This window comes from Lemur catta, chromosome 1 (assembly GCF_020740605.2).
Source record: "Lemur catta isolate mLemCat1 chromosome 1, mLemCat1.pri, whole genome shotgun sequence".
Taxonomy (NCBI): Eukaryota; Metazoa; Chordata; class Mammalia; order Primates; family Lemuridae; genus Lemur; species Lemur catta.
In genome coordinates, this window is record NC_059128.1 from 107,344,713 (window position 1) to 107,401,187 (window position 56,475).

At 61.6% G+C, this 56,475-nt stretch overlaps 5 protein-coding genes across 25 annotated transcripts; 2 read left to right on the top strand and 3 right to left on the bottom strand.

Annotated features, from left to right (window-relative positions):
- The first annotated feature begins 217 nt into the window (after positions 1 to 217).
- On the top strand, positions 218 to 22,594 carry APC2 (APC regulator of WNT signaling pathway 2). Of its 2 annotated transcripts, XM_045542570.1 has the most exons (15): positions 218 to 252; positions 6,172 to 6,330; positions 6,425 to 6,515; positions 6,611 to 6,791; positions 7,629 to 7,737; positions 7,843 to 7,959; positions 8,185 to 8,262; positions 8,473 to 8,571; positions 9,069 to 9,459; positions 9,947 to 10,042; positions 12,615 to 12,754; positions 12,981 to 13,058; positions 13,278 to 13,394; positions 13,540 to 13,754; positions 14,702 to 22,594. In XM_045542570.1, the coding sequence occupies exons 2-15, from the start codon at positions 6,190 to 6,192 to the stop codon at positions 19,752 to 19,754; spliced, it is 6,906 nt and encodes a 2,301-aa protein (XP_045398526.1). In that variant the 5' UTR covers positions 218 to 252; positions 6,172 to 6,189; the 3' UTR covers positions 19,755 to 22,594. The 2 variants fall into 2 exon arrangements, with proteins under 2 accessions (XP_045398526.1, XP_045398518.1); XM_045542562.1 differs by lacking the exon at positions 218 to 252 and having other exon boundaries at positions 6,023 to 6,330; positions 7,846 to 7,959.
- Positions 22,562 to 26,396, bottom strand: C1H19orf25 (chromosome 1 C19orf25 homolog). The gene is made up of 3 exons (XM_045543594.1): positions 26,326 to 26,396; positions 25,961 to 26,092; positions 22,562 to 24,394 (listed from the first exon to the last, which is right to left on the bottom strand). The coding sequence occupies exons 2-3, from the start codon at positions 26,088 to 26,090 to the stop codon at positions 24,168 to 24,170; spliced, it is 357 nt and encodes a 118-aa protein (XP_045399550.1). The 5' UTR covers positions 26,091 to 26,092; positions 26,326 to 26,396; the 3' UTR covers positions 22,562 to 24,167.
- A 3,066-nt stretch (positions 26,397 to 29,462) lies between these two features.
- PCSK4 (proprotein convertase subtilisin/kexin type 4) lies at positions 29,463 to 36,842 on the bottom strand. 17 transcript variants are annotated; one of them, XM_045542800.1, is made up of 15 exons: positions 36,550 to 36,842; positions 36,174 to 36,278; positions 34,563 to 34,655; positions 34,358 to 34,486; positions 34,179 to 34,255; positions 33,996 to 34,084; positions 33,550 to 33,722; positions 33,241 to 33,453; positions 32,165 to 32,265; positions 31,984 to 32,087; positions 31,796 to 31,913; positions 31,434 to 31,613; positions 31,078 to 31,202; positions 30,374 to 30,422; positions 29,463 to 30,258 (listed from the first exon to the last, which is right to left on the bottom strand). In XM_045542800.1, exons 1-15 carry the CDS (start codon positions 36,838 to 36,840, stop codon positions 29,667 to 29,669), a joined length of 2,439 nt encoding a protein of 812 aa, XP_045398756.1. In that variant the 5' UTR covers positions 36,841 to 36,842; the 3' UTR covers positions 29,463 to 29,666. The 17 variants fall into 17 exon arrangements, with proteins under 17 accessions (XP_045398756.1, XP_045398719.1, XP_045398712.1 ...); XM_045542816.1 differs by having other exon boundaries at positions 29,758 to 30,258; positions 30,374 to 30,496; XM_045542763.1 differs by having other exon boundaries at positions 31,434 to 31,648; positions 31,796 to 32,087.
- Positions 36,843 to 37,648: 806 nt separating this feature from the next.
- On the top strand, positions 37,649 to 41,852 carry REEP6 (receptor accessory protein 6). Its single transcript, XM_045543532.1, has 5 exons — positions 37,649 to 37,845; positions 40,369 to 40,462; positions 40,554 to 40,692; positions 40,917 to 41,085; positions 41,721 to 41,852. The coding sequence occupies exons 1-5, from the start codon at positions 37,731 to 37,733 to the stop codon at positions 41,756 to 41,758; spliced, it is 555 nt and encodes a 184-aa protein (XP_045399488.1). The 5' UTR covers positions 37,649 to 37,730; the 3' UTR covers positions 41,759 to 41,852.
- A 7,773-nt stretch (positions 41,853 to 49,625) lies between these two features.
- ADAMTSL5 (ADAMTS like 5) lies at positions 49,626 to 55,537 on the bottom strand. 4 transcript variants are annotated; one of them, XM_045543172.1, is made up of 14 exons: positions 55,404 to 55,537; positions 54,478 to 54,550; positions 54,235 to 54,337; positions 53,785 to 53,857; positions 53,593 to 53,684; positions 53,277 to 53,337; positions 53,078 to 53,186; positions 51,757 to 51,884; positions 51,450 to 51,561; positions 51,013 to 51,099; positions 50,725 to 50,888; positions 50,369 to 50,540; positions 50,222 to 50,293; positions 49,626 to 49,965 (listed from the first exon to the last, which is right to left on the bottom strand). In XM_045543172.1, the coding sequence occupies exons 3-14, from the start codon at positions 54,288 to 54,290 to the stop codon at positions 49,664 to 49,666; spliced, it is 1,428 nt and encodes a 475-aa protein (XP_045399128.1). In that variant the 5' UTR covers positions 54,291 to 54,337; positions 54,478 to 54,550; positions 55,404 to 55,537; the 3' UTR covers positions 49,626 to 49,663. The 4 variants fall into 4 exon arrangements, with proteins under 4 accessions (XP_045399128.1, XP_045399134.1, XP_045399117.1 ...); XM_045543178.1 differs by having other exon boundaries at positions 50,424 to 50,552; XM_045543161.1 differs by having other exon boundaries at positions 50,369 to 50,552.
- Positions 55,538 to 56,475: the final 938 nt, after the last annotated feature.

Sequence of the window (56,475 nt, forward strand, 5' to 3'; positions counted from 1 at the left end):
TCTCGAAGCCCTCCCCGCGGCTCCCGGGCCCCATGGGACCCCTCCTCCGCCCCCTTTCGGGGGAGCCCCGCCCCGGCCCCGCGGTGTGACCCTCCCCGCCCCGCTCCGCGCAGGCGCAGGCGTCCCCAGTCGCGGCCCCCACCCCCACCGCGGCGGCCGAGGGGCGGGGCGCGGGCCAGTCCGGGCGGCCGCGGCTTCATGGGGCTCCTCGGGCTGCTCAGCCTTCTGCACTCGGCCTTCTTCGGGGACCAGGTAGGGCTCGGGGGTCCTGCAGCAGGATGGGGTCCGGCCTTGACGCAGCCCCGGCGGGTTCCAACCGCGGGAACGCGGTCCCGGCGGCGGGGGGCGCACGGGCAAGCGCACTGAGACTTGACGAGTCGGGGGTCTAGCGCAGTTGCCGTGGAGACAGTTGCCAGGGAAACAGCCTCGGGATGTTCGCCGGGCTGGGAGCCCCTTCCCGGAGCCGCAGCGACCCCTCCCATCCCCGGTCTGCGCAAGTGCAGGCCTCGCCCAGCCCAGCCCTCTGCCTCCTAGGGAGACCCCCGGACCCCTCCTCTTTGCGCGGACTGGCAGACTGGTGCCGGGGCCAGCCGGGGCCGTAGGGGCTGCGGCGGGGACGCACTGTGCGGAGGCTCTGCCCTGCGCATGGTGGAGGCGCTGAGCCACGCCCTGCGCCTCTTCGGGCCTCAGTTTCCCTTTCTGGGCACGGAGCGTAGGGCCTACTTTCACGTTCACCTACGCTGCTATTCATAATATCCACCCCCACCCGACCCCAGCGCTTCGTCGGGCTCTAATCGTTCTGAATCCTGGGGCTATACCATCTCCCGTTGAAGGGGAAACTGAGGCTGGAGGGTGCAGCAGAGAGTCCAAGGTCACGCCTCCAGCAGGGCCAGAGCCTGATTGCGGAGCAGAGGCGCCCACAGAGGACACACGCGGGGACCGGGGGAGCTGTCCGTGGTGCTGACGTGGCTGCACGTCTCCCCGCTCGCCGCCTGGGGAAACTGAGGCCCGGAGCCGTAGTCGGGCTGCAGGGCGCGGCCTGCACTGGCCCGCCCCACCCCTCCCCCACCTCCAGCGGCAAGGCCTCCTGACCTGCCAGGGCTTGTGAGTGGGGTCCCCCAGCCCGTGGCCGGGGCTCTGTCTTCCCACTCTGACCTGGTGCCTTGGTGCTTCGCTCTGCCCCCACCCAGCTGGAGGGGGCTCCCTGTTTGCGGCCTCAGCTCCTGGCACAGAGGAGACTCGGGGGGAATGGCAGCGCATCAGGGGGCAGGGACAGCCCTTAGGTCGGACTCAGAAGGCCCAAAGATACTCTGGGGTGAGCCCTGTGCCAGGCTGCGTGCTTGGGCAGAGGGGTCACAGGGTGGGGGTGGGGAGACGAGAGCCCCTTAATGGACTTAGTTCTCACCCAGTAGCAGCAGGGGACATGGAGGATCCCAGGGAGGGAGGCTGGGAGCTTGCCCAGGGCTGAGACCCTGCACTGTGCAATGGGGGAGTGGGGAGGTCTCAGCCCCCCGGCTGAGGTGGGCTGACACCCCGGGGGTTCTGTAGGGGTTCCTGAGGCTTTTGTGGTTCTGAAATGTCCAGTGATGGCCAAGGCTGGCTGTGCCCAAGGAGTTATAGGGTCAAGGATTTGGTGCAGGGACTGTCAGGGACTTGACGTTCCAGAGGCTTGGGGCAGAGGGCATCTTGTCTCAGAATCTCAGCCCCTCTGCCCCTACTCCAGCCTGCCAGGCCCTGGACACACCCAGAGGATCAGGGAAGGAGGCCCAGAGTCGTTCCTGGGGCCTGGCTGGGGCTCCCGGCTGGACTCAAGCAACAACAAGCTCTCTGTCCTGAGCCTCAGTTTCCCCATATATACAAGGACAGGGCTGACCACTGGCTTCCCCAAAGCCCTGCCTGAGAGGGGCCTGGGGAGCTGGAACATCTGAGACTGGACAGGGGAAGTGGGACTTAGTTTCCTTGGAAGGGAAGGGCAGGGATTATCCAAATTCTCCCCAGTGAACAAAACTGGAAGCTGAGGCCAGAGAGATGTGCCCAAGGTGACACAGGGATGGGGAGCAGAGCTGAAGCCAAGGCCCCCGTCTCTGTACGGCCCCCACAAATTCCAGCCTTGCCTAGCCCTGCCCTGGTCTCCTCATGAGCCCACAGGGGACTTTCCTTGTGCTCAACCCTTCCTGGCTTGCCCAGGTGAAGCCCACCACCTGCTCTGCCACATGGCTCCAGACACCCACTGTCCCTGAGCAAGCACTGATCTTCCCTCAGCCTGGGCCTCTTTTCCCTCCTTGGTCACCTGGCCAACTCCTGCCCAGCCTCCTGGAAAAGCCCCTCTGCCCGTTGCATGCACCCCCCCAAACCCAACAAGCTGAGACAGTTGCATCCAGCTCTAGAGGCTCCCAGATGACCAGGCCTGGGGCTCTTGGCCCAGGCATTGCTGGCCCAGGACAGGGCACTCAGGGCCTCTGGTTCCAGACCCGATGGAAGCCAACATTGTTCCTCCTGTGCCCTTGGCTGTGGGGCCTCCCAGATCCCAGAACTTCCCAACCTGTCCCGTCATTTCCCGAACCAGCGCTTGCAAAAGCTCCAGCCTCCTCCCCATTTTACAGAGGAGGAAACTGCGGGTTGTACGATGTATGATTCTCCTTGGCTCCTTGTCCTGCGAGCCTGGAGGACTGCACTCAAGCTGCAGGTGCGGGCCCTAAAGTGACCTCCGGGGACCCACTGAGGATCTGGGATGGACCGCAGGGCCCCCCTGCTCTGAATTCCCTTCTGTGAGGGTAAATTCAGTGTGGGACGAGGGACAGTGACACAGGGAGACCCAGGCTGAGGAGGAGACAGAAAGACAGAGGAATGGAGAGATGTGGGGAGGGCCCAGAGTTACAGGAGGACCTGAGGCTCTGCCGGGAGACAGGAGAAATGGGGGAAGGTGCAGGGTCGCAGGTGTTACCCTGCGTGCCTGCCCTTCCCCCACACCCTATCAGCCAGGACCCTGGGGAGCTCCAGCCTGGACCCCTGTCCCGCCCTGACCGCGCAGGTCGGATCTGCGGAGAGCGGGCTGGCCTGGCCCGGGCCCCCTTCCTGGGATACACCCCCAACCCCCGCCAAGATTCTGATGTAACATCCACGACTTGGTGTTTCACCCTTGGATGCTGCGAACCCTGCTGCAGGGGCTAGAGGCGCTTTCCTGCTGCGACAGTGTGAGGGGCACAGGACCCTGGTCCTCGGGACGCCCCCTGCCCCTCGTGGGGTTCATCCTCGGCGCACGCAGCTCCCCAGCCAGCGCGGGGGGCCCGACCCCCGGCGGCCGCCGCTGGTCCCCGCCCTGGGCCGCCATTGGCTGTTGCCATGGCACCAGCTCGTCTTCCCGCGCCGCCATTGGCCGCTGCGCCCGCATCCCGCATCTCGCATCCTCCCCCGCGCGCGGTGGTCTCGCCCAGCGCCTGGAGCGGCGGCGCCGCCTGGCCAGGCCCGGACCTGGCTTTGTCCGCCCCGGAGGCCCCTGCCCGCGCCGCGGAGACCCCGGAATCCCGGAGTCCGCGCTCCGCGCCCGCCCTGTGCCGCGATTTCAGGCGAGGCCCGCCGAGTTGCGGGTTGGGAGGAGGCCCCAGCTAGCCCAGCTGCAAGTAAGCGGCGCGCTCCCGGGTAGAGGGCAGGGGGCGCAGCCTCCGCCTTGCGTCGGGGTCTCCATTGCCTTCTCCCTGCCTCTCCTGTCAGCACAGCGTCTGAGACCTGTTTCTCTAGGGTGGGAGCTGGAGGGAAAACTGAGTCCCAGGGAGGGGGGCGTCTGTGTCGCTGCAGCGGGTCCCGCGCACACCCACTCACGGGCTTCAACACCCGGAGATGCTGGGAGGCGAGGGGTGGGTGAGGCTGCGGCTGTGCGCCTTGGCGGGCGTCAGTTTCTGTCTCTGTAAGCAGGGATTTGGGTTGACGGTATGACAAGGGCCCCTTTGGGGCTGATGTTCCACACCCGTGTCTCCCTCCCCTAACATGTGGCCACTCACCACCCAATAAGGCCAACCCCCGGCTACTGGTCCTTTCCCTGCGGTGATCTCTCAGAGAGGCAACCTGGGGTGAGGGGCAGGCAGGAGGGCTTCTTGGAGGAAGCTGCATTGTGCAGGATGGCAGGAGTCCAGCAAGGTGCTCTAGGCAGGGGAATTGCGTGTGCAAAGGCCTGAGAGGAGAGAGAAGCCAGTTTCCAAGTGAGTCAGGATGTATGTGGAGGAGTCCGATCCTACCCTGAAGTCACTGGGGAGCCATGGGGGTATGTGAGTATGAGAGGGATGGGGTCGACTTGTGACTTTCCAAGCTCCCTCTGGCTGTGCAGGAGGAGCGGATTTGGCCTGGAAGAGGCTGGCGAGACTGCCCTGAAGGAGGGGTGTCAGGAGGTGGGGGAGGATGGCCCAGCTGGGCAGAGCGTGGAGGGGCTGGTGGAGTGTGGCATCGGGGACCCATCTGTGGGGAGCCCAGTGGGTGGTCGTGCTGCTGAGCACACTCTGAGCAACCCGCAACACAGGAGTGACCACCAAATGGGGGAGAGTGAACGGGACTGAGGCTTGGCCTGGGTGATGTAGGGGCAGCTGGAGGAGGAGGGAGCGTGTGCATGTTAGTTTGCATTTCATCTGGTCCTTCGCCTGGCTGGGCACGGTATGGTGACCTCAGCCAGAACACAGGGCTTCAGCCAGACCCCAGGATGCCCCCAGGCTGTCAGCCTCCCCACCTGACACGCCATCCCAAACTCTGTCCTATGCCCTGTGACCATCCCACCTGACTCTCACACCAGCCTGCAAGCCCGGCAGACTGGTCAAGCTCTCCCCAGGCATCAGATGGTGACCCAAGGCCAGGAGGGGGCGGGTCTCCTTGTGTCCCCAGCACTGCCTGGACTTCTGAGTGCCTCTGGGGTCAAAGTCTGGGCTCTAGTCATGCCTTGTCCACCTCCTTACTGGGTCTGTTCCCCCAGGCCTCAGTTTCTCTCTTGGGAACAGCCTAACCACGGTCCCTGAGACTCAGGACTGTGACAGGGAAGAAGCCAGGTGACACTGCCAGGCACACAGTAGATCCTCCAAGCAGGTTGCTGTGGCCTGACCCTCCCCCATTTGTGCATTTCGTGACATCGGGGTGGGCGGGGAGCTTCCTCGGGTAGGAGACGGGAGAGGAGAATGAATGAGCAAGTGAGTGAATGTTTGTGGCCAGGTGGGGGGGGCAGGGCAGGGCTGATTTGGGGAGGGGGCTCCCAGGGAGGAAGTGGTGGAGGGGATGGGCTGCCATTAGTGAGCCTCAGACAAAGGCAGAGGGAGGGGGAGGCTAGCAGGAAGGGAACAAAGAGGGAAGGGTGGCTGCGGGGGTGGGGGGGCCCTGGGAGGGCTGAGCTCAGAGAGGAGGCACTGGCCAGCGGACAGAGGGAGGAGGCTGGGCCAGGGGAGAGGAGACAGCAGGCACAAAGAGGCAGCCGGCAGCCACAGCGGCAGCAGAGCCAAGGGGATGGGGTGGGGGACTCCGGTGCCGAAGGCTGACTGGAGGGTGCTGGGCCATGAAGGTAGCTGCCCTGGACCCAGCCGCTCATGGCGGGAGTATGGGGCTGCAGAGGTCGGATCTGGGATGTCTGGGGTGGTCCTGGTGGGCTGGGGTCCATCTGTCCTGCTCTCTGGCTGCCAGGGGCTTCCCCAGATGTCACTGTTGGCCTTCACGGTGTCCTTGTTGTCCACCTGGGGGTTCGTCCACCCAGCCTCTCTGGCTGTCAGCCTGGGGGGGGACTCTTGTCTGTCTGTCTGTTGCCCTTTCTGGCTGTGTGTCTGTGAGCCTGGAGGCATTGGGCAGACTGTCTCAGTGGTCCATCTGTCTGTCCAGCTAGCAGTCAGCACGTGTGTCCTGAGAATGAGGGACAGACCTGTCTACCAGTCAGTTGGGCATTTGGCCCTCTGTGTGTCTGAATGCCTGTATGACGGCTTGGCCACTCTGTCCCCTGTTGTGGCTACCCACATCTCTCATTCCATCTGCCAGGCCGTCTTCCCTGAGCCAGCATTGCCCCGCCTGTAGTGGTCCATGCCAGCCACTCCCACCTGGGACCCACCCCCAGGGCCAGGTGGCAGGGCTGGGGCCTGGGTCCCCAGCTGCCTGGAAGGTGTCACCTGCCCGTCCCCAGACCTTCAGCTGAACTCCCTCACCCCGTGGCCCCAGGCACTGCAGGAACTGAAGATGACGAGTTCTGTGGCATCCTACGAGCAGCTGGTGAGGCAGGTGGAGGCCTTGAAGGCCGAGAACAGTCACCTGAGGCAAGAACTTCGAGACAACTCAAGCCACCTGTCCAAGCTGGAGACAGAGACATCTGGCATGAAGGTGGGGGCCTGGGTGGAAGACGTGGCCCAGGGTCACAGGGTGGGTGGGTCTCCGGCAGGCTGCAGCAGTGGTCTCTTTCCCACCCCCCCTGCAGGAGGTCCTGAAGCACTTGCAGGGCAAGCTGGAGCAGGAGGCCCGAGTGCTGGTGTCCTCCGGACAGACGGAGGTGTTGGAGCAGCTGAAAGGTGAGGGGCTGGCCAGGGACCCACCCCCAGTGGGAGGGACACAAGGGGGTGGGTATGGGCAGTGACCTCTGCCCTTGCCTTCTGTGCCCACCCAGCCCTGCAGATGGACATCACCAGCCTATACAACCTCAAGTTCCAGCCGCCCGCCCTGGACCCGGAGCCCCCCACCCGGACCCCTGAGGGAAGCCCGGTGCATGGCTCTGGGCCCTCCAAGGACAGTTTTGGGGAGCTGAGCCGGGCCACCATCCGGCTGCTGGAGGAACTGGACCAGGAACGGTGAGAGCGTGTGGGACCCGGACCAGGGGCAGCTCCCCCAGCCCCGCCCCCAGCACCCTCCACCCTCTGATTCGCCCACTGAGCCGGACCTACCCACCCCTGAGCCCCTTCTGCCTGTGCCGTGGGGCTCCTCTGCCTCAGCTGACCCCAGCGGGAGGACAAAGGGGGGCGTTCCTGGCAGAGGAAAAGGCTCCACGGGGCTGTCCCCAGGGGTCCCCGCCACACAGGCGTCGCTAGGGACAGGGCTGTGCCCAGAACCAGGCCTGGAGCCAGAGGGCCTCAAGGCAGCCTTTGTAGTGAGAGGGACACGGCCCAAGAAATCTGGGCCCAGGGCCTGAGGGGGGAGGCAGGATCTGGGAGCCCAGCTCTGATCGGCCTGGGTTGTGTGGGGTCAGATGAGGCAATTCCAGAGCCACCTGGGAGTTAAGTCCCTTAAACGCCCCCAGCCTCAGACTTCTGCTCTGCAAAATGGGAGTAGGCGTGTTTCCCCAGAGAGTTAAGAGAGAACTTCCTTGCACCTGGAGCACCCTGTGCCTGAATCCCGCCTTGTGTAAGCTGGCAGGAGATTAGCGAGTGTGAGACAGGTGTCAGAGTCAGGACAGCCCCCATCACAGTCTTTCTCCCAGGACCAGAATTTACAAACGAATGGCCTGCTCTCCTTTAAATTCATTTCCTGTGCTCCACTCAATTAATTTCGGCGCCCCTCTTACTCTGGTGCCAGGAGAGCCACGGGGGGACATTGCCATGCTGCCTGTTAAAGTGGGCATACAGTGAGTACCAAGTGATTGCAAAAATCAAAGCAAACACCACGTCCACAGCGGCCCGTCCCCTCCGCAGGTGCTTCCTGTTGAGCGAGATTGAGAAGGAGGAGAAAGAGAAGCTCTGGTATTACTCGCAGCTCCAGGGCTTGTCCAAACGCCTGGACGAGCTGCCGCACGTGGAGACGGTGAGCGGCGGGGGCCGGGGGCCAGCCGTGCCGCCCTGGGGCGCGGGGGTGGCGGGGAAGCCCCGGCCCGGGCACCCCTCACCATGGCCCGTTCGCCCTTCCCAGCAGTTCTCGATGCAGATGGACCTGATCCGGCAGCAGCTGGAGTTCGAGGCCCAGCACATCCGCTCCCTGATGGAGGAGCGCTTCGGCACCTCGGACGAGATGGTGCAGCGGGCGCAGGTGCGGGGCGGCAGGCGGTGGGCGAGCAGCGCGGAGCTTGGGTTATTGGTGGGTTTTAGGCGGTGGGTGGAGCCATGGTAGGGGTGGGAGGAGTCAGAGCCTGGGGGTGGGGTCATACCAGGGAGAAGGCGGAGTCAGGGCCCAGGGGCGGGGCCATACCAGGGAGGAGGCGGAGTCAGAGCCCAGGTTGCGCTCAGCTGTGGCTCGCGTGTTTCCCCCACGCAGATCCGCGCTTCGCGCCTGGAGCAAATAGACAAGGAGTTGCTGGAGGCGCAGGACCGGGTGCAGCAGACGGAGCCTCAGGTACCGGGAGGGTTGGAGCAGGGCCCCAGGGGTGGTGACTACTCAGGCAGCGCGGAGACCCCTAGGGCCCTGCCCAGGGCGGCGGGGATGGGGTGGGGGGCAGCCTGCAGCCGTCACCCACAGTGTCACGGAGGAGAGGCGGCGTTAGCAGCATGGGCGCTTTTTGGGGGTCCCCGGACTGACCTTCCAAGCCTGAGGCTCTCCCTGTAGGCTCTCTTGGCGGTGAAGTCGGTGCCGGTGGACGAGGAACCTGAGACAGAGGTCCCCACACACCCCGAGGACGGCACCCCTCAGCCGGGCAACAGCAAGGTGAGGGCGGGGTGGGGGCGGCTGGCTGGGTGGGGTGGGAGGCCCTGTACCCCTGCCAGTCCTGGAGCCGCTTTCGCGCTTTCATCCAGCCCACCAGTGAAGGAGGGCCGCCCGGAGTCAGGCCGGTGGTGAGGCTAGGGCCCGGCGAGGTGGATGGGTATACCCATGCCCTGTGTTTGGGGTACTCTAGACGTCTCTGTGTAACCCCCGAAATGTGTACTGCTGCCCCTGGGAATGCCGGTGAGGCCGGTGGGTGGGGTTCGGCCCTCGAGGGCTGGGCGTCTCTGCAGTTGAGTGTATCCCCCTGGCGACTCCGCCCATCCCTCAGGTGTGCGTGTGGCCTCCCTCCAGGTGAGGGGAGCAAGCGATCCTCTTGGGCTGGGGTCACAGGGCCCCAACCGGGTTTAGGGTGTCACCATGTATGTGTATGGGGGGGCCTGGCTGAAGCGGGTAAGGGGGCAGGGGTCCCCACCCTGACCCTGCCCTCCCACCCTCAGGTGGAGGTGGTCTTCTGGCTACTGTCCATGCTGGCGACACGCGACCAGGAGGACACGGCACGCACTCTGCTCGCCATGTCCAGCTCGCCGGAGAGCTGTGTGGCCATGCGCCGCTCCGGCTGCCTGCCGCTGCTGCTCCAGATCCTGCACGGCGCTGAGGCTGGGGCGGGGGGTCGCAGTGGGACCCCGGGGGCGCCAGGCGCCAAGGATGCGCGCATGCGCGCCAACGCGGCACTGCACAACATCGTTTTCTCCCAGCCGGACCAGGGCCTGGCCCGCAAAGAAATGCGCGTCCTGCACGTGCTGGAGCAGATCCGCGCGTACTGCGAGACCTGCTGGGACTGGCTGCAGGCCCCGGAGGGCGGGCCCGAGGGCGGGGGCGCCGGCGGCGGTGAGTGCCCCGTGGGTGCAAAGCCTGGGCTTCTCGGGTGGCTGGCAGGATCTATAGTGTGCACTACGGCCCCCGGTCGGTGCTACCAGCCTTGTGTGAGCGAGCTCTGGCCGTGGCCTTACGGGGGTTGGGGGCTTATGCCGGGTTGGCAAAGGATGGATAGAGCCACTGATGGTTGTACCCCGCACAGGGCAAATGTTCAAGTCCCTGAACGCATGGGTTGCGGGTAACTCAAAAAAGTTGGGTGCAAATTTGAGATTCCTCTTGAGGATAAGGCACAGCTGAAAGATGGCAGGCACCAGGCCACCTCATTATCGGTTGTTAGGGTGGGCAAAAGAAGTCCCAGCAGGCAGCAGGTTGCAGAGCTCAGCTCGTGGGACCCTTCAGGCCTGTAGGGGGAGAAGGCAAGTGGGTAGGGACCTTTGGGGGTCACCCGGGGACATGTCCTGGGGAAGGGGGGGGTCTGACTCAGTCCCCTTGCACACAGCCCCCATCCCCATTGAGCCGCAAATCTGCCAGGCCACCTGTGCGGTGATGAAGCTGTCCTTTGACGAGGAATACCGCCGTGCCATGAACGAGCTAGGTGAGTGTCCTGGTTTGCCACCTCTGGGGAGCATCCCCCCAGCTCCTACACAGCTGGTGACACCTCAACTGCTGTGGGGCTGAGCCTAGGCCACCTGTTTATCCAGTCAGGGCCAGGGGCAGTGAGGCCCAGAGAGCGACAGAGACTCCCTGGGGTCACACAGCACCTGTTGTGAGTAGACAGTGATCCTGGGCCCTCTGTCTCCATGAGCTGCATGCAGCTCCCCAATTTGGCCCGAGGTCTCGGGACCCATTCATTGGGGACAGGCTTTCAGCCATGGTGTCCTGGGGCTCAGAACAGACGAGTGGGTGGGGGAGAGGGTGGGAAGCCACCAGCACAGTAAATGGTTCCACTTACCCACAGAGTCAGCTCTGCTGGGTGGTTTGGGGCAGTGTGAGTGTGTGTGTGTGTACCCACCCAAGGGTGAGGAGGGGGTTGGCCTTGTGAAGTTTTAGGTTTGGGAACATTATGACATCTTCCTTTGGTCAGTATAAAAGCAATTGAAACGCGGAAAGGGAAACACCAAATGCCAAAAACCGCGTGCTCAGTTGTACCTACTTTGTACAAAGTGAGATCCTACTTCACACCCCGAGGTTGGTGGGAACACTCAGGTGTTTTCTGCAGTCGTGTCAGTCTGGTTTTGCAGCAGTGGGCACTGCAACCCCTGCTGAGGTTCAGAGCAAGTTGGGGCAACCTCTCTGGAGGGGTGTTTGGCGACAGTGGACACACCCTGTGCATCAGCCCTCCCCCATCTGGGAATGTATTGTCTGGCCACAAGATGCAAAAAAAAACCAAGAAAGGCAGTGACCAACCCAAACCAGGAAACTGGAGACAATATCAATGTCTAAGAGTAGGGGACTGGCTCAGTGCAGTGGCATATTACACCGCCGCATAAATTCTCCAGGAGCCAAAGTGCACAGTGGTCCGTGCAGTGCAGCCCCATTTCCATGACACACCCGTGCACACGCTCGCTGATGCTGTTCCAGCATGTGGGGCTACAACGAGCTCCGTGGCTACAGGTCCTGCCAGACAGTGCAGGAAAGGAGGATTTCAGCTTTCATGGTATCACCTGCTGACCTTAAACGTTTATACTACATACATGCGTCACTTTTATAGTATAAAACAGCAGTTCTCAAAATGGGGTCCAGGGATACCTAAGGGTCCTGAGACACTTCTAGAAAATATACAAGGTCACAATTTTTTTCCCTCTGTCTTTTTCATTCTAATCACTAGGCCATCAGGGACAATTATTTTATCACTTTATTTATTTATTTAGAGGCAGGGCCTTGCTCTGTCACCCAGGCTGGAGAGCAGTGGTGTCATCACAGCTCACTGCAGCCTCCAACTCCTGGGCTCAAGTGATCCTCCTGCCTCAGCCTCTTGAGTGTCTGGACTACAGGCATGAGCCACTATGCCCGGCCATATCACAGTTAATTCGATGGTAACAGAGTCACGATTTTCCTTCTTCACTCTTCTTGTCTTGCAAGAGTTCAGAGTTCCAGGTAGCTGCTCCCACTCTGATAGCTGCTGGACTGTGTATTCTGGGGTTTAAAATGTTTCTCTGTTTTAATTCCCAGTGCCTTACATATTGAGAGCTAGAACTTTCTCCTCTTGCTAAACTGAAGCTCTGTCCGCATGAAATACCAGCTCCCCACGCCCTCCCCAGCCCCTGGCACCCACCATCCTACTTCCTGTCTCTGTGGATCTGATGACTCTAGGGACCTCTTGTGAGTGGAGTCACATAGGATTTGTCCTTCTGTGTCTGGCCTCTCTCACTGAGCACGACGTCCTCAAGGTCCATCCATGCTGTAGCCTGTGCCAGAGCCTTGTCCCTTTTCATAGCTGTGTGATAGTCCAGAGTGTGGATGGACCACGTTGTGTGTGTGTCCACTCACTCCTTGTTTGACACTTGGGGTGTTTCCACCTTTTGTGAATCGTACTGCTGTGCACACGGGTGTACATGTTTCACTTTGGAGGTTTTTCGACACGTGTCGCCAACCTGCTTCCCAAAAGGGGGTTCTCCATGGACCTGCCCAGCCCAGAGGATGATCCAGTTTTCCTGTCATCTGTGCCGAGGGCCGGGAAGAGTGGGCTCTGTGTTTTCATGACACGTTCTCCCTCCCACTCACAGGGACCATTCCCCCCACCACCACATTCATTCACTCTTGTAAAGTGAAAACCTGGTTTTCCTGCTGCGTGAAGAACCGTGGGTGTGACAGCCACCTCTCAGCATGACCCCATGATGGGGACACAGTTCTCCATCTAATGGTCCTGGGGGTGGGGCTTCCCTGGGGAACTGTGTCCAACAGGGCAGGGAAGGGTATTCCAGGCATCGGGAACAGTGTGTGCAAAGGCTGGGCAGCCTGGAGGCAGGTGTGAAGGCCACAGGGCACTGGAGGTCTCAGACCTGGGCTTGGAGGGGACTTGGAGGCAGGCTGGGATCAGATGGAGGGGACATCTAGGCAGGGGAATGACCCTGGCCAGGCTGGAGAGAGGACGGTGGGGTTCTGGGGGTGCTGGGCAGTGGGCAGGGCTGGCCCCACCGGCCCTCAGCCTGGCTGGGTCCCCACAGGTGGGCTGCAGGCTGTGGCAGAGCTACTGCAGGTTGACTACGAGATGCACAAGATGACCCGGGACCCGCTGAACCTAGCCCTGCGCCGCTACGCAGGCATGACCCTCACCAACCTTACTTTTGGGGACGTCGCCAACAAGGTGCCCAGGGGCAGTGGGTGGGTGCGGTCAGTGCCCCCCTATCTGGGGCTCCAGGGATGGTCTGAGCCTCCCTGTACCTCATCCCAGCCTGGAAAGGGCCCTGTTTCCAGCTGGGTAGACTGAGGCCTAGAGGGCGGTGGGGGAGGGGATGGAGGGTAGGGAGTGGTCTCCCTCGTGCCCCCTGCCCCACCCACTGTGACCATGACTATCTGGTGTCACCCCAAAGGCCACGCTGTGCGCACGCCGGGGCTGCATGGAGGCCATTGTGGCCCAACTGGCCTCGGAGAGTGAGGAGCTCCACCAGGTACCTGGGGTGGGGCGGGCACCGGGACAGCCCTTTTGGGGGGGCCGTGGGCGACTGCCCTGTGCTGTCTCAATGGTCAGAGGCCCCTCCTCAGGGGCATGAAGGGCCAGCGGTGATCTCCACATCCTCCTGTGGGAGCATCCCCTCCGGCCACCTGCTGGGGGGTAGGGGCCACCCCGGGGCCTGGGTCCCACTATGCCCGCCCCCGCCCTGCCCCAGGTGGTGTCCAGCATCCTGCGCAACCTGTCCTGGCGGGCCGACATCAACAGCAAGAAGGTTCTGCGGGAGGTCGGCAGCATGACAGCCCTGGTGCAGTGTGTCCTACGGGCTACCAAGGTGGGCAGGGCGTGGGGGGAGGGGAGCCGCCGTGGAGACATTGGTGGCAGGTGGTGAGTTCTCTGACTCTGGGAAATAGAGCCCACGGCTCTGCCCCGCCTGGCCGCTTGGGCGGCTAATGCCTCCCCTCCCATCCCGCACCCAGGAGTCCACCCTGAAGAGTGTGCTCAGTGCCCTGTGGAACCTGTCGGCCCACAGCACGGAGAACAAGGCGGCCATCTGCCAGGTGGACGGCGCCCTGGGCTTCTTGGTGAGCACACTGACCTACAAGTGCCAGAGCAACTCTCTGGCCATCATCGAGAGCGGCGGTGGCATCCTGCGCAACGTGTCCAGCCTTATCGCCACCCGCGAGGACTACAGGTCAGCCCTGCCCCACCCCGCCCCACCGGCGGGCGCTAGGGGGAGGTGGGCACCCCAGGGACTCCAGGAATGGGACCGGCGGATCCCGCTCCACTGAAGATTGTCCTCCTATGAATGGATGTTCCCAGTTTGTTCCCCGGGACTCATTTTCCAGTATAAGTATATCCTAAACTTCATGTGAGATATACTCATGCTACAATGTTCATTACATTACAAACTATTGTTAAATAATATAATATGCATTCTTCATTAAAATATTTGTTACTTATTAAATAGTAACAAAGAATACTTATGTATGAAAACAAAAAAATTTGTTTTTAGTGTAAGTATATGCCAAATACTACATGGGATATACTAAAATCTTACCTTGCTGAAACAAAAAATTTATTATTAAATAATAAAACTTATTGTTTATTAGAATAAAAGTACAGCCGGGCGCGGTGGCTCACAGCTGTAGTCTCAGCTACTCAGGAGGCCGAGACCAGAGGATCGCTTGAGCCCAGGAGTCGGAGGCTGCAGTGAGCTGTGATGACACCACTGCACTCCAGCCTGGGCGACAGAGTGAGACCCTGTCTCAAAAACAAGAGTATATACATGTTGTTTACTATATAATATTAATAGATAATATTCATGAAACTATAGAATTTATTTTTAGTACAGCTCAAATATTGCATGGGCTATATTCATGTTAAATTTTTACTTAATAAAATGAATAAAATATAAAATAATACTAATAAATAACACATTTTTAAAAATATAATTAATTTTAGTATATCTCATGTAATATTTGGGATATACTTATACAGAAAAATATTTATTTTTATGAAATTCAAACATAACCAGATGTTCTACGTTTTTATTTGCTAAACCTACAACCCTCTACTTGGTACCACAGGGGAGGGCAGGTTGGGGGTGGCCTGGCCCTGACCCGTCTCCCTGTGCCACAGGCAGGTGCTCCGGGACCACAACTGCCTGCAGACGCTGCTGCAGCACCTGACGTCCCACAGCCTGACCATCGTGAGCAACGCCTGCGGCACGCTCTGGAACCTGTCCGCCCGCAGCGCGCGCGACCAGGAGCTGCTATGGGACCTGGGGGCCGTGGGCATGCTGCGCAACCTGGTGCACTCCAAGCACAAAATGATCGCTATGGGCAGCGCCGCCGCCCTGCGCAACCTGCTGGCCCACAGGCCTGCCAAGTACCAGGCGGCGGCCACCGCCGTGTCGCCAGGCAGCTGCGCACCCAGCCTGTACGTGCGGAAGCAGCGGGCGCTCGAGGCGGAGCTGGACACCCGGCACTTGGCACAGGCGCTGGACCACTTGGAGAAGCAGGGCCTGCCTGTGGCCGAGCCCAAGGCCACCTCCAAGAAGGCGCTGCCGCCCCTGCGGCACCTCGATGGGCTGGCCCAGGACTACGCCTCAGACTCTGGCTGCTTTGACGATGACGACGCGCCATCTCTGGCCACGGCTGCTGCCACTGCAGAGCCGGGCAGCCCTGCGGCACTGTCCCTCTTCTTGGGCAGCCCCTTCCTGCAGGGACAGGCACTGGCCCGCAACCCGCCTACCCACCGCAGTGGCCTAGAGGCTGAGAAGGAGGCCAGTGGGGAGGCGGCTGTGGCAGCCCAGGCCAAGGCTAAGCTGGCGCTAGCGGTGGCACGCATCGACCGTCTGGTGGAGGATATCTCTGCCCTGCACACCTCATCTGACGACAGCTTCAGCCTCAGCTCTGGGGACCCTGGGCAGGAGGCGCCGAGGGAGGGCCGCGCCCAGTCCTGCTCACCCTGCCGGGGCCCCGAGGGTGGGCGGCGGGAGGCTGGTGGCCGGGCGCACCCGCTGCTGAGGCTCAAGGCGGCCCATGCCAGCCTCTCCAATGACAGCCTCAACAGCGGCAGCACGAGTGACGGATACTGCCCCCGTGAGCACATGCGGCCCTGCCCACTGGCCGCGCTGGCCGAGCACCGCGAGGACCCTCGGTGTGGCCAGGCTCGGCCCAGCCGGCTGGACCTTGACCTGGTGGGTGGCCAGTCTGAGGCCCTGGTGCAGGAGGCTGTGCCCACCGATGCCCGCGTGCACACCATCAAGCTCTCGCCCACCTACCAGCACGTGCCACTGCTCGAGGGTGCGACCAGGTCCAGTGCAGGGCCCCTCGCTGGGCACGGGCCCACCCCTGGGGCCCGGAAGCAGGCCTGGCTATCAGCGGACACCCCGAGCAGGGTGCCCGAGAAGCTGGTGGCTGCCCCGCTGCCTGTGGCCAGCAAGGTGCTGCAGAAGCTGGTGGCGCAGGAGGGGCCGCTCTCGCTCTCCCGCTGCAGCTCCCTGTCTTCCCTGTCCTCGGCTGGGCGCCCGGGCCCCAGCGAGGGTGGCGACCTGGATGACAGCGACTCTTCCCTGGAGGGACTGGAGGAGGCCGGCCCTGGCGAGGTGGAGCTGGACAGGGCGTGGCGGGGATCTGGGGCCGCCTCCCTGCCCGTGGCCATCCCGGCACCCCGGCGGGGCCGAGGCCGGGGCCTGGGTGTGGAGGACGGCACACCATCCAGCTCCTCGGAGAACTATGTGCAGGAGACACCGTTGGTGCTCAGCCGCTGCAGCTCGGTGAGCTCACTGGGCAGCTTCGAGAGCCCTTCCATCGCCAGCTCCATCCCCAGCGACCCCTGCAGCGGCCTGGGCAGCGGCACCGTCAGCCCCAGCGAGCTGCCTGACAGCCCTGGGCAGACCATGCCACCCAGCCGTAGCAAGACCCCGCCTCTGGCGCCCGCGCCATCCGGCCAGCCCGAGACCAGCCAGTTCAGCCTGCAGTGGGAGAGCTACGTGAAGCGCTTTCTGGACATTGCTGACTGCCGGGAGCGCTGCCGGCTGCCGTCTGAGCTGGATGCCGGGAGCGTCCGCTTCACTGTGGAGAAGCCCGACGAGAACTTTTCATGTGCCTCCAGCCTCAGCGCGCTGGCGCTGCACGAGCACTATGTGCAGCAGGATGTGGAGCTGCGGCTGCTGTCCCCCGCCTGCCCTGAGCGTGGTGGGGGCACAGGGGGCACCGGCCTCCACTTTGCTGGGCACCGCCGCAAGGATGACGGGCCGGTGCCCACAGGCTCTCGCGCCCGCTCGGCCGCCGACCAGGAGCTGGAGCTGCTGCGCGAGTGCCTGGGGGCCGCCGTGCCCGCCCGCCTCCGCAAGGTGGCTTCAGCGCTGGTATCTGGCCGCCGGGCACTGCCTGTGCCAGTCTACATGCTGGTGCCCGCCCCAGCCCGGGAGGATGACTCCTGCACAGACTCGGCCGAGGGCACACCGGTCAACTTCTCCAGCGCCGCCTCGCTCAGCGATGAGACGCTGCAGGGGCCCCCCCGGGACCAGCCCAGGGGGCTGGCAGACAGGCAGAGACCCACAGGCCGCCCAGCCCCAGCCAGGCAGGCTGCCGGGCACCGGCACAAGACCGGGAGCACAGGCCAGAGTGTGGAGCAGGCCCGGGGGGCCGGCAGGAACCGGGCAGGGCTGGAGCTACCCCTAGGGCGGCCCTCGAGCGCCCACTCGGACAGGGACAGCTCGTGCCCAGGCCGGGCCCGCGGGGATGAGGCGCTGCAGTCGCTGTGCCTCACGACGCCCACCGAGGAGGCTGTGTACTGCTTCTATGGCAACGACTCTGAGGAGGAGCCAGCCACCACCACACCGACCCTCCGGCAGGCATCCGCTATCCCCCAGGCCCTGACCAGGGAGCGTCCGGTGGGCAGGAAGGAGGCCCCAGCCCAGGCCAAGCCTGCACCTCCTGCCCCGGCACCAGCTTGGGCCCAGCCCAGCCTCATCGCTGACGAGACCCCACCCTGCTACTCCCTGAGCTCCTCTGCCAGCTCCCTCAGCGAGCCTGAGCCCCCCGAGCAGCCAGCCAGACGTCCATGGGGCCAGGAGCCAGCGGTCACTAAGGACCCAGGCCTGGGAGGTGGGCATGACAGCTCCCCCAGCCCGCGGGCAGAGGAGGAGCTGCTGCGGCGGTGCATCGGCTCGGCCATGCCCAGGCGCCGGCCCCCACTGTCCGGGCTGCGGCGTCGCAAGCCACGAGCTGCCCGGGCAGATGAGCGGCCGGCAGAGGTGCCCCGGGAACACGGAGAGGAGGCTGCAGGCTCGGACCAGGCGTCCGACCTGGACAGCGTCGAGTGGCGTGCCATCCAGGAGGGTGCCAACTCCATCGTCACATGGCTGCACCAGGCGGCAGCTGCCACCCGAGAGGCCTCCTCAGAGTCCGACTCCATGCTGTCCTTCCCGTCCGGGCTGTCGATGGGCTCTACCCTGCAGCCCCCCAAGCACAGGAAGGGCCGACAGGTGGGGGCAGCAGGCGAGGTGGGCAGTGCCCGGAGGCCAGAGAAACGAGTTACAGCCTCAGCCAAGAGCGGGGGCAGCCCCCACTCCCCTGGAGGCCCCGAGAAGCCCCGCAGCTCTCCGAAGACTGCGTCCGGGGTGCCAACTGTGCTCCGAGGACGGACGGTGATCTATGTGCCCAGCCCAGCCACCCGAGCCCAGCCCAAAGGCACCCCTGGCCCCCGTGCCACACCGCGAAAGATGGGGCTCCCTGGTCCCACACAGCCAGCGGCCCCAGCCAAAGCCCCCAGCCCAGGGCAGCAGCGGTCTCGTAGCCTACACCGGCCTGGCAAGACCTCAGAGCTGACCACGCTATGCCAGCCCCCAAGGAGCGCCACGCCACCTGCCCGCCTGGCCAAGACCCCCTCCTCGAGCTCCTCCCAGACCTCGCCCGCCTCCCAGCCCCTGCCCAGGAAGTGCCCGCAGGCCCCCCAGGCTGCCAGGCCCCTGCCCGCCCCCGGGGCCTCCCCCGTGCCCAAGACTCCGGCGCGCACCCTACTGGCCAAGCAGCACAAGACGCAGAAGTCGCCCGTTCGCATCCCGTTCATGCAGAGGCCAGCCAGGCGGGGGCCGCCGGCCCTGGCCCGTGCAGCTCCAGAGCCAGGCCCCAGAGGGCGGGTGGGAACCGAGGGGGCCCCGGGTGCGCGCGGAGGTCGCCTGGGCCTGGTGCGCGTGGCCTCTGCCCGCTCCAGCGGAAGCGAGTCCTCCGACCGCTCAGGGTTCCGGCGACAGTTGACCTTCATCAAGGAGTCTCCGGGGCTGCTGCGGCGCCGGCGCTCAGAGCTGTCCTCGGCCGAGTCCACGGCCTCCGCCCCCCAGGGCGCATCGCCTCGCCGAGGCCGGCCCGCGCTGCCCGCCGTCTTCCTCTGCTCCTCGCGCTGCGACGAGCTGCGGGCGGCGCCCCGGCAGGCTTTGGCCCCGCAGCGGCCCCCAGCCGCCCGGCCAGTGCCGAGCGAGCGCGCACCCCGGCGCACCAGCTCCGAGAGCCCGTCCCGCCTGCCGGTGCGCACGCCTGCCGCGCGGCCCGAGCCCGTGAAGCGCTACGCGTCCCTGCCCCACATCAGCGTGGCGCGCCGCCCTGATGCCGCCCCCGCGACCCCTGGCCCAGCCGACGCCACGCGCCGCAGCAGCGACGGGGAGGCCCGGCCCCTGCCCAGGGTGGCCGCACTGGGCACCACGTGGCGCCGCATCCGGGACGAGGACGTGCCCCACATTCTTCGCAGCACGCTGCCTGCCACGGCGCTGCCCCTCAGGGCCGCCACGCCCGAGGAGGGCCCGCCCGGCCCCCCGCCGCGCAAGACCAGCGACGCGGTGGTGCAGACCGAGGAGGTGGCCGCCTCCAAGACCAACTCCAGCACATCCCCGAGCCTGGAGAGCAGGGACACCCCGGGGGCCCCGGCAGGCAGCCAAGCCGCTCTCCTGGGCAGCGACGTGGACGGGCCGGTCCTCACGAAGGCACCCAGCGCTGCCCCCTTCGTCCACGAGGGCCTGGGCGTCGCCGTGGGAGGCTTCCCCTCCAGCCGGCATGGCTCCCCCAGCCGCTCCGCCCGCGTGCCCCCCTTCAACTACGTGCCCAGTCCCATGGTGGCGGCTGCAGCCACCACCGTGTCCGCCGCAGAGAAAGCCCCAGCCACCACCTCCACCAGCTTCCTGGAATAGTGGCCTCACTGGCCTTCTGGAACATTCTCTCCTGGCCCTGCGGCCCAGTCTGGCTGCCAGGGGGCCTGCACTATAGATGCTCCCAGTGGGTCGCCCCAGGGCCTCTGCCCACCTGAGTCTCACCTGCAGAGCCCCCACCCAACACCCAGCGGCCTCACTCCCCATGGGGAGGCCTCGCTGCTGTGCTGTGGGTGCTGCTGGGCACAAGCCCTGCCGAGCGCACGCTGGGCGCCCTGGCCCAGCCAGAGACCACCTGGGGGCTCTGTGGTCACTGGCCTCAGCCCTCAAGCAAGACTCCTCCCCTCTGGAGAGCCTAAGCTCCTTCTGCACCCGCAGTGCCAGAGGCACTGGGGGCGGGGACAGCAGCCGCCCGAGGCGGGCACAGGCTGGGGAGGGTGGCACCATCCAGACTAGAGCAGCGAGAAGGATGTAATTATAGCAGCAGCGGGTAATTTGTTAATGATGGCTTTGCGGGGCTTGTTTTCATTCTGAGCCCCAGCTGGGGGAGTGTGGGGTGAGGGTGTGGCTGAGCCCAACAGAAACACACCCCAACCCAGATGGAGATGTTCAGGGAGACTGGAGCCAACACCCCAGGGAGGTGCAGACAAGGGTGGGAGGTGGCAGGGGAGGGGGCCACCAGGTCACCCTGCCCCCTACGCCCCCTGCAGGAAGACCGGGAGACAGGTGGTGTGCAGAAGATGGGAGAGCACCTGGTGCATATCCCGGGGGGCCCAGCTGATGCGGGGCTACACTGTGCTCCGGCTACTGGCAGTGTCTTCCAACCCCCCCTGGAGGAGATGCTGGCTGCCAGCTGGGTTGACCCCAGAGGTCCCTGGAGTCAGGATCAGCCGGGCCCAGCCGTGGTGGGGATGGGAAGGAGGCCTGGCCTCTGTCCCGCCGGGGACTGCACTTTACGGACGTGGTTGGTCGTGAGTGCCAATGGCTGTGCTGCTGCGGGTTTTGTTCCGTTTTCAATTTCTTTGTCACTTATGACTCATAAACTGCTGGGACCTCGGAAGTCCAGGGACAGCACTGCTGGGGGCAGGGGAACCGGAGGATTGAGCCTCAGCCTCCACCAAGCCGGGGAAGCCTGAACTCAACACAGGGCTTTGGAATGAGGTGGGAGCCCAGGGTCCGCTGGCTGGAGGTGTAGAAGCCCGGGCTGCCAAAGGCTCTGTGAACAAGGTGCTGGGAAGCGTTTGGCACCCAATGAGGCAGAAGCAGACAGGGAGCAGGGGCGGGACTGCCGGGCGGGCACACCCTCTCCTCTCTCCCTGGCCAGCGTGTCCTCGGCTCCATGGGGGCCTCTGCTCTGGGACTCCAGTGCATGTGGTAGGTTCCAGCTCTGAGCACGTCTTCCTGCAGAAAGAGCCGGCGACCTCTTTCCTGCAGAGTCCTGGCTCTGGGAACAGCTGCGCTTTGCACACGCATCTGCTGCCACAGCCGCCACAGCGTTGCTCCTGAGGGGCAGAGGGGCAGACGCTGGTCCATGTGCCCGTCCCAGTCCTTCTCTGGGAGAAGGGAAGCAGGGCTCGAGAGGCAGTGCAAGGAGCTCAGAAGGAATCCTGCTCCCTCCTGTCCCCCCAGTCCCCTGGCACGGCCAGGGCCAGCCTCTGACAGAAAGAGCTGTCCTCAACTCCAGAACTCTTTTGAGCAATGCTGACCTCAGGCCCCACCCCAGAAATAATATGCTGCTGCTTCTACAGATGTGACCATGTTGCATTACTACTCTCCGAAACGCCATGTCTTGCAGGACTGATGCCTGGGGCTCTGGCTGGACCTCGGTGTCCTTAAATCACCAACGAATGCAGGAGCTGCTAGGACCTCGCTGGCAGGCAGGGCTGCTGCCCTGCTGGTGACTGAGCAGGGAGGGGAGGACGACGGGGACTGAACAGGGCGAACTCCCCCTGCGTCCCCCTCAGGATGCAGCAAGGCATCTCTGGCAACTCCCTGGCCCCTTGGGGCAGGACTGGTGGTCTCTCCTGAGCCTTCAGACTGGGCATAGCGGGCTGGCTGCACCCGAGATGGCCTGGCAATGGGGAAACAGCAGGCAGACCCTGGGCCACCCAGGTGCAGACGAGGTGCAGCCCGGCCTCCCATACTGTGAGACCCTGGGCAGTGATCTCACTGCCCTGTGCCTCGGTTTCCCCACGTAGGCCGTGGGGAGAACTCCCAGAGCTACCTCTCAGGTCAGTGGGGTGGCTGCTGTGAGGGGGAACATGCCTGGCACTGCTCCCAGAACCCGGGCCTGGTAGGACTGCCCGTGCCACCCCCCCTCAGCCCAGCCCTGGGCCAGCAGCAGGGACCTCTGGGCTCCTGCCAGCCACTACCCTGCCACATCCTATGTCTGGGGTCACTTCTGCCTTCTCTGCCCTCTGTAGTAGACCAGAGTGTCTCATCTGCAGACTCTGCTCAGCCACTCTGCGCCTGGGCAACGCGGGGTCCCCACTGGCCTGTGAAGCATCTTGCGGCAAGCCTCGGGGGCAGTGAGGATCTGATGTCCCGAGGCACCCCAGACCACCGCCTGCCCCCGACACCGCCACATCTGGGTGCTGAACTCAGGGTGCTGCACCCATGAGCGTGGCCTGCCCTAGCAGCCAACGGCATTACCTCACCCGCCTCTTCTATCACCCGGCCACAGCACTGGACTCGCGACTGACCTTTCTCTGGTTCATCCTGCTGCCACTCTGTCCTCGTGCCAGGTCCCTGCACAGTGTTAAATGGATGTGTACATAGATGAAACCCCCCATCCGTCCCCATCAATGTAAAGCCATCTGTCTGGCGGAAGAACGACACGTGGTCAGCTGTCCGACTCCTGTGCACCTTTAATAAACGGAGCTGTTCAATTGCCCCGCGCTGCCTGTGGCTCCTATTCCTCAACAGGCTGAGGACCAGGCAAGGGAGGGGGAGGACTTTGCATCCCAGTCACCAGCCTGTCCCCCTGCCAGGAACAAAGGGGTGATGCTTTGCTGGACAGACGCCTCCAGCCAGGCCCCACAGGCAGGACCCGAGCATGGGGTTTATTTGGGGGCAGGGGAGGGGCTGGGTGAGGCTGGCAGGGTCTCTGCCTGGCCCCCGGGGAAGCTCCCAAGGGTGGACGGCACCCCAGAGCCAGGCGGCCACACCTGGGTGTCCACACCCAGGCTCAGTACTGGCTGCAGGCAAGTGGACACCTGCAGGCCCCTCAGAGCTGGGGATGGATGGGCCAAAGGCCAGAGGCCTCAGACGGGGCCGACACAGCGCCTGCTACCGGAACCACAGCCAACAGCTGTGCAGGGGCTGGGCTGGGGGAGCCCGGGTGGCCTCACAGCAGGGCCACTTACAGGGAGCTCAGCCCTGGCCCATCTCTGCAAGAAGCAAAGTGGGGGAGAGGTTGGCAGGGCCTCACCCAGCACCCTGGGGTTTCTGTCCCCAGACAGGTAAGCAAAGCTTCAGGACAGGTGACCAATGAGAAGCCCCCAGAGGTTCAGGCTGGGCTCCCCGGAGCCCATTTCTGGTTCAGATGGTCTCTCAGGCTTCTGCAGGTACCCCTTGTACGGGGGAAAAAGAAACATCTTTCACGTTCCAGAAACAAAGCAGGTCTGAGAGAAGGCGTGAGGTGGCCTCAGCTAGGGTCCTGCCTGCTAGCCACATGCATCCCTCCTAGGGCCCCAGGAGTGGCCGGAGAGGTGCCATTCAAAAGGCCCGTCAGACAAGGTGGATTTTAACTACAGGGCCCGGGGGACACTTGGGGGCTGGGCCTCCGGACCACCTCCCCCAGGCCCCACACTGCTCTAGTTCCTGCTTGATGTGACTTTTATCATGAAAGGCCCTTTTTAAGGTCCTCTGCCATCCCAATCCCCACCTGCCCCAGGGCCAGAACCTGCCCCTGCCCCTGCCCCAGTGGGTGGCAGCGTGAGACCCGGACGACCCCAGCCAGCTCCGGGCAGTGACTGATGAGCTGTCCTGTCAGCCAACGGTGGACGCTGAGCCTGGCAGGGGCCTTGGGCATCTTCTCTTGGGAGCAGCAGGAACAGTGACTCCAGCAGCCCAGGGTTGTTTTGAAGATGGGCATGGGAGCAGAGGCTGGTGACAGCCCTCAGGTGGCCCTGACACCGAGCAGGCACCCGTTTGACTGAACCACAGTTAACAAGTTGGTGCCGCACCCCAACTGTGGGCCTGGCACAGGATTCAGAGGGGGACAGACAGTTGAGTGCCGGCCCCCAGAAGCCCCATCTCATGTCAGGGCCGTGGCCACCATGGGTGGAGGAGGGGACAGAATTGCAGCAGGGCACACAGACGGATGGAGCCAGCTGGGCGATCAGCATGACAGAGGCCAGCATGGGCCAGCTCACTCTCCGGTGCTGGGGACCCACATGAAGTGCTGGCCTGGACCTGATGGGCGATTGGGTCCCCGGGTGGGCAGCCCCGAGGTCAGCCCAAGGAGGCAGCCGCGGCCTCCAGCAGGGCCGCCTGCTTCACCTGGTCCACCTCCCATGCCAGGTCCTTGCTGGCTTGCCGCAGGCACTCACACTTCTGCCTAAGCCCGTTGCCCGCCTGCTGCAGCCGCTGATTGGTGGCCACGTAGGCCCGGCTCTGTTGGTAGAGCTGCTCCCACTGGACCTTGGTGTCCTCCACCCTCCTGGAGGGACCTGGGGGTTCTGGGGACAGGATACAGCAGCATCACTGGTCAAGGAAGCCCACAGTGCAGACTCCTGGCCACACCCTGCCACACTAGGGCACCCCACAGGGCGTTTTCCCTGAGCAACCTTCGGGGCAGGGTCTTTTAAAAGTTACGAAAGCTCCCTGGCCACCCAGCCGGGAGACACAGGCCCCTCAGCAAAGGGTGTGGCCAGGGGACAGGTCACAGACAAAGCCCAGCCCTTGCCATCGGATGTGGCTCTCACCCCTGCTCTTTCTCTGGGAGCCTCTCCTGTGCCTATGTGACCTCAGGGACCCAACACTTGGGAGATGTGATGACCCATTTCCCAGCAACTCTCACATCTAGCAGAGACCATGTACAGACCCCCTGCTCTGATGAGAGCCCAGGCCTGTGGCAGCAGGGCCAAAGAGCACAGACTTAGGGTCACTCAGAGACATGTCCAGGTACCCTCTTCCCTGGTTCCATTGTCTATGCATGGAGACGCCCTGCCCTGCACGGCAGCCAGGTGGGTTCCCACTAATGCAGCTACACATCCAGCACTGGTTCAGAGAACACTGGTGTCTGATTAAAAACCACTAATTTACTGCCTGTGTTAGTAATAAGGTGGGAAAGGCCACGCGGTGCACACAGACAAGGCGGGCCGGCAGAGAATGCCCTCACTCTGGAGCGTGCCCCTGCACTGCCATGCTTCAGTTTCCCCAACCTAAAATGCCGGTGCACCTAGGCCTGCACCCATGATTCTTAAACTGGAGTTCGAGTACCCTTTGGTGACCCAGGTGCCTGCCAACAACAATCCAGCACATGCACCTAGAGCAGCAACATCCCATGGAACTTTCCAGATGGCGGAAATGTCTTCCACCTGTGCTATTTACTAGAGTAGCTGCCAGCAACGCATGGTTCCTGAAATGTCCTTAGACAGATGTTACTTAATTTAAAAGTTGTTCCCAGCCAGGCGCAGTGGCTCACACCTGTCATCCCTGCACTCTGGGAGGCTGAGGCGGGAGGATCGCTTGAGCTCAGGAGTTCAACACCAGCCTGAGCAAGACCCAAGACTCCATGTCTACTAAAAATAGAAAAATTAGCGGGGCGTGGTGGTGGCACCTGTAGTCCCAGCTACTCGGGAGGCTGAGCCAAGAGGATCGCTTGAGCCCAGGAGTTGGAGGCTGCAGTGAGCTGCGATGACGCCACTGCACTGCCAGCCTGGGAGACAGGACAAAACCCTGTCTCTAAAATTAAAAAAAATTTTTTTAAAATTCATTTATTAGCTCCCCGGCCCTACAAAAACAGGCTGGGGGCAAGGTTTGGCCTTGGGCACTGGTTGGCCCACCCCTGTTTTACAGGACTCCTCGAAGATCGGCCCCACTTTACAGATGAGGAGAGGGGACCTCAGAAAGGATAAGGATCCCACCCACATACTGGCCCCTGAGCCTGGGCTCCTGATTCCATGGTTTCACCCAACCTGTGATCACCAGGGCCCGGGGTGGAAGTTAGGGGTGTGCTTCTCCCCTTCCCCCTTGCTGCTGGGGTATCGCGTCCGCCCCTCCCCGGCCTGGGCCCCGCCTACCTTCCCTGGCCAGGGCGGTGAAGACGGGGTCCCCGGCCGGCGCCCCCCGCACGTCTTCCAGAATTTGCTCCACCGTGGGGGGCGCGGGGCGGGTGGGCAGCACCACGCGCTTCTTGGCCTTAGAGCCCATGCCTGCAGGCGGGAGAGGGGAGCCTTGACGGAGGTGTCCACCCCTTGGCCTTAGCCTGCGCCGTTCCTCCCGCCCAGATAACTCGTACGCACCCGTCGCGGCCCGGCTCCCGGGGAAGCCCGCCCTGCCCCTGGCCCTCCCTGTGCCCAACCACACGACGCCCGGGGCTTCAGGACCCGGCTCGTCCCCTGCCTCAGTTTCCCCATGAAAACCCCTACCGTCGACCCCTCCTCACCTGGACGCGCGCCCGGAGACAGCAGCGCCTCTGAGGCACCCACTTCCGCTTCCGGTCAGAGCGTAGCCCCGCGTCCGAACACGTGACACGCACTTCCGGTCCCCTCAGCTCCGGCCCGCCACTCAATGCCCGCCCCGCCCCCTCTTAAAGGGACCGCGCCAGGGAGGGTCCCGGTCCGATCCGAGGGAAGGACCTGCTGGACCAGCACGATCTCAGCCTCCCCGGGGAACCCGGGTCTGGAAGCGCACGGGGGGGCGAGTGAGTTCGAGTCCGGGCTCCCCAGGCTGGGTAGCACAGACTCCGAAGCTCGGGTTCCTGCAAAAGGGGACACCCAACACTTTTGGGGACAAAGTCCCCATGTACCAGAGGGGCCCTGGCACGCAGTGAGCGCTCAGCACGTGCTGGCTGCTCTAATCTCCGAGGGGGTCACGGAGGCAGGAAGCATGTCAGCGTCTCGCCTTCCAACTCTGGGTCAGGGTCGCCCCTCCACTTTCTAAAACCTCCCTGCCCCGCTGGGGGGAGTACTGGGCGGGCATCTGGGCCCCTCCTCCCACGGCTGGGGAAGGTGGAGGGCAGTTGTGTTTTTTAAGAGCTTTATTGAGATGCAATATACATACCCTACAGTTCCCCTGCATAAAGTGTAGAATTCAATGGTTTTGGAGTTTTTCATATATTTAGAGTTGGGCAACCATCAGCATAGTCTATTTCAGAACATTCTCATCACCCCAAAAGAAACCCTGCTCCTGTTAGCAGCCACTCCCCACCTCTCCCCACACCCAGCTTCCCTTCTCCATGGAATTGCCTGTTCTGGACATTTCATATAAACGAAGTCACACATTGTGTGTCCTTCTGTGTCTGACGTCTCTCACTGAGCTCGATGTCCTCAAGGTCCATCCACACTGTGGCCTGTGTCAGAGCCTCATCCCTTTTCATAGCTGAGTGATATTCCAGCACTCAGGAATATCAAGTTGGTTTTGTCCAGGGGTGGGAAACATTTTCATGTGGGAAGGCCAAATTAATTTAGCTGTAATCAAATAAGGCCCCATTCAAGAAACTTCAATTAGATATACTTAAAAATGTACATTTTGTAAAAATCTAACTACTATGTACTTAATACTTTCAAAAAATGAAACCTATTTGTTAATTTTAAAATTAACCTTTTAATGGCTTGGTTGTGTCTGATTTTTGTTGGAAAGTATTTGAATGTTTGGTTGCAGCATGGAGGTCCGCAGTTTCAGTTGATCCTGTAGATGGGTATTAGTCATTTGTGACCTTAAGGGAGTATTGATTTGGGTCGGGTAGGAGAAGATAGATTCACAGCAGTAAGTGGTTGAAAAGCAAGTATTTAGGGGCATGTTGCTGAAGGCCTCGGTATTCTACTGCATTTTTCCATGTTTCGTTTGCATCTTTCTTAGCATCAATGACTTTAAAATGTCATCTACTGAGAGCTCAATCAATTCCATCTGTAGTTCTTTAGGTGCCTTGGTGATATCCACTAGGTAAGGCTGAAATGCTCATTTGAGTGTGATGTCATGATTCTCAAAGTCAGTGAACCTTTCACTGTGTTCTCCAATTATTTATTTATTTATTTTGAGACAGAGTCTCACTGTGTTACCCGGACTAGAGTGAGTGTCGTGGCGTCATCCTAGCTCACAGCAACCTCAAACTCCTGGGCTTAAGCAATCCTCCTGCCTCAGCCTCCCGAGTAGCTGGGACTACAGGCATGCGCCACCATGCCCGGCTAATTTTTTCTATATATATTTTTAGTTGGCCAGATAATTTCTTTCTATTTTTAGTAGAGACGGGGTCTCGCTCAGGCTGGTCTCGAACTCCTGACCTTGAGCGATCCACCCGCCTCGGCCTCCCAGAGGACTAGGATTCCAGGTGTGAGCCACAGCGCCCGGCCTTCCAATTATTAATAATAATAGGTCTAGGCTGGGTGCGATGGCTCACGCCTGTAATCCTAGCACTCTGGGAGGCTGAGGTGGGAGGATCACTTGAGCTCAGGAGTTCGAGACCAGCCTGAGCAAGAGCAAGACCCCGTCTCTACTATAAATGGAAAGAAATTAGCCAAACAACTAAAAATAGAAAAAATTAGCTGGGCATGGTGGCATGTGCCTATAGTCCCAGCTACTCGGGAGGCTGAGGCAGGAGGATCGCTTGAGCCCAGGAGTTTGAGGTTGCTGTGAACTAGGTTGATGCCATGGCACTCTAGCCCTGGCAAGAGAGTGAGACTCTGTCTCAAAAAATAAATAAATAAATAAAATAATAGGTCTATAGCAGCGGCGTATTCTTTAAATGATTCACATATATCATCCTGCTCATCAATGACCTTTGCTAACCGGGGAAAATGTTCATCCAAAATTTCCTTTTGAAGAAGTGTTTTGAAAAAAGATAGCTTTTTTCGAAATGCTTGGATTTTTTGCTACATATCATATATAGACTTAGTCTGACCTTGCGAAGAAATATTCAAGTTGTTTTGATTTGACATGATATCACACAGAAATGAACATCAGGACTCAGGTGTGTCCACTTCTCTAGTGTGTGTGAAGACACAGGTGGCACTTTCATAACTGGCACCCACCCTGGCACCCTCTTGCTCACACTTTGCACACCTGGGGACCCACCTGCAGTTCCAGAGAAGTGGAAAACCCGCTCTATGGGTGGGGAAGTGGAGAGTCCATAATTACACTCTCACGAGGCCTCCATCTCCCCGTGGCCCTCGGAGACCCAAGAAGTATAATTACTGGCACCTCGATAGACCTGCCCGGAACCGGCCACCTGATCTGTGATATGCTGATCACACTTCTGTTAGTTCTTGGTATTAAAAAGTTACTTATTCTGCTGAGAAGTATGCTAAAAATAAAATTTAATTTTTAACATCAAAATAAATAAAATAAAAATAATAAAAAGTTTGGGCTAGGATGGGCCATGTCCCATGGTTGGATGCTAGGTGTTGGTAACACGTGGGCATCGCTTGGGGACCCCATCCCTTCCCCACTGTCCTTGGGCCCGATTCTCCCATTGGGGCCCAGTGGGTCTTCCAGGGGCCCATGTCTGGGGGTCCCTACTGGAGTCCACCTGAGCCCCGGGGCTCTTGGGGCTGCCCTGCTCCCAAGGAGGCCTCAGACTTGGCACCTTGTATTCAACCTTTATTTGCAAACTCTGAGGCTGGACGCTGTGCCCGAGACTGGACAGCATCATGTTTTCCTCCCTCCAGTTTCCCTGGGGTTCGGAGGCAGGGAAGGGATGGTGGTCCTGGTCTGGCCTCTGCCCCATCCCTCCTCTCCCCCAAACCCAAAATGTGTAGGAGACTCCTCTCTGTGCCTTCCACCTGGAGGTTACACCTGACCCCACCAGCAGTGGCCAGCTGGGGCCCTCTGGGGCCGATCTCGCCCCTCCAGGCCAGTCCAGCAGGGGCCGGACGCAGTGCCCACCGGTGCGAGGTGAGGGCGGGTCCACGCTCCAAGTCCTAAGACTCCGGGTTCCAGCCGGCAGCTGGTGACAGGGGCGACCCCGGCGTCTGGGACCCCAGCTACGGCAGCCGGCCCGTGGACGCGCCCCCGACGGCCACGGCCAGCAGGACGGGCACCACGGCAGGGGCCGGGTGGGGGGGGCGGCTGGAGCAGGCGCTGGCGTTGGCGCTGGCGCTGGCGCTGGCATTGGGCTGGGGGAGGCCGCGGAGGTCGGCGGGCTCGGAGCAGGAGCCCCAACGCCCGTCGAGCGTGGAGGACGGCGGGCAGGCTGTGCAGTCGCGCGCGGAGCCGCCGCGGCAAGTGTAGCAGGACGCGTGGCAGCTGGCGCACACCCTCAGCGCGGGCGCAGCTGGGCGCCCGGGCCCCGCGGTCACGGCCCTCCGCGTATGGTTGAAGAACCTCGGGGGGCAATAGGCGACGCAGCGCCGGCCCAGAAGGTAGGCGGAGCTGTGGCACTCTGTGGGACGCGGGCGCGTGAGCCTGTCGCCCACCGCCCTAAGCCCGCCCGCCCGGCAGCACACGCACACTGCCCGCCACCTCCCAGCAGGAGGGCCGCGCCGCTGGCCACTCACCCTGGCACAGCCCCTCTGTGTCCCGCCGCACACACGCGCTGCTGGTCACCTGGGGGCCCGGGGGCCGCAATGTCATGTCCTCCGCCGTCCCATAGAGCAGCAGCGTGTAGTGGTACAGCGTCCCTGGGCAGGGGTCGCAGGAGGGGCACAGGAGGAGCAGGAGGCTGTTGGCGCCTGGTCCTGCCAGTGTCTGGGGCACCCACCCCCCACGCCCCTGTAGATCCCACCAGGCACCAGGTTCAGATGGCACCCTGGCCGCTAAGCACCTACTGTGCGCCAGTTGCTAGACTAACCTGCTAAGTGACTATACCTACTTCTTCCAGGTAACAGCACACCTACTGTGCACCAGTGGCTGGACACCTGCTCCTCCCAGGTATCAGCACACCTATTGTGTGACAGTGGCCAGACACCTACTTTTCCTGGGTAACAGCACACCTACTGTGTGCATCAGTGGCCAGACACCTACTTCCCCCCCCGGGTATCAGCACACCTATTGTGCACCAGTGGCCAGATACCTACTTCTCCCGGGTAACAGCACACCTACTGGGTGCCTGTACCTGGAGACCTACTGCCAGCTAACGGCATACCTATTGCACACATGTTCTCTCGGAGGAGCCCCTGGGAACCCCTTTGGCAGGGGGTAACAGGAGGGGCTGGAAAGCTGAGTCCCTGCCCTACCCAAGCCCGCCTGGCCTGGCCCTCACCCGTGTTGAAATAGTAGCCCTTGTTCTCTAGGCCCAGGATCCACAGGCCCTGTGGGTTCTCATCCCAGAAGTGGGTGGACATGAAGATCCAGTTGTTATAGCCTTGGCCGCTGATGTCCAGGGGCCTGGGACAGACAGGTGGGCAGGGGAGAGAGGCGGCTTCGCCAGCATGGTCGTGAAGACCCGCAGAGCCACAGTGCGTGTCTGACCCCGTGGCAGGGGCGTGGTGGGTCCGACCTGCACAAGCTGCCCCATGAATCCAGAATGCACGTGGCCCCCTCCCTGTGAGGAGGCCCCAGGAAGACAGCGCTCACTGACCCCTGCCAGGTGTGAGGCTGCTGCACCCTGGTGCACACCTGATGGCCACGAGGGTGGAGCGGGTGCCCATGGGGCTGGTGAGGGAGATCTCCAGGTCCCCACGGCGGCTGTAGGACAGCGACAGCTGCACCTGCACGTGCTCCAGCGAGCGGATGTAGTTGTGGCTGCCAGCGCAGGCTGACACGTTGTTCCCCACGTGCATGAGCGGCAGGATGGGGCTGGGGGAGCGAGGGGGTGAGCGCCTCCTGCCGGCCTGTAGCCAACAGGCGGGCGGGGCTCGGAGGTCATGGGGTCCAGTCCCTTGGTTCGCCCATGGGTAACTGAGGCCTCCAGGCCTGCCCCCCCCCGGCCCCCCTGTGGGGAATGACAGCTGTGAGGGCAGGGCGGGGAGGGCCCTCACGTGGGGTTGTGCAGGACGTTGACAGTGCATTTCTTCTGGGGCCGCGTGGGCACCCAGGTGCGAGCCATGTCCACCAGCAGCCCGGCGTCCAGCAGCCCGTAGCCGTAGTGGTGGCTCACTGTGCAGAAGGATGGCTGTCACTGGCCCTGTGGGCCTGGCGCCCCCACCCCTGCCCGGCCCTGTCGCACCTTGGCGCCCCACGCCATTGGTCCTCCAGTCCTCGGCCTGCAGCTGCGCAGGCCTGGATGCGCGGACCACGAGGTGCTGCATGTCCCTCCATGTCAGGAACGGGCTGAGGGGGGAGGGCCTGTGAGCCCAGGCCCGTGCCTGGTGGGTGGTGTGGCAGGTAGGGACCCCACCATCACCTACTTGGCCTCCAGAGCCAGGGCGATGATGCCTGCAGCCAGCGGGGCTGAGGCCGAGGTGCCTGTGTGCTTGTTCGTGCACTGGTGGTGCAGGTCCGTGGTGACCTGAGGGCAGAGAGCGGCAGGCCTCGGGGGGCCCAGTGTGCAGTGAAAATGCAGCCCTTGTTCAAAAAGTACCAAGGACTGAGTTCAATAAGTACCAAGGACTATGCTCAAAAGTACTAATGACTAAGCTCAAAGAGTACCAAGGACGAGGTTGAAACGTCAGGTCTAAACTCAATAACTACAAGAACTGAGATCAAAAAGCACTAAAGACCGAGTTCAGAAAGTCCCTGCTGGGTCACATGCCCGGAAGCCAGCCCTGCCTGGGACACGTGGGGGTTGGCAAAGTGGCAATAGGATGGCCTGGTCCTAGGCCCCACGTCTGTGTGCCAGGGGCCACCTGGGCAGCCCTGGGAGGAAATGGGTTTGCTGGTGTTCAGAGAGCATCTGCTATGTGTCTGGCCCTGGGGCCTGAGGGAGGCCCCAGCCCCTCCTGTCCCAGCCTCCAGGAACCTTGGGTGGTGTGTGCCATCGAGGGCATGTGTATCAGGCAGGAGCTGGTCCAGCGTGGGGAAGAGGTCTGGGTAGACTTCCTGGAGGCAGCAGCCCTAGGGTGGAGGTGTGAAGGAAGAACCATGGGGGAAGAAGGTGGGGAAGCATTTGGGGCAGAGGGAAGGGCCTCCACGGTGGCCTCAAGGCAGAAGGGGCCTGATGGAATGAGGCCGAAAGTTCCAGCAAGGGGGTGAGATGGGGCCCAGCGGTGGCCTGGGTACAGGGCTTGGTATCATCAAAGAGCCACAGGGAGCCAGAAGGGGCCTCTGACCGGGCTGATGCAGTTGGATCTGGGTTTTAAAAGCGGCTTTCAGGGAAGGAGTGAGAGATTGGAAAATGACCTGTCGGGTGCAGTGTACACCGTGCTGATGACGGTGCCCTGAAGCCCTGAGCCCTGACGTGGCACCACATAGTTCATCTGCACAGCAACAAACCGCTGGGGGACAGGAGGGAGGCTGGGGAGACCCCGTTGGGGGCGTCACTCACGATCTGGGGGTCAGTGGCGACACCGCTGCTGTAGGTGGTGGTGAGAGTGGAGGCGCAGGCCTCGCTGTACCAGGGCACGCGGCCCTGCTGTGTGGTGCTACCCACGGACAGCGTGTGGATGCTGTTGGTGTAGCCGTCACAGTTGCAGTTGTCGTAGTGGAGGCCGCCATTGCCCGACGCCCAGATGAAAAGCGTGCCCAGCCCGCCGCGGCCCTGTGGGGTGGCAGGGGACATGTGGGAAGGGTGGCCTCAGCCCAGCTCTCGGAGCAGGGGCAGGCTGAGCCAGGGCCTGGGCTCCTGCTCACCCACTTTGGTCACACCACGCCGGAAGGCCTCGCGGGTGAGGATGCCAGGGCCATCCACTGTGCGGCCATCGTCCTCAGGGCCCCAGCTGGCGCTGTAGATGTGGATGTGCTGTGGCTGCAGGCTCAGTGACTGCGCCTCGATGACGTCGGTGATGGTGCCGTCCAGCATGCGCACACCTGCACAGGCGCCCGGGCCTCTGCCGACCAGCCAGCCCTATGCCCTGTGCCCTCGCAGGCCCACTGCAGCATCCCGCCATCCCACCGTCCCCCCCCCAATCCCCCGCGCTCTCTCTGCCTGTGGGTGTGGGGCCTTCCCTGTGGGCTCAGCTTCCCTCGCTCAGCAGGGAGGAGGAGGTGGGCGCAGGCGTCTTCCTCCCCAGAGAGCTTGCCCAGCTCTCCCCAGTGTCACCCCTTCTGCCCCCAAGTGGAGCCTCTGGGGACCCCGGGTACCTCCGATCCGGGCGTTGAAGGCGACGCCTGCACCGCAGAAGCCATTGTTCGCGATTGCTGCCACCTCCCCAGCACAGCGGGTCCCATGCCTGGTGCCAAGGCCGAGAGGGGCACTGTCACAGCCCCTGCCCCTCCGAGGGGTACTGGGGGCCATGCCCAGGCACCGTGGGACCCCGGGCTCACCGGTTCTCATCACTGGGCGTGTAGCGGGGCTGGGGGTCTGGGTCGTAGTCATTAAAGTCGTAGCTGGCCAGGGGGTCCTGAGGGTGGGTAAGGACATGAGGGGGTACAAGGCATCCCCAGGGTAGGGGCCAACCTGAGGACATGGGGCAGCCCCTAACCCGGGCTGCCTGAGGTCTCACGTAGTTGGCCCAGAGGTCTGGGTGGTCCTTCTCAATGCCATCGTCCAGCACAGAGACCACGACGCCCTGGCCGGTCAGCCCCTGGCTCCAGACCTGCAGGATGTTCAGGTCCGGCTTCACCTCCTTGTTCTGCACGAGGCAGGGGTCCTGGGGTCAGGGGGGCTGTGGCCTGCCCTGCCCCGCCTGCCCTGGCCCAGCCGCTCACCATGTACCACTGCTTGGAGAACCAGGGGTCCGTGGGCACCGCCAAGGAGCGCTTCACCCGCCGCCGCAGTGTCTGCTGCTCGAACCACTGTACCTGTGGGGGTGCACAGCTGGACTGTCCGCCGCTTGTCTCTGGGGCCCCTCAGGGTGTGGGAAGGGAGTCAGAAGGGCTGTGGGTGTCCTTTTGGGTCCGTGCCATGGGACCCAGCATTTGCTGGGGCTGCTCTCCAGGGTCCTCACCTGCCTGGGGCTCTTTCTTCAGTCAGAGACGCTGAGGCTCTTGGACCACCCACCCTCGGGCCCACAGACACGTGGCCACTGCCCAGCATGACTGGGGGTCCTTGGGTCACACCCCTATCCCATCCTTCCTGCCTGCTCCTATCCTTCTGTCCACTTCTTTTTTTTTCTCTTCTTCTTTTTTTTTCTTTTTTCATCTCTTCTTTTTTTGTTTTTTTTTTTTTCTTTTTTTTTTTCTTTATTTTTACTCCCCTTTTGGCTGTACTGTCCACTTCTCTCCGGCATAACTTCCTAAACTGGCCACTTCCCTCTAGCTCCGCCTCCCCAGATCAGGACACCACTGGGTGGCCACTCCCACCTCCTCCCTGGTCCTCCAGCTGCCCCTGACTCTCTACAATCTGCTCACAGCAGCACAGCAACGTCACTGTCTGCTGAAACCCTCCCGTGGCTCTCCATCACCCTGTCCACTGCCCCCAAGGCCCTGCCTGTCCAGCCCCATGGCCTCCCTACTGCTCAGCCACAGTGACCGCTTCCGTATCCCAAGGGCCCTTGAAGCCATTTCCACCCCATGACCTTTACACGTGCTGTTCTGCCTGCCTGGGCTGCTCTTCCTCAGGCTCTGGCTCTTCCTCCTTCTTACCCCCCATACCAGCTTACGTTCCCCACCTGCATCTCAGTGTCTAGGGCCCTCTCCTCCCTCAGTGCTCAGTTTCAGACGTGGCAGCTGGCCCTAACTTCTCCCTCTCTGTTCCACTTGGCTGACCTCTCTGCAAGCCCCAGCCTCACTCTTGCAAACCACATCACGGACCGGCCACTTCTCTCGGTCCCCAGTGGGGCTTGGTCTCAACTTGATCGCAACTCCCCAGCTTGGCGTCCAAAGCCTTTACTTGACAGAGCCCCTGGCCCAGGCACCTCTCTGAGCATCTGGAAACTGGGTTCTGGTCCCACAACGTCCACAGGCTCACTGGATGACTCCAGACCTCCCAGTCTTTGGAACTGATTCCTGTGTCGTAAAACGGGCAGATTCCCTTCCCTCCTCCCTACAAGCTGGGCGGTGGGAATGAGATGTCATCTGTCCCTCCCTCCTGGAGTACCTGGGGCCCTTCATCTGTCAGGGTGTGCTAGAGGGAGGACAAAGAGCAGCAGGAGGTGCCCGCTGTGTAAGTGCCCTGCTGTCCTCATGCCTTCCCCACCTGGGTTCCCACTGGACAGACTGGGGACCCCAGTGGATCTGAGATGCAGAGAGAGCAGAGAGCAGGTGACCTGCCAAAGGCCACATGGCCATTCATGACAATTACAAGAATAACCGAAAGTGGCTAGTGGGCCCCAGAAGGGGACCAATGCCCTGGGGAGATAGCCTCAAGGCCAGGCTCACCTTGGGGTCTTTCTTGAGCCGCAGGCGGTGGCCCCAGTGCGGGGTCAGGGATTGCTGGACCACGCCCCGGTGCCGCAGGTGGAAGTACTGCCCGTCAGGGAAGATCTGGGAAGTAGGGGAGGCAGCCGCACCGCTGGGACGTGGCTCCCCCGGGGACGGGGACCATCCCCCTTGTTTGCACCCTCCGCCCACCTGGCGCCCAATTGGGGGCTTCACGTGCCCTCCGGGAGTCCCAGAAGCTGAGACTGGCCGAGACAGGGATGGGCTAGGGGTCGTGATATTTGGGGGGCCTTGGGGACTCCCTCGCATCTGTCCGGGTCTGGGAGCGCCCAGCCCTCCCCCATCTCCACGCCCCGTCCATCCGGGTCCCACCCACCTGCCCCAGGTTGAGGAAGCCGAATTTGCGTGCCAGGCGCTCGGCCTCCTGGTAGCCCTGGGACACCCGCACGGCCCAGCTGCTGACGTAGATGGGGGCCCGGGCCGAGGCCCTTCGTGTAGCCAGGGGGCCGCCGAAGGCCAGGGCCACCGCCACGGCCAGGCGCAGCCACAGCGCAGTCAGGGCGGGCCGCATAGCGGCGGGGGCGGGGGCGGGGCGGGGCCTCCTGAGGCCCCTCCCCCGGCCAAACCGCCGAGTCGGCACAAGCGCCCGCCCTGCCCCCGGCGCCATAGCAACGCTACAGCCTTCATCTCCCAGGGGGCCTTGCGGATACCCCCTCCTAGGAGGGATGCGAAGATCCGTCCGAAGTGGGGGGAGGGACACACGGCAATCCCGGTCTCCGCACACCCACGCCCTCTGGAGCCTCAGTCTCCCCATTTGTACGAGGACGGAAATCTCAGCCAGAGGAGTTCATTCACTGTTGCTATGACAGACCACGCCTAAAGGTTTGGCCCCGCCCACTTCCTCACACACCCCCTCCAGCGAAAATCAGCCTCGCCTTCTATACGGTCCAACCAGAATTGTTCTTCCGAGTAAGTCCCGCCTCCTCCAATAGACCCCGGCCTGTCCCCGCCCCTCTGATCACGCACGTGCTTCTTCATGATAGGCTCCTCCTCCTGCTCTGGTCTCGCCAATGAATCCCTTCTTATTCCTCCAATCAGCTCTGCCCTTTCTCCAGTCCCTCCCACAAACTCAGCTCTCCCACCCCACTCCTCTCCTCCCTCCCCCCCCCCCCCGCTCTACCCCATTCAACAGCTCAGCCAATAATCCCCGACCCTGACGCGGCCCCTCCAATAAGCTACGTCCCGCTCCCGCTCGACCAATCGGCACCCTCGGCCGCCGGGCCCCGCCCCCTGTCGGCCGCTACGCTGCAGCGGCGGCCGCTGCCCGCCAGAGGGCAATGCGGCGGGGGAGACGGGGCAGGCCCCACCTCCTTTGTCCGCCCTGCCCTCCCATTGGCCCGGGCGGGGCCCGGGAGGCGGAGACAGTCCCGGAGGAGGACACCTGCCCCGGGGCCGAGCCGGGCGGCTTGGGCTGGGGGAAGGCGGCGCGGGCGCGGCGGGGCCGGTACGCGGGGCGGCGGGCGAGCTCAGGCTGTCAGCCCCGGGCCAGCCGGGGCCATGGACGGCCTGCGCCAGCGCCTCGAGCGTCTTCTGGAACAGAGGAACCCAGTCACCGATGCGCTCCGGGCGCTAGAAGCCAGGACGGGGGTCGAGAAGCGCTACCTGGTGGCAGGTGAGCCCCGGGTGCGCCCACTTCGCCGCCTGGCGCGCACAGGCTGCGGGCGCCAGCTCTCGGACCGGCCCCGCCCGCCCCCAGGGAGACAGAGATCGGGAGGAGGAGTGTCACGGACGGGGTCGGGGGGTCCGCCTCTGCCCCTCCCTTGGGCCCGGGCCACCCCCTCTCCAGCCTCGGCCCAGGGCGCCCTCCAGGCCGAAGTCCGGTTCTTCCAGTTGCCCGGCCGCCTGGGGGATGGGGTGTCCTGCGCGTGTCCCCGCCCCCTCCCTCCGACCCCGACTGGCAGCTGAAGCAGAGACCTTCCCGCTTCTCCAAGGGGAGGCCCGAGGCCCGGAGGGGTAGCCCCCACACCCCCGGGGGACCGTCCAGACCCTCCCTTGTTTCCCTGCAGGGACCGTACGGCCCCTTGGCCTGCGCTCTCCCCTTTCCCCTGCTCTGGCCCGGTCCCGAGTAAATATGTGTTGAGTGGGAGGTGGGTGGTTTGCCCCCGGAGCGGGGTACAAGCACCCCTGATCGCAACTCCTTTGCGGTTCTTCCTGTTCCTTTCCTCGTTGGGCAGCCCCTGCCTCTTTCTGAAAATCTATCCAGCGAACATATAGTAGGCGCTCCTTAAATCCTTCCCTTACTCTTCATGTGGTGCCCACTGGCTCTGCCTTCTCTTCCAGGAAGCCCTCCTGGGATGAGCCACAAGGACACTTTGGACCCTGGGGGTCCAGGAGCAGTCAGTCTGGTGGGCAGCAGTGCCATGAGTTTTGAGAGTGGGCAGATTCCGGGAGTCCAGTTTTCCCCCCATTTTCCCACCCGCTAGGGGATTCCCACGCCAGGCAGCCCAAGGACAATCTGAAATCTGTGCCCACACCCCGGAGGCCCCCAGGGGCTGTGGCTGCCCCTGGGAGCAGGCCCCCGACATCTGCCCTCATTCTCCACGTCTCTGGGCGTCTCATGTGGTAGCTGGGGAGGCTGTGTCACCAGGGAGGAAATGGAGGCACGGGCAGGCAGGGGCTGCATGCCAGGCTGCCTCTGTGCCTGTCTGAAGCACTCCCCCATGCCACCCCCACCCCCAGTCCCGTATGTGGCTGACCTCTGGGGCTGGCTGCCCACCAGTTCTGAAATCCAAGTTCATCCTTTCATTGCTGAGGCTGCAGGAAAAGGGATTTAGGGCAGGGATGGCCTGCGAGAGCCCCTCCTCCCCTACTGGAAAGGGAAGAGGGGATGTTCCCTCACTCCCCTGTCCCTGATGTGGGGACTCTTGGACCCCACCTGCTGCCATGGCCAGATCCCACATCCCCAGGGAACAGACAGCAGCGTCCAGGAGGTAAGCCAGCCGCCTAGGGCCAGCTGGGGGGCCCTCCCCCTCCTGACCTCCGGAGCTTGAGGGTAAAGCCTAATGCAGGTGGCAGAAGAGTGGAGGTGACTTGGGTCTCTGCCCTTTGGTCCAGAAGTGGCTTCTCTCTCTCTCTCTCTTTGCAGATAACAGCCTGGGGAGGAGGGTGGGGGCCACCCCAGCTCTCTGGAGCCCTGAGGCTCCTTGTGTGGCCTTTGCCAGCCCTCTCCCCACCTCCCCTTGTTGCATGAGCTAAAGTAGAGGGAGCACAATGCCAGCACACAGCTGGCGCATAATAAATACAACAGTGATGGTTATTCTTTTCAGAGTTGGGTGCAGGGTCGTGGAGCAGCTCCTGGTCACGCCCCATGCACACGTTTCCCCCTGAACCCTCCTTGCTGGGAGTATGAAATGGTGGCCAGTAGGCACTCAATAAATGCGTGGGAAGGAGGAGACATTCCCTCTGTTGAGTAGTATTTAGCAACTCTAGGTGGCAGGGGTCATCGCCAACCCCATTTCCCAGTGGGGAAACTGAGGCTCCGTGCAGAGAGAGCCGTGCTCAGGGTGGCAGAGTAAAGGGCTCTCCTAGGCCTGGGGGCAGAGGGAGGAGTTTGCCTCTTCCCGATAAGACAGGGATCCTCAAAGGGGGCAATGCTGCCCCCCAGAGATTTTGGCTATGTCTGGGGACATTTGTGGTTGTGATGACTGGAGGTGCTCCTTAAATGAGTGGGTGGCGGCCAGGGATGCTGCTTAGCACCCTGCAGTGCCCAGAGCACGCCCACCTCAAAAAAAAAAAAAAAAAACAAGAATTGCAGAGGCCCAGACATCAGCAGTGTCGAGGTAGAGAAACCCTACAGGTTAAAGCAACATGGCCTTTCTCAGCACGGCTTCCCTTTTAGGGAATACCTATCACAGTATTCAAACACTGGCCTCTTATTCCCAGCCCCTCCCATCAGGCCTGGAATGAGATAGTAATTAATATAATTGAAGATGATCACTTATTCATTCAACAAATATTCACTGGGCAGCTACTCTGTGCCCACAGCACTGCCAAGCGGTGGCTCAGGGCGGGACTCCCTGCCTCTCTGTGGGGAGCTCTGAGTTCTGTGGGGGCTCAAGGTCGTGTTGCTGTCATGGCACAGGGGATAGGGGGGTGGGGTGCCCAGGCCCCAGCCCACCCCTACCTCTCTCCACAGGAGCCGGCACTTTGCTAAGCCTCTATCTTCTGTTTGGCTACGGAGCTTCTCTGCTGTGCAATGTCATCGGATTTGCATACCCCGCATATGCTTCGTGAGTGGGGGGCTGGCTGCCCACGTGGGGGTGGGGCTGGAGTGGGGGTGGAGTCCCAGGGCAGCCCCCCGAACCTGCCACCTCCCCATAGAATCAAAGCCATCGAAAGCCCCAGCAAAGACGACGACACTGTGTGGCTAACCTACTGGGTGGTGTACGCCCTGTTCGGGCTGGTCGAGTTCTTCAGCGATCTACTCCTGTTCTGGTTCCCTTTCTACTACGTGGGAAAGGTGGGCGCCTGTGTGGCATGGCACATGGGACTTGGGTCGTTGCTGGGAGGGGAGGGTCACCCAGGCTGGGAGTGTTCAGAGGAGACTCAGCCCCTTCCCTGGGGGCCGTTGGAGGACCCAATTCCTGCCCAGGGTGGGTGTTCCGTGGGGAGGCGTGGCCTTTGTCCCCACCAGGGACGTCGCACCAGGTGAGGGCCCAGTGTGACCCTGGCCCTGTTCCCCAGTGCGCCTTCCTGTTGTTCTGCATGATGCCCGGGCCGTGGAACGGGGCTCTCACGCTATACCACCGCGTCGTGCGACCACTGTTTCTAAAACATCACACAGCCGTGGACAGCGTCCTGAGCAACCTAAGCGGGCGAGTCTTGGATACAGCAGCCGGAATAACCAGGGGCGGTGCGTGTTCACCGGGTGCCGGGCTGTCTGTCTGTCTCCTGGATCTTGGCCTGTGTGTCTGTGTGTCCCACTCTGCCTCCCCTCCTGCCCTTGACAGCCCTCTGTCTGGCATCTCTGCCACCTCTCTCACTGTCCGCCTCTCTCCTCTACGCTGTCCGGAAACAGTCCTGCAGGCTCTGGCCCGCAGCCGGGCTCACATCGCCCCAGCGGCTGTGGCCGGGCCCTCGGCTGCCCTTGAAGCCGACCAGGGGGAAGGTAGGGGCTGTGAGAGTGTGTGTGCACAAGTGTGCACTCACGTATATATGTGTGCGTGTGTGCGTGAGTGTGCACGTGCTCTCCTGTGTGCATGTGTGCGAGTGTGTGTTGGGGATGCTATATGTGCATCTGTTCATGGGTGCGCATGTGCATGGGTGTGTACAAGTGTGTGCGCATGTGTGCACCTGTCCGCCTGTGGGTGAGTGTGAGAGTGTGTGCCTGTGTGTGCTGGACTCTGTCTTAGAGGATGGCCACCTGGCCCCTTGAGCTGACCCCAAGCTCCCCGGGCAGGCTTAGTCTCTGTCCCCAGCAGCCCAGCAGAGCTCCAGGGCTGCAGCAGGCCCCCACCTGCCTGACCCTTGCCTGCTCTCTCTCTGCAGTCAACGCAAGCCCGACCCCACTTCAGAAGGACAAGTGAAGATGCACCCCGGCCCTTCCCAGGGCCTGCCAGCTGGAGCGAAGAGGGGCTCATCAAGACCCCAATTGTCCACAGAGGCCTCCATGGAACCCCAGGCAGAGCCTCCCACCGGCCCCCCAGATGCCGGCAAGACCACAGGAGCCCCCTTAAATGCCACCTTGGGCAACTGCCAGTCCCATTCCTCGGCCACCCCCAGCTCTGGGTCCCACGGCCAGCTAGGCTCTGGCTCTGGCAGTGGCTCCCAGCTGCCCAGGAAGGCTCGAGGCAAGCATCCGGCGCGAGGCACCTCCGGCCGGCCCCAGGAGCAAAACCTGTCCGTCACTTCCCCGGGCCCCTCCCACTCCTCTCACCAGTCCTTAGGAACCGCGCAGGGCCCCAACACCACCTCCAGCCAGGTACCATCCCCTGTCCAGCCTCCCAGCGGCACCAACAGCCCCACACAGCCCCCAACCAAGGCCCCTGACGAGGCAGAGGACGCTGCCCCGGAGACCCACAGACAGCAACTGAAGCAGGGCTCCAAGAAACCCACCAGCAGTTCCTCTGTGCCCAAGCTGGTCCCCTGCCACTCAGATACCTCTCTGGAGTATGTCTCGGAGTCCACCACCGAGATCACCTGCAGCTGGCCCCGCCACAGGCTCAGGCTCCGGTGCCTGCCGCACTGCTGGCACCCGAAACACCTGGTTTGCTAGGAGGCCCAGTAAAGTTCATCTGGACCAAGCTCTCGCGTTGTGTGTGCTCAGGAGCCAGGCGAGGGGCTGCGTGGGCACTGTCCCACGTAATCAGGCATGGATCGGGACTGGCCCCATTTTACAGATGAGGAGCAGCAAATTCGCCCACGTGAGGTCTGGCCAAGTGGCCCAGCTGGATGCAAAGCTGGGAAATGCTGTCTGTAACTATGTGGCTCCCTCCTGAATGAGTTGTCAGTGATCCTCCTGCCTCAGCCTTCCGAGTAGCAGGGACTACAGGCATGAGCCACCATACCTGGCTAATTTTTCTTATTTTTTGTAGAGATGGGGTCTTGCTATGTTGCTCAGGCTGGTTTCAAACTCCTGGCCTCAAGTCATCCTCCTACTTCGGCCTCCCAAAGTGCTGGGATTACAGCCACCACACCTGGCCTTTTGTTTTTCTTTTCTTCTTTTCTTTTCTGCCTTTTTTTCCCTTTCTTCTTTTCTTTTCTTTACTTTTCTCTTTCTTTCTTTCTTTCCTTCTTTTCTTCTTTCTTTTTCTTTCTTTCTTTCTTTCTTTTCTTCCTTTCTTTCCTTTCTTTCTTCTTTCCTTCCTTCCTTTCTTTCCTTTCTTTCTTCTTTCCTTCCTTCCTTTCTTTCCTTTCTTTCTTCTTTCCTTCCTTCCTTCCTTCCTTCCTTCCTTTCTTTCTCTTTCTTTCTTTTCTCCTTCCCTCCCTCCCTCCCTCCCTCCCTCCCTTCCTTCCTTCCTCTTTCTTTCTTTCTTTCTTTCTTTCTTTCTTTCTTTCTTTCTTTCTTTCTTTCTTTTTCTTTCTTTCTTTCTTTCTTCTTTTCTTCTTCCTTTCCTTTCTTTCTTTCTTTTCTTTCAAGGCCAGCAGAACTCTGATAACAAAATTAGGCCAAGACAAAACAACAAGGGAAGCCTGTTTCATGGATATAGATGCAAACGAATCTAAGCAAAAAACAGCAAATCAAATCTAATAGTGTATAAAAAACATAGAACACCCCATATTCAAGTTGGGAATGGGGTTCCCTGGGGACAGAGCCTGAGGAATTGGGTTGGAGGCTAGGGGCACGGGGAACGCTGCACAGAGACGTGGTCACAGTGAGGCCCGGAGTGTGGGCTATACCCTGGTACCCCCAGACCTGTCTCGCTGGCTTCACCCCACCCTCAGGGAGGGGGCTGTAGCCGCTCATCTCCCCAGGAGGCATCTCCTAAGACAAGTCCCTGGAGCAGGGAGGCACTGGGAGGCGTCACAGTCACAGCAGGGGCGTGATGTGACCGTGCCACCTGCCCTTTCTGCCAGAGCTCTGCTTCTCCAAGGCTCTCACTGGTCACAGTTACTGGTGCAAACACAAGGACAGGCTTAGTAGGATAAAACACAAACCTGGATGTGACATTGGCTCACGGGGCTTGAACTCAGTGGTTTTCAACCAGGAGCGATTTTGTCCCGGGGATGTTGTTGGCCCTTGTCTGGAGACACTTTTCTGCCCAAACCCAGCAGCCGAGAACCAGCTCTCCTGGATGCAGCGGCCCTGCCTGCCAAGTTTTCCAGAACAAAATGCAGCTCTGAGGGCCACCAGCACTACAGCCCCATGTTGCATACAAATGAGGGAGGAGCAGTGGGGCCAATTCATTCATTCAATCCCTCAGCTCTTATTGAGCACCTCCTGTATGCCAGGCCCTACTCCAGAAGCCAGGGGTACACCAATGGCCCAGAGAGAGAAAACCCTGCTCCTGAGGATTTGGGGCAGTGATGACAGGATAAATGTGTAACATGCGGTCATCAGAGGGGGATGAACCACATGGGGAAATGCGGCAGCAGAAGGGAGCCGGGGGTTGGCGGTCAGGGCTTGCAAGCTGAAGGAAGGTCACAGGAGGCCTGCAATTGAAGTGACATGTGAGCAAAGACCTGCAGGAGGTGAGGGAGAAAGCCACATGGGTGTCTGGGAGAAGGTGTTCCTAGGAAGGGCACAGCCCATGCAAAAGCCCTGGGGCAGGACCGTGCCTGGCGGTGTGTTGGAGGCACAGTGAGGAGGCCGGTGTGGCCGGAGCAGAGGGAGGAGGAGCAAAGAGGGAGGAGGGGAGGATGGGGAGTGGACAGGGGCATGGGAGTTTGGATTTTATTTCCAGGGCACTAGGGAGCCTTGGGAGGGTTTATAGTCAGCAAATGAGATAATGTGATGTAACTCTTTAAAAGAGCCGGGGGTAGGGGTGGGGGTGGGAATTATCTTCCAGGCAGGGGCACAGCCCGTGCAAAGGCCCTGGGGCAGGACTGTGCCTGGCGTGTTGGATGCACAGGAGGAGGCCTGTGTGGCTGGAGTGCAGTGAGGAGTGGGGAGTCTTGGGCGCTAGACTAGGCAGGTTATCAGAGGGCGTGGAGAGGACTTTGGCTTTTCTCAGGATGCAGGATTTATCAGGAGGGAGGGATGGAGGGTAATCATTAATTAGTCCCCCAGCGCACACCCTGTGGTCCTCAGGATCTGCTGCTGACTGGCCCGGCTGCGTTGCAGGATGCTGAGGCACAGGAGGGTGCCTGGCTCACTCCACACGCGGCATGGCCTGTGGCCCTCACGGTCAGAGGGGGCAGCGAAAGAGTGGCCTTCAGCCCCTCAGACTTGTTTTGTTTGAAATTTCAGCATACAGAGACCTGTCACCAGCTACTCAGGGCTGATGACACACCAGGACCAGCCCCCTCCCCAGCACTGTCCACCCCCAAGGTGACCTCCACCCTGCCACCTGCCATTGCCAGTCAGTTTTCAGCTTCGTCCTTGAACTTCTCATAAGTTCTGTCCTCCTTTGGGTCTGACCCACGCACTCAGTGTCACATCTCTGAGATCCGTCACGGTGTGATGTGGACTGCGGAGCCTTTGTCCTTCTTTGCGTGTGCATAGAACTCCGTTCTGTGGATATATTAATACCCCAACTTCTTTAACTCATTCCACTGTCGATGGACATTTGAGCTGTTTCCGGTTTTTGGCTGATGTGAGTAAAGCTGCTAGGAACATTCCAGAATCGGCCTTTGGTGGGCAGAGGGTGTGTTTCCCTTGGGCCTATGCCCATCGGAGGTTGCAGGGGCAAGGGAGTGTTTGAGGTTCTCAGTGACCTCAGGCTGCAGTGACAAATGACCACAAACTGGTTGTGGTGGTGGTGGGGTCTTAACACAATAAGAATTTATCCCCCTGCAGTTCTGGAGTCCGGAAGTGTGAAGTCAAGGTGTGGGCAGGGCCCTGCTTCCTCGGGGGACTCCAGGGTGGGCTCCTTCCTGCCTCTCCCAGCTCCTGGGGGTTCCAGGGTTCCTTAGCTTATGGCTGTATCGCTCCAGTCTCTGCTCTGCATCTTTTTTTTTTTTTTTTTTGAGAGTCTCGGTCTGTTGCCTGGGCTAGAGTGCCGTGGCATCAGCCTAGCTCACAGCAACCTCAAACTCCTGGGCTCAAGCGATCCTCCTGCCTCAGCCTCCCAAGTAGTTGGGACTACAGGCATGCGCCACCTTGCCCGGCTAATTTTTTCTATGTATGTTTTTAGTTGTCCAGCTAATTTCTTTCTGGTTTTTTTTTTTAGTAGAGACAGGGTCTCGCTTTTGCTCAGGCTGGTGCTCTGCATGTCTTATACAGACATTTGTCATTGGATTTGGGGTCCATCCTTATTCCAGGTTGATCTCATCTCAGGATCCCTAACATTATTACAGTCTCTGGCCAAAGAAGGTCACAGTCACGGGTTAAGGGGTTAGGACTTGGAGGTACCTATTCAGCCCACTGCAGTGAGCATGTGCTCAGCCATCGCAGATACGGTCAAACGCTTCCCAAAGTGATTGTATCAACCTTCCCTGCCTCCCGCAGCAGGCGAGTTCTGCTTCTCCAACCTCCAGTTCTTCAGGCCATGAGACAGAGTCCACGGCCATCGTAGCTGTTTGGGCACCTGTCCTTGCTCTGGCCAAGCCCCTCGGGCAGGTCAGGAGCTGCAGCCTCAGGAGCGGGCCTCGTGCAGGCAATACAGCCATGTGTCGTCTGGAGAGAACTAAAAACATAATGATAAAAGCATCCAAACCCCACCAGCTTCCCATGGTCACCAGGAACTGAAATTCTGCAATGTGGTTGATAAAACACCCCTCCAAGAAAATCTTCCGTGAGTCTAACAAGACAATTGCGTGGTGACTTTTGCTTTGCTAACAGGGCTGTAGGTCGCAGACTTGAACATTCTAGTTATCCTTTCATAAACACTGCTTCCCACTGAAGTCAGTTCAGTGAATTCAGGGTTCTGGGCTTGAGGGGACGACGCTGCTTCCTTCAGGAGGGCGTTCCTAATTTGTGGTCACTGCGGGCAACATATGCCCCTCGAACCCAAATGGGAACAGCCTGTTCCTAGGTGGATACAGTAAATTGCAAATGAACTCGAGATCTGGGGTCAACTTGATGCTTCGTTTCTGAATTCTAAGTAACCCCCTGGGTTTTTGTAAACCCTCCAAACAGAGAGTGATAGTTTCTCTGGGTACCCGGACGTGCGCCTTTGTGAACTGTTTGCTCAACTTCAACCCCTTCAGAGTGGAAACGTGTGTTCTCTCTTTAAATTGTTCAATGTTTGCTTTTTTTTTTTTTTTTTTTGAGACAGAGTCTCACTCTGTTGCCTGGGCTAGAGTGCCGTGGCGTCAGCCTAGCTCACAGCAACCTCAAACTCCTGGGCTCAAGCGATCCTCCTGCCTCAGCCTCCCAAGTAGCTGGAACTACAGGCATGCACCACCATGCCCGGCTAATTTTTTCTATATACATATTTTTAGCTGTCCATAAAATTTCCTTTCTATTTTTAGTAGAGACGGGGTCCTGCTCTTGCTCTTGCTCAGGCTGGTCTCGAACTCCTGAGCTCAAACGATCCACCCGCCTTGGCCTCCCAGAGTGCTAGGATTACAGGCTGGGAGCCACCGCGCCCGGCCCAATGTTTGCTTTTAAAGCTAAAGAGCAGATGGGGGAGCAATGTTTATTGCCGATGTTACGTGATGATCTTTGGAAACGATGTTGCCATTCCCTGCAGTGTTAAGAAACGATGCGGGAAAGTAGCGGCTCTGCGGGGTCATCTTGCTCTGGTGAGAACCGCGCGCTCCTGGCTGTGGGGGCGCGGGGCAGGCTCGCGTGTGGAGACGGCCAGCTGTCCCCGCCTTTCTCGCTTCTGGTCACCTCTTCTCTGCCTTGTCCTAGGCCCGGGCATCGGTCCACAGCCTGGGGTCCGTGCCTAGAGTGACCCCTGCAAGCGCCGAGCAGCCCCGTCCAGCTGGCGCAGTCCTGGGGCCGACTTTGTGCGAGCCTGGTGGCAGGGCCACCCCACGGAGCTCCGTGGCCGAGAGGGCCCGACACCTGCATCCCCTGACACATACCTGAACGCAGCCAGGCAGCGGGGACAGCCTTGGGGACGCGCGCGGGGAGTCCAGGCGGGCAGGAAGAGGGCGTGGGTGCGACGCTGCTGCGGGGAGGCCAGAGAAGAAAGCAAGCGTCCACGCGGCACTGAGTGCCCGCGGGGAAATGGGCAGAGGGCGCTTGGGGGCCCCCCTCCTGCAAGAACTCGGAGTGCGGCTAAGCCCTTCATCCCCCGTCCCGCCGGCAGGGGGCGCACGGGCCCTGCGGGTCCGCCCAAAGCTGGCGCGGTGGGTGTGGGTCGCTCCTGGACCCCTCCGCCTGTAGCCACGGTGCAGGCGACAACCACGGTGGCACCACGTAATCGGAATGACTGCCTGCTCCCCCGGGCGACGTGCTGCTGGGTCCCTGGCACACAGTAGGCGCTCCATAAATACTCGCACAGCGGGAATGCGCCAAGGGGCCAGGGAGTGACTCCAGGAGGGGCCGAAAGGGTACTCACTCACGGATGGGGAAACTGAAGCCCGGAGAGGGGCAGGGCCTGGCCTGAGGTCCCCTGCCAGGTCAGAGGCTGAGTCCGATGACACCACGTACTGCGCGGGGACTCCCGCAAGAAGGACTTCCCTCTGCGTCTGCTGCCCCGTTAGTGCCCCCCTACCCTTCACCCGCTCTGGCTGCTGCCCGAAGCGGGCAGCTGTGGTCAACGCTCAGTGGTCCCCCGGGGGCCCTTCCGCAGACAGTCCACTGACCCCAGGTGTCTGGTGTCACACAAGACAGATTGTCCCAAACGACAGCTTGAGCCCCGCCAGCGGGTAAGGAGGCAGAAGGGTGGGCCCTTGGGAGCACCTCAAGAGGGTAGGTTTGCTGAGCGACTATGTGACAGCCCACAGACATCCCCCAACACACTCATGGCCCAGGTCTGCCCTCCTGCATGAGGCTGGGGTCCGGCAGAGAGCAATGGCTCTCACCTGCCTCAGCTGGGGAGGGGGCACAGGACCTGCAAAATCCCCATGTGTTTCCCACCTGCCCCCATCCTCATATATCTCTGCCCTCATACCCACACAGCGTCAGACATGCTAGGGGGAGGCAGGGCCTGGATCCGGAGGAGGAGGGTATGGGGGTATATGCGTGACCATGCGTGTACAGACTACGAGAATGCAATTGTGCATATGAGTCTACCAGCATGTCCCAAGTCTGTAGCCAAGTGCGTGTGACTGAGGTGCCCTTGTTTTTTTTTTAAGTGCTCATAAAAATTAATTAAATAGCAATAAAAGGGGGTGAAGAACAACGGTGTCAACTGGAAGAAACCCAGCCAGAAACATGGAGGCTGTCAAGATTTTCTCTGAGGTTCCTGGCAGCCAAGGCAAAAGGGGAAATTCGTACATTACAGTGCCTGGCTGGGCATGTCTTCTAAGGACTATGCCTGTTTGTGACAGTGTCTCTGAATACATGAGGGTGTAGTGGGGGGTGGCAGAGAGGGGAGAGAGCACAGAGTGTCAGAAGTTAAGCATGATGAGTTTTCTGGTACCAAGGAAAAAAGGGTGTTATGCTTATTCAGGACAGTGTCTCTAAGCAAGTGAGTGTGAGTCAAGGAGAATGAAAGTAGAGTATGAAATAGCTATGAGCTTCCTGGCAGCCAAAGTGAGAGGGGAAATAAGAGTCTCTTCAGTGCATCTTCATCAGTGCCTTCCCACTCATGACTGTGAATATGGCTGCATGCGGACATGTCCAAGTGTGTGAGGGGGAGTCACATAGCTGTAGAAGGGAGATATTTCTGAGCTTCCTGGAAGCCAGGGTGAGAGGAGAAATACATTGACTTCAACTGAGCGTGGTCACATGTGTCTTTCTTGCTGCGTATTGTGGAGACTCCTTCAGGAGCTCAAAGAGGACAGCGCCGGGCAGCCAGGCGTGCCCGGCTATCCTCCGCAGGGCTCCAGAGCCGAGCGTAGCCAGCGTGGGGCAGCAGCAGCCGGTCCTGTGTACCATCGGGGCTGACAAGGCGCCGGACAGCCAGCAGGTACTCTCGGTGGGGACTCAGCAGTGGGCAGGGGCAATGGCCTGGTGCCCACACGTACTCGCGGGCCCGCAGTGGGGAGCGGTTCTTGTAGACCAGCTGCACACGCACCTCGTAGCGGGTCTCCTGGTCCTGGCGGTGGCGGCCCAGCACACGGGCCTGGAACACTGCGGGCAGGGCGGGTGTGAGGTGGCTGGATGATGCACCCTGAGCACCTCTCTACAGCCCCCCGATTGCAGGAAGAGAAAACTGAGGGTCAGATGGGCCTCAGGGGCCCTTGGGTCAGCATGCAGTCAATGAGGTGATCAATGAGGGATCAGGGCCAGAAGAAGGGGTTGGGGTGGAGTCATATCAGGGCCAGAAGTCAGCAGGCCAGGTCAGGTTAGTTGGGGGCTGGGAGAGGGTAGGGTCAGGGGGTCTCACCGAAGTCGCTTCCGCAATAGTGGAGCAGCCGGTGGGCGCGGCCGCGGGTGTCAGGGCAGGGTGGGCAGGGGTCTGTGGGGGGTGGTGATGTGAGGGGCACAAGGCTTCAGCCCCGGCTTGCCCCCACCCCGGCCGTCCCCACCTCACCTGGGGCCAGGGTCAGGGTCCGCGCAGGGATGGCAGAGGGGGCTGGGGGGCGCACCATGTCCAGGGGCTGCGGCTGCCGCAGGGACCAGCCCAGGGCCTGCACCTGGGCCTGGAAGGGGATGTAGTGCTCCCGGGGGAGCCAGAACTCAAATTCGATGCCGGGGTTGGGCTCCTGTAGGAGGACCTGGAGTTGGCGGGGGCGGGGGGGGGTCAGCGCTCAGGGAGGTGCTCCTGACAACCGCTTCCCCTGTGACCCTCTGACCCTTGCCTTACCTACCTGACTGACCCTAGCCTCTCCCCTCTGACCCCTGACCCCAGCCAACCCCCTCTGACCCTCTCAAAGGCCCAGCCCGCACCTGCAGGAGCAGGTCGTGGGAGGTGGGCCCGGCTGCACGCAGCGTCTCCTCCGGACTTGCGTCGCGGGTGTAGACCACACGGGTGCCCATCGCCTCGTAGGTCCCGGGCCGGCTGACCACCCAGTCTCCGTTGAGCACGTAGCGCCCGTCACTCCCCATCAGCGCTGCAATGGAAGGGTCAGCCGGGCTCCCCTGGGGTCCCCTCCTCTGGCCTCAGTCTCCCCAGCCACACGTGGGACAACTGCACCCAGGCGGTGAGGGCGCCTCCCCCCTCGGACCCTCTGGTACCCAGGTGGTTGCGGCTCCGGTGGGCCACGCGGATGTGTCTGGCGCCTGCGGGGATCAGGGTCACGTTCCAGTACCCGGCGAAGGCACCTGGGCAGGAGGGTAGGAAGGTGTTGGGATGCCAGTGGGGGTGTGTTTGAGCGATGATTTGAGGGTTAAATGAGACGCTGCGGTTGAGGCAGCTACCCAGGGCCGCGGGAACCAACAAAACGCCCCTCTCTAACCGTCTACAATTGTTATCGCTTAAGTGCGGCAGGGAAAGGGTTAAAATCCCCATCTGCTCTGGGGAGGGTGGAGCAATCTGTCAGTGCCCAATCAGGATGAGGAGCGAGGGGGGCTGGGCCACAGACTGCCCAATCAGCACGGGATTTCGCTTCCAGGCTGTCGCTCCTTAAAGGGCCCGCTCTGGACGTTCTGGGAGGATGGGGGCGGGCGGTCACCAGCGTCACGGAACACACGCTGCACGAGGAGGCAAGAATCGTTGGCCCCGCCACAGCGGCCGCAGCGGTCCTCGCGGGCGTCCGAGCCCAGCAAGCCGTCACAGCCGGTGCTCTAAAGGGGCGAAGGACAGGATGGCGTTTGTCACAGGAGGGGCGGGCCCTGGAGAAAGGGCGTAGCCTGGGGCAAGGGGGCGGGCCCTGGAGGGTGGCTGGGGATGGAGCCTATGGAAGGATGGAGCCTGGGGGCATGGCCTGGAGGGGCGGGGGTGGGCAGGCGTGGCCAGGGCGGGGCCTGGCAAGTCCTTACAAGGCAGCGGCCAGCCACGCAGAGCTCCTGGGCACCTGGGCTGCAGGTGGTGCCGTCCAGGACACGGCCGAAGCTGTGGTAGAAGGCATGTCCCTCGGCCAGGCAGTTGAGGTCACACTGGTTGGGTGCTGAGGGTGGGAGGAGTTGGTGGCCTGGAGACCTCTATCCTAGTTCCAGACCCCACAACAATCTCCCTCAGGCAGCCATCCCCTTGGGCAGATGAGGCCTAGAGATTCAGCCAAAGCTGCGCATTGAGGCTGAGGCAGAGCTAGGACTGGACCATAGGTGTTCTGCCTCCAGCAACCTGAGACTCTCTTGGGCAAGTATCCTGGGGCTGCATTCACTCACTCATTCATTCGTTGTCTAATCTTATATTAGGAGTCTTTGCATATTATTTATATTAACGTCATTACCCATTCTTCATCCATTCATTCCACACATGCTCATTGAGCACCTACTATTTTCCAGACAGGGTTCTAAACTCTGGGATACAGCAGCAAGCAGAACTCACTAAGCACTTGGGCGCCCAATAAAAAGTGTTAGTCCCATCCTGACCAAGTCCTGTGTAACCTAGGTGTGGCGCTAGCCCTCTCTGCACCTTAATTTCCCCTCCTGCCTGACAGTGGAGGCAAAATGGGCTGTCTGATCACACCTGCAGGTGGACAGCCCTGGTCCCTACTTCTCATCATGCTCCCTCGGGCTCCCATCTCCCCGGAATGGATCCTGAGCTGGCCCTAGTGGGACTTCGTGGGGGTGGGATCATGGCAGGTTTCCGCCAATTCTCAGGGCAAAAAGAAGAAAGGAAGGAAAAAAGGAAGGAAGAGAGGGAGGGAGGGAGCCCATAAGCTCGATGAGTGAGACTTTTTCCGTTTTAGGCTTTCCTTCTCTGAGCCTGCCTCCACGGTGGCGTCTCAAGCTGCCTGTCTCCCTTAAATCTGGAGGCGTGCTGCCCTGGGCACACAGTTATATAACTTACTATTTTTGGCTCCGTGTGGCAATATTTCCTGCTTCTAGGATAAGTTTGAGGACTGTTGGCCTCTGGGTACAGCTCTAAGCAAAATCCTCAGCTTGGTGTTCAACTCCATGCAGAATGGAGCCTGCTTCCCTATACCCCTGCCTGGGACCTAACACAGGCTGTTTCTCCTTCACTTCACCAACTCCTACATATCCTTCAAAGCCCCAGTGTGAATACCCCCTTCTCTGTGCAACACTCCAAGTCCCTCTTCTTCCTTAGCAGTCACCTCTCCCTTCCAGTAATAAGTTCAAGTAATGAATTATTCACTCTGGACCAACCCTGACCACAGTCAGCCAGGCTACTCACCCCCGTAGAAGGGTACCCATCGGTAGGTCTTCTGAGAGCCTAGGACAGGGCGGCCATTGTAGAGGGCACACTGTAGGTCTCGGAAGGGCACGGCCCCTGGGGGGCAGTCCTGGAGGCAGAGAGAGGTGGGTCAGAGGTGGGGACAGCCCTAGGGAGCCCAGAGGCAGTCTTGGGGATCTGGGAGGGGGGCAGGGTTTACCGGCAACTGGCAGAGGCGGTACTCGTGGCTGTCGCCCCAGCATGGATCTTCCCCAGGAAAGCTGCAGAAAGCAGGGCGGCCAGAGTGTGGTCAGAATCCCCAGGGACCCCCTCGCAGAGCTGACCTGTCCACCCTCCACCCCCACCAACCCCACCCGCATTCCAGCGGGATCAGTGGGATTAAAGGGCAGAGCGTGTGTGGGCAGGCTGAGGGTGCGGCCAGGGGCTGGGCGGAGTGGCAGGAAAGGAGGGGCAGAGACCCCCTCCCGGCCCACCCAGCGGAGCCCTGAGTCCCCAGCCCAGCTCCTCGTGCGCACCGGATGCAGCGCCGGCTGCGGACAGAGACGCCCCGCCCGCAAGAGCTGGAACAGCGGCTCCAGGACCCCCATGGAGTCCACTCCCCTGGACCCTACTTGGGGAGAGAGAGGCAGGGTCAGCCTGGGTGACCCCATGCTGCTGGCCTGGTCCCCATTCCCATCTGCCCCCCTGAGCTCCTGCCCCACCCTTACCTGAGCACTGCCCCCCAAACCACAGTTCAGGAGGGTCCACAGCACAAGCAGGAGGTTCTGGAAGGGCCAGGGTCTGGGGGCACAGAGTGTGGGAGGGGCCTATGCAGTGGTGCCACCGCCATCAGGACAGGGATTGAACCCTAGCTCTGCCCTGACTTGCTGTGTGACCTTGGACATTAACTAAACCTCTCTGAGCCACACTTCCTCATCTCTGAAAAATGGGGTGATAATAGAGCCTCCCTTTGCAGGAAAGTCAAGGATCCCTTTGGATCAGGTAAGAAAACAGGAAGCCCAGAGCCTGCCAAGGACCCATTATTGGTTGTGTATTTTCTTGTCATGCACACAGTATACGCTTAATCATTGAAGACTGAAGGACTCATTAAGGATGGTATACAGGTGGCTTCTAGGGTCAGGGTCCCCTCAGCACTCCCCCGCGACCATTGCTTCTACCTTCCTGTGTGGCCAGAAGCCAGCCACTCTGTGTTCCCAGGCCTCAGTTTCCCCATCTGTGCAGTGGGAACCAGCTGGACTCAGTCCATGGTTCTACGAGACCCTGCAGAGGGTGTGGCTGGGTCAGGAGCCGGGTCCCGGCAGAGGCCCCTGGGCTGCACCCTGCGGCCTCCACGGCTCCCCCTCAGCACCCAGACCCGTGGATTGGGAGCCCCAGATCAGGGTGGGCCAGGGAGGGGTGACCTGGCCCGGGTCCAGTCGGCGACTCATGGCCTCATCTGCAGAGGGTGTGGGACGAGGGGAGCGCCAGGGCCACCTGCAGAGGGAGAGGGGCTACAGCTGAGGCTGGGGGCAGGGAAGGGGGAGGCAGCTGTGGGGGAGGGGAGACCTTCCCTCCCTGGGGCTTAGTTTCCCCATCTGTCACCTGCCATCACACCCTCCTTGTGACCATGCCTGGGGGAGAAAAGGGGAGGGAAGGGGAAGCAGCCACCTTGGGGGTCCCTTCACGGCTGGGCCAGGGCGCCCAGCGGCCAGTAGAGCCTGAAGATCATGCTGAGTGAGCTCAAAGCTGTCCAGCCTGAGGGATCCTGGGCACCTGGCAGGGAGAAGCCCGGGCCACCTGGACCCACAGCCCCTTCAGAGCCTCAGTTTCCCCGGTTCTCAGGCCCTACCAGGGGCCTGGAGGCTGAGCTGTCTCCAGGTGCTCTGGGGAGCGGGGCCTGGTCCCACCCTCTCTGCCCCAGCTGTGTGGCCAGCTGCATCTCCGTCTCTGGTCCCAGGGCCTGGGCTGGCCCAGGAACCAGGAAGGAGTCTGCAGGGCAGAGTTGAGGCCGGGGAAGAGGACTCGACCTCTGACAACCCCCTAACTCTGAGCCCTGCCTGAGGGGCGGGCCTAGGTGATGGAACATGGGGGGCTCCCAGGACCACCCTTCCCATTCCCCAAAGCGCCCTCGCCAGGGAATAAGGTTCCCCCCTCCCCGTTTTGGCTGCACCCCTGACTGGCGGTGTGGTCTCAGGACGGGCCACCCCTCTGGGCCTCAGTTTCCCTCAGAGGAAGTGGGACCGAGCTCACCCCCACCCCAGCCCTACCGGGCCCAGGAAGGGGGAGCAGCGGACGGAGCGGCCAGGACGCCAGCAGGGACAGTGGGAGGATAGGAAGAGGGACTTACCGGCTGCGTAGAGCCCAGGCAGCACGTCCAGGCTCCCCGAGCCACGCCAGGGCGAGCGGAAGCGGCGGGGCCCGAGGTGCGGGGCGTGGGGAGCTGGGCGGCCCCTCCCACCGGGGCCTCCGAGGGCGCGCCCAGGCCGGGTCAGCAGGGGCGGCGGCCGGGGGCGCCCCCGCGCGGCCGGCGCGGATCTGCGGCAGGGGACTACCCCGTGCGAGCCTGGGGCCCCCAGGGCTGCGGCCTGGTGTCCGGGCGTCCGGGAACCGGCGACCTTGGGAAGCCCGAGCAGCGGGGACGACGCGGGGACTGACGGCCCCCACCCCCACCCCGGGGCTGCTATTCCGGGCGCCGTGCTCAGGGCCCGGGAATGTGCGCAACCGAGGTCGCCCTGTCCCGATGCTAGGAGTCGGGGCGCTGCCCTCTCCCAGCGGACGCCCAGACTGCGTTCCCGTGAGCGGTCACAGCCCCCTCCCGCAGGGGCGCCCTACTCATTGGTGGGGGCCTCCCCACAAGCCTGGGCTTCCCTGCTGGGGTTCCCCGCCCCAGGTCCCGACCACCCCTAACGCAGGGCCCCAGCGCACTGGGGAGCAGCTCAGCCCGGGGGCCAGGCGCGGGGGACAGAGGGACCCTCCCAGCTGGCGCATTCCCGGGCGCTGCTGTCACCAGAGGACGCGCCCCAGCCCGCCTCCCGCCCTCCCTGCCCGGCCCTGGGGCTGCCAGCTGTGGCTTCAGGGCCAGACCCGGGTGGGGAAGGTCTCTCTGCCTCGCTGCCGCAGCCCCACTCTCTCCGGTCTCAGTTTCCCCATCCTAGCAATGGGGCCGGCAGGGGTGTCCACCGCGCATCTTCTCGCTGGAACGTGGCTCTTTGCGTAGACCGGCGACGCCCACGTCGCTCCAGGGCTCCCCGCCACCCCACCGCCTTCCACCCAGGCGGGACTCGGGGACGCCCCAGGCTTCGGGTTCCACTGTCCTCCGGTGTCGCCCCCGCGGCCTCCCCTGGCGGGAGTTGAGAACCTGAAGACACTAAGGGGGCGGTAGAGTTCAGCCCTTCTGCCCCCAGAGCTTCTGCAGGAGT

Excerpts from the sequence above, each read along its gene's own strand:
- APC2 (XM_045542562.1), top strand. The coding sequence starts at position 6,037 with ATGCCAGCCACTCCCACCTGGGACCCACCCCCAGGGCCAGGTGGCAGG. Across the intron at positions 6,516-6,610 it reads GGTGTTGGAGCAGCTGAAAG|CCCTGCAGATGGACATCACC; the intron begins GTGAGGGGCTGG and ends GTGCCCACCCAG. Across the intron at positions 8,572-9,068 it reads CTCAGCCGGGCAACAGCAAG|GTGGAGGTGGTCTTCTGGCT; the intron begins GTGAGGGCGGGG and ends TCCCACCCTCAG.
- C1H19orf25 (XM_045543594.1), bottom strand. The coding sequence starts at position 26,090 with ATGGGCTCTAAGGCCAAGAAGCGCGTGGTGCTGCCCACCCGCCCCGCG. Across the intron at positions 24,395-25,960 it reads CACCGCCCTGGCCAGGGAAG|AACCCCCAGGTCCCTCCAGG; the intron begins GTAGGCGGGGCC and ends TCCTGTCCCCAG.
- PCSK4 (XM_045542729.1), bottom strand. The coding sequence starts at position 36,840 with ATGGCGCCGGGGGCAGGGCGGGCGCTTGTGCCGACTCGGCGGTTTGGC. Across the intron at positions 34,656-36,173 it reads GGCTCAAGAAAGACCCCAAG|GTACAGTGGTTCGAGCAGCA; the intron begins GTGAGCCTGGCC and ends GCACCCCCACAG. Across the intron at positions 34,487-34,562 it reads TCTCCAAGCAGTGGTACATG|AACAAGGAGGTGAAGCCGGA; the intron begins GTGAGCGGCTGG and ends TGCCTCGTGCAG.
- REEP6 (XM_045543532.1), top strand. The coding sequence starts at position 37,731 with ATGGACGGCCTGCGCCAGCGCCTCGAGCGTCTTCTGGAACAGAGGAAC. Across the intron at positions 40,463-40,553 it reads GCATACCCCGCATATGCTTC|AATCAAAGCCATCGAAAGCC; the intron begins GTGAGTGGGGGG and ends ACCTCCCCATAG. Across the intron at positions 40,693-40,916 it reads CTTTCTACTACGTGGGAAAG|TGCGCCTTCCTGTTGTTCTG; the intron begins GTGGGCGCCTGT and ends CCTGTTCCCCAG.
- ADAMTSL5 (XM_045543161.1), bottom strand. The coding sequence starts at position 54,290 with ATGGGGAAACTGAGGCCTGGGAACACAGAGTGGCTGGCTTCTGGCCAC. Across the intron at positions 53,187-53,276 it reads ACCGCCTCTGCCAGTTGCCG|GACTGCCCCCCAGGGGCCGT; the intron begins GTAAACCCTGCC and ends CTCTGCCTCCAG. Across the intron at positions 49,966-50,221 it reads CTATTGCGGAAGCGACTTCG|TGTTCCAGGCCCGTGTGCTG; the intron begins GTGAGACCCCCT and ends CCCTGCCCGCAG.